Source organism: Balaenoptera physalus (assembly GCF_965194825.1).
Source record: "Balaenoptera physalus genome assembly, chromosome: 8".
Taxonomy (NCBI): Eukaryota; Metazoa; Chordata; class Mammalia; order Artiodactyla; family Balaenopteridae; genus Balaenoptera; species Balaenoptera physalus.
Window position 1 is genome coordinate 39,022,110 of NC_138887.1, and position 72,089 is coordinate 39,094,198.

Genomic DNA, 72,089 nt, shown 5'->3' on the forward strand with positions numbered 1-72,089 from the left:
AGACCTACCCAATACCAAGGGAAGACTACTCAACATTGTGTCATAACCTACATGGGAAAAGGATCCGAAGAAGAATAGATATATGTATATGTGTGAAAGAACCACATCTTGCACACCTAGAACAAACAAAACATTGTAATCAAGTTTGCTGTGATAAAAATTAAAATTAAGGTAAAAATACCAACAAGAAGTAATGAGACATAAACTTAAAGGGCTTTTTGCTCGCACATTCCATTCTAATTTACAACCTAGAACACCACTTCCAGTAAGGCTCTGTTGCCCTAGTAACCAGATTTGGTAAAGGAGAAATGCTGCCGCCTTGTGGCCGATTCCCGCAAGAGCAGCTATTAACCCACAGCTAATGGTCACTTACCATTCACAAGGACTCAGGGCTGTAAAGGACACCTGCCCTCAAAATTGTGCTGATGTAGGGAATGGATAAAAGAATTCAAAACAGGCAAAATGTTCACGAAGGTAGTATGAAGAGGTAAGTTTTACTCACTCTCTTTTTAAAGAAAGGAAAATGGATAAAAGCTCAGCCTCAGGAAGTATTAGACTCATGTAATCTAATCTACAAAAACTTTTCAACTCACACCAGTCGACTGACCATTGGCAAAAAGTCTACAAACAATAAATGCTGAAGAGATTTTACAGAACTCTGTACCCTCTAGCTGCTGGGGAGATGTAAGAGGGTTAAACGCTAATAATGAGAACAGAAAGGAGCTGCGTTTAAAAGGAAAAATTGAGGTACCTTTCAATCCAGCAGGCGCACCAATGGGCCTCTCACCTGAGAAGACCAGAATGAAGAAGACCCGGGCTGCAAAAGCTGCACTGCAGCCTTATTCATAATAGACAAGGCAGTGAAGCAACCAAAATGTCCATCAACAGATGAAAGGATAAAGAAGAAGTGGTCCATGTACACAATGAATACTAGCCATGCAAAACAATGAAACACTGCTCTTTGAGGCACCATAGATGATCTTGGAGATAATCACAGAACATGAGGTAAGTCGGAAAGCAAAAGTCCTATATCCTACGATATCACTTATAGGCGTTATCTAATAACTGACACAAATGAAAATATTTCCACAGAGAAAGTCAATCACAGACTTATTAAAGAAAAACTATGCTTATCTAAAAGGAAAGGTGGGGGGAATGGATAAATGAAGATTACCGTTACCATATGTATACAAATACATATTATATACATATATCAAAAAGACCGACCATATAGCAAGGAAGAATTACGGAACACTCTGTAATAATTTACACGGGAAGAGGACCTCTAAATAAATAGTTATATAGAATATGTAGATGAACCAGAGTATGTATACCTTTGACGAGCAACATTCTAACCATAACCCCAATTGAAAAAATTAAAACAACGAACTAGGAGTAATGAGACATAAACTTATGGGGGGTTTTCCTGGCACATTCCATCCAAATTTAAAACCTAGGCAAACAACTTCCAGAATGGCTCTGCTGCCCTAGTACCCAGATTTGGGAATGGAGAAATGCTGCATCCTTGTGGCCGTTTCCCACAACAGCAGCTTAAAACCCACTGCAAAAGGTCACTAAATATTCACCCATTGCAGGTCTGTAAATGACACCGGCCCTCCAAAAAATACTGAGGTGGAAAATCGACCAAAAAATTCCAGAGTGCAACCTTCCAAAAAGAAAATTTGAAGAGGTATATTATACTCACACTTTTTTCCTTTTCTCTTTTAACAGAAAAGAAAAAGGCGTGGAAAAATGATGAATTGTAGGAATTTTTACAGACATGTAAACCCAAATTACAAAAAACTATCAGCTCACACCAGTCAGAACGGCCCTCAACAAAAATGCTGCAAACAATAAATGCTGATGTGATTGTGGAGAAATGCGTACCCTCGATTCTAAGGGGGATGTGGTAAGAGCCACTAATGAAAGCACAATTGAGGTGCCTTGGAAAGGTAAACGTTGAGCTACCATACCAGTCAATCAATCATACCCACTGCTGGGTCTACCACCTGAGAAAATGAAAATCAAAAATCACAGGCTGGCAAACCTGTACTCCAGCAATATTTACCAAAGGCAACACTTGGAAGCAACGAAAATGTCCATCAACAGAGGAATGCACCAAGAAGAAGTGGTCCATGTACACAATGGAATATTAGCTATGGAAAACATTGAAGCACTGCTCTTTGAGGCACCATAGATGAGCCTGGAGATAATCACAAAACATGAAGTAGGTGGGAAAGCAAAAGACCTATATCCTATATTATCACTTATGGCATTATCTAATAACTGACACAGATGAACATATTTCCAAAGAGAAAGACACTCACAGGCTTAGAAAACAAACTATGCTCATCGAAAAGGAAAGGAGGGGGGAAATTGAGAAATGAAGATTAGTGTTACTATACATATACAAATACATAGTATATACATGTATCAAAAAGACCGAACATATAGCAAGGGAGGTCGACAGAACACTGTAATATTTTACATGGGAAGAGGATCTGTACAGTAATAGACATACATAATGTGTAAATGAACCAGATTGTGTACACCTAGGACAAACAATATTCTAAACTTTACCCAGATTAAAAAAATTTTAAAACCAAGAAGAAGTAATGAGACATAAACTTATGGGGATTTCTCCTGGCAAATTCCATTCTAATTTACAACCTAGGACAATGACTTCCAGAAAGGCTCTGCTGCCCTAGTACCCAGATTGGGGAATGGAGAAATGCTACCTCCTTGTGGCCGTTTCCCACAACAGCAGCTTTGAACCCACTGCAAAAGGTGACTAAATTTTCACCAACTTGCATTTCTGTAAATGGCACCTGCCTTCCAGAAAATTTCTGGGGTCAAAAATCGACCAAAAACTTCAGAAGAGGGCAACCTTCGAAGAAGGCAATTTCAAGAGGTATATTGTACTCACGGTTTTTTCTTTTAAGAGAAAAGAAAAAGGCATAGGAATATGGTTAATTTTAAAAATTTTAATGACATGCATACCCATATTACAAAAACCTATCAGATCACAGCAGTCAGAATGGCCATTAGGAATAATGCTGCAAAAAATAAACGGTGAAGGGAGTGTGGAGAAATGCGTACCCTCGGTTGTAAGGGGGGGCATGTAAAGAGCCACTAATGAAAACACAATGTAGGTGATTTGAAAAGGGAAACATTGAGCTACCAGTCAATCAATCAAAACCACTGCTTGGCCTATCACCTGAGAAAATGAGAATCAAAAAGACACAGGCTGGCAAACCTGTACACCAGCAAGATTTACCATAGCCAGCACTTGGAAGCAATGAAAATGTCCATCAACCGAGGAATGCACCAAGAAGAAGTGGTCCATGTACACAATGGAATATTACTCTAATAATAAATATAAATTAAATTTAAAAACAGACAAAAGCAAGGAGACATCAACATTTGTGGGTTTATCTGGGCACATTGCACTCTAATTTATAACCGAAGAACACCACTGGCCGGTAGGTCTGTTTCCCTACTACCAGCATGGGAAACGAAGAAAGGCTGCCACTCTCTGGCCGTTACCTGCAAAAGCAGGTTTAAAGCCTGAGCTAATGGTCACTTCATGTGAACAAGTACTGCAGGGCTGTAAATGAAACCTGCCCTCAAAATGCCTTGAGGGAGATAATGGCCAAAATATTTCAAATGGTGACACATACTTTAAGAAAACACTTTGAAGAAATAAGCTCTAATAACAGCTGGAAAAATAAAAAGGATATATCTTAAAGCTCAATTTCAACGCATTATGAGACACATGCAAATTCAACCACAAAGAGGTATCAGCTCACACCACTCAGAATAATCATCAGCAAAAACTACAAAGAATAAATCCTGAAGGTGCTGGGAAGAAATACATGCCCTCCACTTTAAGTGGGACGTAACCTAGAAAGAGCCACTAAGGAGAACAGAACAGAGGTGCCTTTTAAAGGTAAACACTGAGCTACCATATGATCCAGCAGACGTATTCCCGGACCTATAAACTAAGAAGACAGAATTGGAAGGACACAGCCACGCAAATCTGCATTGCATACTATTACAATAGCCAAGATATGGAAGTAACCAAAAAGCCGATCGACAGATGGGTGGACCAAGAAGAACTGCTACCTGTACAGATGGACTATGAGCTAGTGAAAAAATGAAACAATGCCATTTGCAGCACCATAGATGAGTCTAGAAGTAATCACGCAACTTGGAGTAAGTGAGAAAGCGAAAGACACATATCCTATCATATCACATATAGGGGTTACCTAAAAAATGATATAAACAAAGATATTTCCACAGACAAACACTATCATAGATTCATTAAAAAAATTATGGTTCACCAAATGGAAAGGTGTGAGGATTGGATACATTACCATATTGAGGTTAACAGAGAGATACAAACACATGTGAAATATATAATCACCAAAGACCTACCCAATACCAAGGGAAGACTACTCAACATTGTGTCATAACCTACATGGGAAAAGGATCCGAAGAAGAATAGATATATGTATATGTGTGAAAGAACCACATCTTGCACACCTAGAACAAACAAAACATTGTAATCAAGTTTGCTGTGATAAAAATTAAAATTAAGGTAAAAATACCAACAAGAAGTAATGAGACATAAACTTAAAGGGCTTTTTGCTCGCACATTCCATTCTAATTTACAACCTAGAACACCACTTCCAGTAAGGCTCTGTTGCCCTAGTAACCAGATTTGGTAAAGGAGAAATGCTGCCGCCTTGTGGCCGATTCCCGCAAGAGCAGCTATTAACCCACAGCTAATGGTCAGTTACCATTCACAAGGACTGAGGGCTGTAAAGGACACCTGCCCTCAAAATTGTGCTGATGTAGGGAATGGATAAAAGAATTCAAAACAGGCAAAATGTTCACGAAGGTAGTATGAAGAGGTAAGTTTTACTCACTCTCTTTTTAAAGAAAGGAAAATGGATAAAAGCTCAGCCTCAGGAAGTATTAGACTCATGTAATCTAATCTACAAAAACTTTTCAACTCACACCAGTCGACTGACCATTGGCAAAAAGTCTACAAACAATAAATGCTGAAGAGATTTTACAGAACTCTGTACCCTCTAGCTGCTGGGGAGATGTAAGAGGGTTAAACGCTAATAATGAGAACAGAAAGGAGCTGCGTTTAAAAGGAAAAATTGAGGTACCTTTCAATCCAGCAGGCGCACCAATGGGCCTCTCACCTGAGAAGACCAGAATGAAGAAGACCCGGGCTGCAAAAGCTGCACTGCAGCCTTATTCATAATAGACAAGGCAGTGAAGCAACCAAAATGTCCATCAACAGATGAAAGGATAAAGAAGAAGTGGTCCATGTACACAATGAATACTAGCCATGCAAAACAATGAAACACTGCTCTTTGAGGCACCATAGATGATCTTGGAGATAATCACAGAACATGAGGTAAGTCGGAAAGCAAAAGTCCTATATCCTACGATATCACTTATAGGCGTTATCTAATAACTGACACAAATGAAAATATTTCCACAGAGAAAGTCAATCACAGACTTATTAAAGAAAAACTATGCTTATCTAAAAGGAAAGGTGGGGGGAATGGATAAATGAAGATTACCGTTACCATATGTATACAAATACATATTATATACATATATCAAAAAGACCGACCATATAGCAAGGAAGAATTACGGAACACTCTGTAATAATTTACACGGGAAGAGGACCTCTAAATAAATAGTTATATAGAATATGTAGATGAACCAGAGTATGTATACCTTTGACGAGCAACATTCTAACCATAACCCCAATTGAAAAAATTAAAACAACGAACTAGGAGTAATGAGACATAAACTTATGGGGGGTTTTCCTGGCACATTCCATCCAAATTTAAAACCTAGGCAAACAACTTCCAGAATGGCTCTGCTGCCCTAGTACCCAGATTTGGGAATGGAGAAATGCTGCATCCTTGTGGCCGTTTCCCACAACAGCAGCTTAAAACCCACTGCAAAAGGTCACTAAATATTCACCCATTGCAGGTCTGTAAATGACACCGGCCCTCCAAAAAATACTGAGGTGGAAAATCGACCAAAAAATTCCAGAGTGCAACCTTCCAAAAAGAAAATTTGAAGAGGTATATTATACTCACACTTTTTTCCTTTTCTCTTTTAACAGAAAAGAAAAAGGCGTGGAAAAATGATGAATTGTAGGAATTTTTACAGACATGTAAACCCAAATTACAAAAAACTATCAGCTCACACCAGTCAGAACGGCCCTCAACAAAAATGCTGCAAACAATAAATGCTGATGTGATTGTGGAGAAATGCGTACCCTCGATTCTAAGGGGGATGTGGTAAGAGCCACTAATGAAAGCACAATTGAGGTGCCTTGGAAAGGTAAACGTTGAGCTACCATACCAGTCAATCAATCATACCCACTGCTGGGTCTACCACCTGAGAAAATGAAAATCAAAAATCACAGGCTGGCAAACCTGTACTCCAGCAATATTTACCAAAGGCAACACTTGGAAGCAACGAAAATGTCCATCAACAGAGGAATGCACCAAGAAGAAGTGGTCCATGTACACAATGGAATATTAGCTATGGAAAACATTGAAGCACTGCTCTTTGAGGCACCATAGATGAGCCTGGAGATAATCACAAAACATGAAGTAGGTGGGAAAGCAAAAGACCTATATCCTATATTATCACTTATGGCATTATCTAATAACTGACACAGATGAACATATTTCCAAAGAGAAAGACACTCACAGGCTTAGAAAACAAACTATGCTCATCGAAAAGGAAAGGAGGGGGGAAATTGAGAAATGAAGATTAGTGTTACTATACATATACAAATACATAGTATATACATGTATCAAAAAGACCGAACATATAGCAAGGGAGGTCGACAGAACACTGTAATATTTTACATGGGAAGAGGATCTGTACAGTAATAGACATACATAATGTGTAAATGAACCAGATTGTGTACACCTAGGACAAACAATATTCTAAACTTTACCCAGATTAAAAAAATTTTAAAACCAAGAAGAAGTAATGAGACATAAACTTATGGGGATTTCTCCTGGCAAATTCCATTCTAATTTACAACCTAGGACAATGACTTCCAGAAAGGCTCTGCTGCCCTAGTACCCAGATTGGGGAATGGAGAAATGCTACCTCCTTGTGGCCGTTTCCCACAACAGCAGCTTTGAACCCACTGCAAAAGGTGACTAAATTTTCACCAACTTGCATTTCTGTAAATGGCACCTGCCTTCCAGAAAATTTCTGGGGTCAAAAATCGACCAAAAACTTCAGAAGAGGGCAACCTTCGAAGAAGGCAATTTCAAGAGGTATATTGTACTCACGGTTTTTTCTTTTAAGAGAAAAGAAAAAGGCATAGGAATATGGTTAATTTTAAAAATTTTAATGACATGCATACCCATATTACAAAAACCTATCAGATCACAGCAGTCAGAATGGCCATTAGGAATAATGCTGCAAAAAATAAACGGTGAAGGGAGTGTGGAGAAATGCGTACCCTCGGTTGTAAGGGGGGGCATGTAAAGAGCCACTAATGAAAACACAATGTAGGTGATTTGAAAAGGGAAACATTGAGCTACCAGTCAATCAATCAAAACCACTGCTTGGCCTATCACCTGAGAAAATGAGAATCAAAAAGACACAGGCTGGCAAACCTGTACACCAGCAAGATTTACCATAGCCAGCACTTGGAAGCAATGAAAATGTCCATCAACCGAGGAATGCACCAAGAAGAAGTGGTCCATGTACACAATGGAATATTACTCTAATAATAAATATAAATTAAATTTAAAAACAGACAAAAGCAAGGAGACATCAACATTTGTGGGTTTATCTGGGCACATTGCACTCTAATTTATAACCGAAGAACACCACTGGCCGGTAGGTCTGTTTCCCTACTACCAGCATGGGAAACGAAGAAAGGCTGCCACTCTCTGGCCGTTACCTGCAAAAGCAGGTTTAAAGCCTGAGCTAATGGTCACTTCATGTGAACAAGTACTGCAGGGCTGTAAATGAAACCTGCCCTCAAAATGCCTTGAGGGAGATAATGGCCAAAATATTTCAAATGGTGACACATACTTTAAGAAAACACTTTGAAGAAATAAGCTCTAATAACAGCTGGAAAAATAAAAAGGATATATCTTAAAGCTCAATTTCAACGCATTATGAGACACATGCAAATTCAACCACAAAGAGGTATCAGCTCACACCACTCAGAATAATCATCAGCAAAAACTACAAAGAATAAATCCTGAAGGTGCTGGGAAGAAATACATGCCCTCCACTTTAAGTGGGACGTAACCTAGAAAGAGCCACTAAGGAGAACAGAACAGAGGTGCCTTTTAAAGGTAAACACTGAGCTACCATATGATCCAGCAGACGTATTCCCGGACCTATAAACTAAGAAGACAGAATTGGAAGGACACAGCCACGCAAATCTGCATTGCATACTATTACAATAGCCAAGATATGGAAGTAACCAAAAAGCCGATCGACAGATGGGTGGACCAAGAAGAACTGCTACCTGTACAGATGGACTATGAGCTAGTGAAAAAATGAAACAATGCCATTTGCAGCACCATAGATGAGTCTAGAAGTAATCACGCAACTTGGAGTAAGTGAGAAAGCGAAAGACACATATCCTATCATATCACATATAGGGGTTACCTAAAAAATGATATAAACAAAGATATTTCCACAGACAAACACTATCATAGATTCATTAAAAAAATTATGGTTCACCAAATGGAAAGGTGTGAGGATTGGATACATTACCATATTGAGGTTAACAGAGAGATACAAACACATGTGAAATATATAATCACCAAAGACCTACCCAATACCAAGGGAAGACTACTCAACATTGTGTCATAACCTACATGGGAAAAGGATCCGAAGAAGAATAGATATATGTATATGTGTGAAAGAACCACATCTTGCACACCTAGAACAAACAAAACATTGTAATCAAGTTTGCTGTGATAAAAATTAAAATTAAGGTAAAAATACCAACAAGAAGTAATGAGACATAAACTTAAAGGGCTTTTTGCTCGCACATTCCATTCTAATTTACAACCTAGAACACCACTTCCAGTAAGGCTCTGTTGCCCTAGTAACCAGATTTGGTAAAGGAGAAATGCTGCCGCCTTGTGGCCGATTCCCGCAAGAGCAGCTATTAACCCACAGCTAATGGTCAGTTACCATTCACAAGGACTGAGGGCTGTAAAGGACACCTGCCCTCAAAATTGTGCTGATGTAGGGAATGGATAAAAGAATTCAAAACAGGCAAAATGTTCACGAAGGTAGTATGAAGAGGTAAGTTTTACTCACTCTCTTTTTAAAGAAAGGAAAATGGATAAAAGCTCAGCCTCAGGAAGTATTAGACTCATGTAATCTAATCTACAAAAACTTTTCAACTCACACCAGTCGACTGACCATTGGCAAAAAGTCTACAAACAATAAATGCTGAAGAGATTTTACAGAACTCTGTACCCTCTAGCTGCTGGGGAGATGTAAGAGGGTTAAACGCTAATAATGAGAACAGAAAGGAGCTGCGTTTAAAAGGAAAAATTGAGGTACCTTTCAATCCAGCAGGCGCACCAATGGGCCTCTCACCTGAGAAGACCAGAATGAAGAAGACCCGGGCTGCAAAAGCTGCACTGCAGCCTTATTCATAATAGACAAGGCAGTGAAGCAACCAAAATGTCCATCAACAGATGAAAGGATAAAGAAGAAGTGGTCCATGTACACAATGAATACTAGCCATGCAAAACAATGAAACACTGCTCTTTGAGGCACCATAGATGATCTTGGAGATAATCACAGAACATGAGGTAAGTCGGAAAGCAAAAGTCCTATATCCTACGATATCACTTATAGGCGTTATCTAATAACGGACACAAATGAAAATATTTCCACAGAGAAAGTCAATCACAGACTTATTAAAGAAAAACTATGCTTATCTAAAAGGAAAGGTGGGGGGAATGGATAAATGAAGATTACCGTTACCATATGTATACAAATACATATTATATACATATATCAAAAAGACCGACCATATAGCAAGGAAGAATTACGGAACACTCTGTAATAATTTACACGGGAAGAGGACCTCTAAATAAATAGTTATATAGAATAGGTAGATGAACCAGAGTATGTATACCTTTGACGAGCAACATTCTAACCATAACCCCAATTGAAAAAATTAAAACAACGAACTAGGAGTAATGAGACATAAACTTATGGGGGGTTTTCCTGGCACATTCCATCCAAATTTAAAACCTAGGCAAACAACTTCCAGAATGGCTCTGCTGCCCTAGTACCCAGATTTGGGAATGGAGAAATGCTGCATCCTTGTGGCCGTTTCCCACAACAGCAGCTTAAAACCCACTGCAAAAGGTCACTAAATATTCACCCATTGCAGGTCTGTAAATGACACCGGCCCTCCAAAAAATACTGAGGTGGAAAATCGACCAAAAAATTCCAGAGTGCAACCTTCCAAAAAGAAAATTTGAAGAGGTATATTATAATCACACTTTTTTTCCTTTTTTCTTTTAACAGAAAAGAAAAAGGCGTGGAAAAATGATGAATTGTAGGAATTTTTACAGACATGTAAACCCAAATTACAAAAAACTATCAGCTCACACCAGTCAGAACGGCCCTCAACAAAAATGCTGCAAACAATAAATGCTGATGTGATTGTGGAGAAATGCGTACCCTCGATTCTAAGGGGGATGTGGTAAGAGCCACTAATGAAAGCACAATTGAGGTGCCTTGGAAAGGTAAACGTTGAGCTACCATACCAGTCAATCAATCATACCCACTGCTGGGTCTACCACCTGAGAAAATGAAAATCAAAAATCACAGGCTGGCAAACCTGTACTCCAGCAATATTTACCAAAGGCAACACTTGGAAGCAACGAAAATGTCCATCAACAGAGGAATGCACCAAGAAGAAGTGGTCCATGTACACAATGGAATATTAGCTATGGAAAACATTGAAGCACTGCTCTTTGAGGCACCGTAGATGAGCCTGGAGATAATCACAAAACATGAAGTAGGTGGGAAAGCAAAAGACCTATATCCTATATTATCACTTATGGCATTATCTAATAACTGACACAGATGAACATATTTCCAAAGAGAAAGACACTCACAGGCTTAGAAAACAAACTATGCTCATCGAAAAGGAAAGGAGGGGGGAAATTGAGAAGTGAAGATTAGTGTTACTATACATATACAAATACATAGTATATACATGTATCAAAAAGACCGAACATATAGCAAGGGAGGTCGAAAGAACACTGTAATATTTTACATGGGAAGAGGATCTGTACAGTAATAGACATACATAATGTGTAAATGAACCAGATTGTGTACACCTAGGACAAACAATATTCTAAACTTTACCCAGATTAAAAAAATTTTAAAACCAAGAAGAAGTAATGAGACATAAACTTATGGGGATTTCTCCTGGCAAATTCCATTCTAATTTACAACCTAGGACAATGACTTCCAGAAAGGCTCTGCTGCCCTAGTACCCAGATTGGGGAATGGAGAAATGCTACCTCCTTGTGGCCGTTTCCCACAACAGCAGCTTTGAACCCACTGCAAAAGGTGACTAAATTTTCACCAACTTGCATTTCTGTAAATGGCACCTGCCTTCCAGAAAATTTCTGGGGTCAAAAATCGACCAAAAACTTCAGAAGAGGGCAACCTTCGAAGAAGGCAATTTCAAGAGGTATATTGTACTCACGGTTTTTTCTTTTAAAAGAAAAGAAAAAGGCATAGGAATATGGTTAATTTTAAAAATTTTAATGACATGCATACCCATATTACAAAAACCTATCAGATCACAGCAGTCAGAATGGCCATTAGGAATAATGCTGCAAAAAATAAACGGTGAAGGGAGTGTGGAGAAATGCGTACCCTCGGTTGTAAGGGGGGGCATGTAAAGAGCCACTAATGAAAACACAATGTAGGTGATTTGAAAAGGGAAACATTGAGCTACCAGTCAATCAATCACAACCACTGCTTGGCCTATCACCTGAGAAAATGAGAATCAAAAAGACACAGGCTGGCAAACCTGTACACCAGCAAGATTTACCATAGCCAGCACTTGGAAGCAATGAAAATGTCCATCAACCGAGGAATGCACCAAGAAGAAGTGGTCCATGTACACAATGGAATATTACTCTAATAATAAATATAAATTAAATTTAAAAACAGACAAAAGCAAGGAGACATCAACATTTGTGGGTTTATCTGGGCACATTGCACTCTAATTTATAACCGAAGAACACCACTGGCCGGTAGGTCTGTTTCCCTACTACCAGCATGGGAAACGAAGAAAGGCTGCCACTCTCTGGCCGTTACCTGCAAAAGCAGGTTTAAAGCCTGAGCTAATGGTCACTTCATGTGAACAAGTACTGCAGGGCTGTAAATGAAACCTGCCCTCAAAATGCCTTGAGGGAGATAATGGCCAAAATATTTCCAATGGTGACACATACTTTAAGAAAACACTTTGAAGAAATAAGCTCTAATAACAGCTGGAAAAATAAAAAGGATATATCTTAAAGCTCAATTTCAACGCATTATGAGACACATGCAAATTCAACCACAAAGAGGTATCAGCTCACACCACTCAGAATAATCATCAGCAAAAACTACAAAGAATAAATCCTGAAGGTGCTGGGAAGAAATACATGCCCTCCACTTTAAGTGGGACGTAACCTAGAAAGAGCCACTAAGGAGAACAGAACAGAGGTGCCTTTTAAAGGTAAACACTGAGCTACCATATGATCCAGCAGACGTATTCCCGGACCTATAAACTAAGAAGACAGAATTGGAAGGACACAGCCACGCAAATCTGCATTGCATACTATTACAATAGCCAAGATATGGAAGTAACCAAAAAGCCGATCGACAGATGGGTGGACCAAGAAGAACTGCTACCTGTACAGATGGACTATGAGCTAGTGAAAAAATGAAACAATGCCATTTGCAGCACCATAGATGAGTCTAGAAGTAATCACGCAACTTGGAGTAAGTGAGAAAGCGAAAGACACATATCCTATCATATCACATATAGGGGTTACCTAAAAAATGATATAAACAAAGATATTTCCACAGACAAACACTATCATAGATTCATTAAAAAAATTATGGTTCACCAAATGGAAAGGTGTGAGGATTGGATACATTACCATATTGAGGTTAACAGAGAGATACAAACACATGTGAAATATATAATCACCAAAGACCTACCCAATACCAAGGGAAGACTACTCAACATTGTGTCATAACCTACATGGGAAAAGGATCCGAAGAAGAATAGATATATGTATATGTGTGAAAGAACCACATCTTGCACACCTAGAACAAACAAAACATTGTAATCAAGTTTGCTGTGATAAAAATTAAAATTAAGGTAAAAATACCAACAAGAAGTAATGAGACATAAACTTAAAGGGCTTTTTGCTCGCACATTCCATTCTAATTTACAACCTAGAACACCACTTCCAGTAAGGCTCTGTTGCCCTAGTAACCAGATTTGGTAAAGGAGAAATGCTGCCGCCTTGTGGCCGATTCCCGCAAGAGCAGCTATTAACCCACAGCTAATGGTCAGTTACCATTCACAAGGACTGAGGGCTGTAAAGGAAACCTGCCCTCAAAATTGTGCTGATGTAGGGAATGGATAAAAGAATTCAAAACAGGCAAAATGTTCACGAAGGTAGTATGAAGAGGTAAGTTTTACTCACTCTCTTTTTAAAGAAAGGAAAATGGATAAAAGCTCAGCCTCAGGAAGTATTAGACTCATGTAATCTAATCTACAAAAACTTTTCAACTCACACCAGTCGACTGACCATTGGCAAAAAGTCTACAAACAATAAATGCTGAAGAGATTTTACAGAACTCTGTACCCTCTAGCTGCTGGGGAGATGTAAGAGGGTTAAACGCTAATAATGAGAACAGAAAGGAGCTGCGTTTAAAAGGAAAAATTGAGGTACCTTTCAATCCAGCAGGCGCACCAATGGGCCTCTCACCTGAGAAGACCAGAATGAAGAAGACCCGGGCTGCAAAAGCTGCACTGCAGCCTTATTCATAATAGACAAGGCAGTGAAGCAACCAAAATGTCCATCAACAGATGAAAGGATAAAGAAGAAGTGGTCCATGTACACAATGAATACTAGCCATGCAAAACAATGAAACACTGCTCTTTGAGGCACCATAGATGATCTTGGAGATAATCACAGAACATGAGGTAAGTCGGAAAGCAAAAGTCCTATATCCTACGATATCACTTATAGGCGTTATCTAATAACGGACACAAATGAAAATATTTCCACAGAGAAAGTCAATCACAGACTTATTAAAGAAAAACTATGCTTATCTAAAAGGAAAGGTGGGGGGAATGGATAAATGAAGATTACCGTTACCATATGTATACAAATACATATTATATACATATATCAAAAAGACCGACCATATAGCAAGGAAGAATTACGGAACACTCTGTAATAATTTACACGGGAAGAGGACCTCTAAATAAATAGTTATATAGAATAGGTAGATGAACCAGAGTATGTATACCTTTGACGAGCAACATTCTAACCATAACCCCAATTGAAAAAATTAAAACAACGAACTAGGAGTAATGAGACATAAACTTATGGGGGGTTTTCCTGGCACATTCCATCCAAATTTAAAACCTAGGCAAACAACTTCCAGAATGGCTCTGCTGCCCTAGTACCCAGATTTGGGAATGGAGAAATGCTGCATCCTTGTGGCCGTTTCCCACAACAGCAGCTTAAAACCCACTGCAAAAGGTCACTAAATATTCACCCATTGCAGGTCTGTAAATGACACCGGCCCTCCAAAAAATACTGAGGTGGAAAATCGACCAAAAAATTCCAGAGTGCAACCTTCCAAAAAGAAAATTTGAAGAGGTATATTATACTCACACTTTTTTCCTTTTTTCTTTTAACAGAAAAGAAAAAGGCGTGGAAAAATGATGAATTGTAGGAATTTTTACAGACATGTAAACCCAAATTACAAAAAACTATCAGCTCACACCAGTCAGAACGGCCCTCAACAAAAATGCTGCAAACAATAAATGCTGATGTGATTGTGGAGAAATGCGTACCCTCGATTCTAAGGGGGATGTGGTAAGAGCCACTAATGAAAGCACAATTGAGGTGCCTTGGAAAGGTAAACGTTGAGCTACCATACCAGTCAATCAATCATACCCACTGCTGGGTCTACCACCTGAGAAAATGAAAATCAAAAATCACAGGCTGGCAAACCTGTACTCCAGCAATATTTACCAAAGGCAACACTTGGAAGCAACGAAAATGTCCATCAACAGAGGAATGCACCAAGAAGAAGTGGTCCATGTACACAATGGAATATTAGCTATGGAAAACATTGAAGCACTGCTCTTTGAGGCACCGTAGATGAGCCTGGAGATAATCACAAAACATGAAGTAGGTCGGAAAGCAAAAGACCTATATCCTATATTATCACTTATGGCATTATCTAATAACTGACACAGATGAACATATTTCCAAAGAGAAAGACACTCACAGGCTTAGTAAACAAACTATGCTCATCGAAAAGGAAAGGAGGGGGGAAATTGAGAAATGAAGATTAGTGTTACTATACATATACAAATACATAGTATATACATGTATCAAAAAGACCGAACATATAGCAAGGGAGGTCGACAGAACACTGTAATATTTTACATGGGAAGAGGATCTGTACAGTAATAGACATACATAATGTGTAAATGAACCAGATTGTGTACACCTAGGACAAACAATATTCTAAACTTTACCCAGATTAAAAAAATTTTAAAACCAAGAAGAAGTAATGAGACATAAACTTATGGGGATTTCTCCTGGCAAATTCCATTCTAATTTACAACCTAGGACAATGACTTCCAGAAAGGCTCTGCTGCCCTAGTACCCAGATTGGGGAATGGAGAAATGCTACCTCCTTGTGGCCGTTTCCCACAACAGCAGCTTTGAACCCACTGCAAAAGGTGACTAAATTTTCACCAACTTGCATTTCTGTAAATGGCACCTGCCTTCCAGAAAATTTCTGGGGTCAAAAATCGACCAAAAACTTCAGAAGAGGGCAACCTTCGAAGAAGGCAATTTCAAGAGGTATATTGTACTCACGGTTTTTTCTTTTAAAAGAAAAGAAAAAGGCATAGGAATATGGTTAATTTTAAAAATTTTAATGACATGCATACCCATATTACAAAAACCTATCAGATCACAGCAGTCAGAATGGCCATTAGGAATAATGCTGCAAAAAATAAACGGTGAAGGGAGTGTGGAGAAATGCGTACCCTCGGTTGTAAGGGGGGGCATGTAAAGAGCCACTAATGAAAACACAATGTAGGTGATTTGAAAAGGGAAACATTGAGCTACCAGTCAATCAATCACAACCACTGCTTGGCCTATCACCTGAGAAAATGAGAATCAAAAAGACACAGGCTGGCAAACCTGTACACCAGCAAGATTTACCATAGCCAGCACTTGGAAGCAATGAAAATGTCCATCAACCGAGGAATGCACCAAGAAGAAGTGGTCCATGTACACAATGGAATATTACTCTAATAATAAATATAAATTAAATTTAAAAACAGACAAAAGCAAGGAGACATCAACATTTGTGGGTTTATCTGGGCACATTGCACTCTAATTTATAACCGAAGAACACCACTGGCCGGTAGGTCTGTTTCCCTACTACCAGCATGGGAAACGAAGAAAGGCTGCCACTCTCTGGCCGTTACCTGCAAAAGCAGGTTTAAAGCCTGAGCTAATGGTCACTTCATGTGAACAAGTACTGCAGGGCTGTAAATGAAACCTGCCCTCAAAATGCCTTGAGGGAGATAATGGCCAAAATATTTCCAATGGTGACACATACTTTAAGAAAACACTTTGAAGAAATAAGCTCTAATAACAGCTGGAAAAATAAAAAGGATATATCTTAAAGCTCAATTTCAACGCATTATGAGACACATGCAAATTCAACCACAAAGAGGTATCAGCTCACACCACTCAGAATAATCATCAGCAAAAACTACAAAGAATAAATCCTGAAGGTGCTGGGAAGAAATACATGCCCTCCACTTTAAGTGGGACGTAACCTAGAAAGAGCCACTAAGGAGAACAGAACAGAGGTGCCTTTTAAAGGTAAACACTGAGCTACCATATGATCCAGCAGACGTATTCCCGGACCTATAAACTAAGAAGACAGAATTGGAAGGACACAGCCACGCAAATCTGCATTGCATACTATTACAATAGCCAAGATATGGAAGTAACCAAAAAGCCGATCGACAGATGGGTGGACCAAGAAGAACTGCTACCTGTACAGATGGACTATGAGCTAGTGAAAAAATGAAACAATGCCATTTGCAGCACCATAGATGAGTCTAGAAGTAATCACGCAACTTGGAGTAAGTGAGAAAGCGAAAGACACATATCCTATCATATCACATATAGGGGTTACCTAAAAAATGATATAAACAAAGATATTTCCACAGACAAACACTATCATAGATTCATTAAAAAAATTATGGTTCACCAAATGGAAAGGTGTGAGGATTGGATACATTACCATATTGAGGTTAACAGAGAGATACAAACACATGTGAAATATATAATCACCAAAGACCTACCCAATACCAAGGGAAGACTACTCAACATTGTGTCATAACCTACATGGGAAAAGGATCCGAAGAAGAATAGATATATGTATATGTGTGAAAGAACCACATCTTGCACACCTAGAACAAACAAAACATTGTAATCAAGTTTGCTGTGATAAAAATTAAAATTAAGGTAAAAATACCAACAAGAAGTAATGAGACATAAACTTAAAGGGCTTTTTGCTCGCACATTCCATTCTAATTTACAACCTAGAACACCACTTCCAGTAAGGCTCTGTTGCCCTAGTAACCAGATTTGGTAAAGGAGAAATGCTGCCGCCTTGTGGCCGATTCCCGCAAGAGCAGCTATTAACCCACAGCTAATGGTCAGTTACCATTCACAAGGACTGAGGGCTGTAAAGGAAACCTGCCCTCAAAATTGTGCTGATGTAGGGAATGGATAAAAGAATTCAAAACAGGCAAAATGTTCACGAAGGTAGTATGAAGAGGTAAGTTTTACTCACTCTCTTTTTAAAGAAAGGAAAATGGATAAAAGCTCAGCCTCAGGAAGTATTAGACTCATGTAATCTAATCTACAAAAACTTTTCAACTCACACCAGTCGACTGACCATTGGCAAAAAGTCTACAAACAATAAATGCTGAAGAGATTTTACAGAACTCTGTACCCTCTAGCTGCTGGGGAGATGTAAGAGGGTTAAACGCTAATAATGAGAACAGAAAGGAGCTGCGTTTAAAAGGAAAAATTGAGGTACCTTTCAATCCAGCAGGCGCACCAATGGGCCTCTCACCTGAGAAGACCAGAATGAAGAAGACCCGGGCTGCAAAAGCTGCACTGCAGCCTTATTCATAATAGACAAGGCAGTGAAGCAACCAAAATGTCCATCAACAGATGAAAGGATAAAGAAGAAGTGGTCCATGTACACAATGAATACTAGCCATGCAAAACAATGAAACACTGCTCTTTGAGGCACCATAGATGATCTTGGAGATAATCACAGAACATGAGGTAAGTCGGAAAGCAAAAGTCCTATATCCTACGATATCACTTATAGGCGTTATCTAATAACGGACACAAATGAAAATATTTCCACAGAGAAAGTCAATCACAGACTTATTAAAGAAAAACTATGCTTATCTAAAAGGAAAGGTGGGGGGAATGGATAAATGAAGATTACCGTTACCATATGTATACAAATACATATTATATACATATATCAAAAAGACCGACCATATAGCAAGGAAGAATTACGGAACACTCTGTAATAATTTACACGGGAAGAGGACCTCTAAATAAATAGTTATATAGAATAGGTAGATGAACCAGAGTATGTATACCTTTGACGAGCAACATTCTAACCATAACCCCAATTGAAAAAATTAAAACAACGAACTAGGAGTAATGAGACATAAACTTATGGGGGGTTTTCCTGGCACATTCCATCCAAATTTAAAACCTAGGCAAACAACTTCCAGAATGGCTCTGCTGCCCTAGTACCCAGATTTGGGAATGGAGAAATGCTGCATCCTTGTGGCCGTTTCCCACAACAGCAGCTTAAAACCCACTGCAAAAGGTCACTAAATATTCACCCATTGCAGGTCTGTAAATGACACCGGCCCTCCAAAAAATACTGAGGTGGAAAATCGACCAAAAAATTCCAGAGTGCAACCTTCCAAAAAGAAAATTTGAAGAGGTATATTATACTCACACTTTTTTCCTTTTTTCTTTTAACAGAAAAGAAAAAGGCGTGGAAAAATGATGAATTGTAGGAATTTTTACAGACATGTAAACCCAAATTACAAAAAACTATCAGCTCACACCAGTCAGAACGGCCCTCAACAAAAATGCTGCAAACAATAAATGCTGATGTGATTGTGGAGAAATGCGTACCCTCGATTCTAAGGGGGATGTGGTAAGAGCCACTAATGAAAGCACAATTGAGGTGCCTTGGAAAGGTAAACGTTGAGCTACCATACCAGTCAATCAATCATACCCACTGCTGGGTCTACCACCTGAGAAAATGAAAATCAAAAATCACAGGCTGGCAAACCTGTACTCCAGCAATATTTACCAAAGGCAACACTTGGAAGCAACGAAAATGTCCATCAACAGAGGAATGCACCAAGAAGAAGTGGTCCATGTACACAATGGAATATTAGCTATGGAAAACATTGAAGCACTGCTCTTTGAGGCACCGTAGATGAGCCTGGAGATAATCACAAAACATGAAGTAGGTCGGAAAGCAAAAGACCTATATCCTATATTATCACTTATGGCATTATCTAATAACTGACACAGATGAACATATTTCCAAAGAGAAAGACACTCACAGGCTTAGTAAACAAACTATGCTCATCGAAAAGGAAAGGAGGGGGGAAATTGAGAAATGAAGATTAGTGTTACTATACATATACAAATACATAGTATATACATGTATCAAAAAGACCGAACATATAGCAAGGGAGGTCGACAGAACACTGTAATATTTTACATGGGAAGAGGATCTGTACAGTAATAGACATACATAATGTGTAAATGAACCAGATTGTGTACACCTAGGACAAACAATATTCTAAACTTTACCCAGATTAAAAAAATTTTAAAACCAAGAAGAAGTAATGAGACATAAACTTATGGGGATTTCTCCTGGCAAATTCCATTCTAATTTACAACCTAGGACAATGACTTCCAGAAAGGCTCTGCTGCCCTAGTACCCAGATTGGGGAATGGAGAAATGCTACCTCCTTGTGGCCGTTTCCCACAACAGCAGCTTTGAACCCACTGCAAAAGGTGACTAAATTTTCACCAACTTGCATTTCTGTAAATGGCACCTGCCTTCCAGAAAATTTCTGGGGTCAAAAATCGACCAAAAACTTCAGAAGAGGGCAACCTTCGAAGAAGACAATTTCAAGAGGTATAGTGTACTCACGGTTTTTTCTTTTAAGAGAAAAGAAAAAGGCATAGGAATATGGTTAATTTTAAAAATTTTAATGACATGCATACCCATATTACAAAAACCTTTCAGCTCACAGCAGTCAGAATGGCCATTAGGAATAATGCTGCAAAAAATAAACGGTGAAGGGAGTGTGGAGAAATGCGTACCCTCGGTTGAAAGGGGGGGCATGTAAAGAGCCACTAATGAAAACACAATGTAGGTGATTTGAAAAGGGAAACATTGAGCTACCAGTCAATCAATCACAACCACTGCTTGGCCTATCACCTGAGAAAATGAGAATCAAAAAGACACAGGCTGGCAAACCTGTACACCAGCAAGATTTACCATAGCCAGCACTTGGAAGCAATGAAAATGTCCATCAACCGAGGAATGCACCAAGAAGAAGTGGTCCATGTACACAATGGAATATTACTCTAATAATAAATATAAATTAAATTTAAAAACAAACAAAAGCAAGGAGACATCAACATTTGTGGGTTTATCTGGGCACATTGCACTCTAATTTATAACCGAAGAACACCACTGGCCGGTAGGTCTGTTTCCCTACTACCAGCATGGGAAACGAAGAAAGGCTGCCACTCTCTGGCCGTTACCTGCAAAAGCAGGTTTAAAGCCTGAGCTAATGGTCACTTCATGTGAACAAGTACTGCAGGGCTGTAAATGAAACCTGCCCTCAAAATGTCTTGAGGGAGATAATGGCCAAAATATTTCAAATGGTGACACATACTTTAAGAAAACACTTTGAAGAAATAAGCTCTAATCACAGCTGGAAAAATAAAAAGGATATATCTTAAAGCTCAATTTCAACGCATTATGAGACACATGCAAATTCAACCACAAAGAGGTATCAGCTCACACCACTCAGAATAATCATCAGCAAAAACTACAAAGAATAAATCCTGAAGGTGCTGGGAAGAAATACATGCCCTCCACTTTAAGTGGGACGTAACCTAGAAAGAGCCACTAAGGAGAACAGAACAGAGGTGCCTTTTAAAGGTAAACACTGAGCTACCATATGATCCAGCAGACGTATTCCCGGACCTATAAACTAAGAAGACAGAATTGGAAGGACACAGCCACGCAAATCTGCATTGCATACTATTACAATAGCCAAGATATGGAAGTAACCAAAAAGCCGATCGACAGATGGGTGGACCAAGAAGAACTGCTACCTGTACAGATGGACTATGAGCTAGTGAAAAAATGAAACAATGCCATTTGCAGCACCATAGATGAGTCTAGAAGTAATCACGCAACTTGGAGTAAGTGAGAAAGCGAAAGACACATATCCTATCATATCACATATAGGGGTTACCTAAAAAATGATATATACAAAGATATTTCCACAGACAAACACTATCATAGATTCATTAAAAAAATTATGGTTCACCAAATGGAAAGGTGTGAGGATTGGATACATTACCATATTGAGGTTAACAGAGAGATACAAACACATGTGAAATATATAATCACCAAAGACCTACCCAATACCAAGGGAAGACTACTCAACATTGTGTCATAACCTACATGGGAAAAGGATCCGAAGAAGAATAGATATATGTATATGTGTGAAAGAACCACATCTTGCACACCTAGAACAAACAAAACATTGTAATCAAGTTTGCTGTGATAAAAATTAAAATTAAGGTAAAAATACCAACAAGAAGTAATGAGACATAAACTTAAAGGGCTTTTTGCTCGCACATTCCATTCTAATTTACAACCTAGAACACCACTTCCAGTAAGGCTCTGTTGCCCTAGTAACCAGATTTGGTAAAGGAGAAATGCTGCCGCCTTGTGGCCGATTCCCGCAAGAGCAGCTATTAACCCACAGCTAATGGTCACTTACCATTCACAAGGACTCAGGGCTGTAAAGGACACCTGCCCTCAAAATTGTGCTGATGTAGGGAATGGATAAAAGAATTCAAAACAGGCAAAATGTTCACGAAGGTAGTATGAAGAGGTAAGTTTTACTCACTGTCTTTTTAAAGAAAGGAAAATGGATAAAAGCTCAGCCTCAGGAAGTATTAGACTCATGTAATCTAATCTACAAAAACTTTTCAACTCACACCAGTCGACTGACCATTGGCAAAAAGTCTACAAACAATAAATGCTGAAGAGGTTTTACAGAACTCTGTACCCTCTAGCTGCTGGGGAGATGTAAGAGGGTTAAACGCTAATAATGAGAACAGAAAAGAGCTGCGTTTAAAAGGAAAAATTGAGGTACCATTCAATCCAGCAGGCGCACCAATGGGCCTCTCACCTGAGAAGACCAGAATGAAGAAGACCCGGGCTGCAAAAGCTGCACTGCAGCCTGATTCACAATAGACAAGGCAGTGAAGCAACCAAAATGTCCATCAACAGATGAAAGGATAAAGAAGAAGTGGTCCATGTACACAATGAATACTAGCCATGCAAAACAATGAAACACTGCTCTTTGAGGCACCATAGATGATCTTGGAGATAATCACAGAACATGAGGTAAGTCGGAAAGCAAAAGTCCTATATCCTACGATATCACTTATAGGCGTTATCTAATAACGGACACAAATGAAAATATTTCCACAGAGAAAGTCAATCACAGACTTATTAAAGAAAAACTATGCTTATCTAAAAGGAAAGGTGGGGGGAATGGATAAATGAAGATTACCGTTACCATATGTATACAAATACATATTATATACATATATCAAAAAGACCGACCATATAGCAAGGAAGAATTACGGAACACTCTGTAATAATTTACACGGGAAGAGGACCTCTAAATAAATAGTTATATAGAATAGGTAGATGAACCAGAGTATGTATACCTTTGACGAGCAACATTCTAACCATAACCCCAATTGAAAAAATTAAAACAACGAACTAGGAGTAATGAGACATAAACTTATGGGGGGTTTTCCTGGCACATTCCATCCAAATTTAAAACCTAGGCAAACAACTTCCAGAATGGCTCTGCTGCCCTAGTACCCAGATTTGGGAATGGAGAAATGCTGCATCCTTGTGGCCGTTTCCCACAACAGCAGCTTAAAACCCACTGCAAAAGGTCACTAAATATTCACCCATTGCAGGTCTGTAAATGACACCGGCCCTCCAAAAAATACTGAGGTGGAAAATCGACCAAAAAATTCCAGAGTGCAACCTTCCAAAAAGAAAATTTGAAGAGGTATATTATACTCACACTTTTTTCCTTTTTTCTTTTAACAGAAAAGAAAAAGGCGTGGAAAAATGATGAATTGTAGGAATTTTTACAGACATGTAAACCCAAATTACAAAAAACTATCAGCTCACACAAGTCAGAACGGCCCTCAACAAAAATGCTGCAAACAATAAATGCTGATGTGATTGTGGAGAAATGCGTACCCTCGATTCTAAGGGGGATGTGGTAAGAGCCACTAATGAAAGCACAATTGAGGTGCCTTGGAAAGGTAAACGTTGAGCTACCATACCAGTCAATCAATCATACCCACTGCTGGGTCTACCACCTGAGAAAATGAAAATCAAAAATCACAGGCTGGCAAACCTGTACTCCAGCAATATTTACCAAAGGCAACACTTGGAAGCAACGAAAATGTCCATCAACAGAGGAATGCACCAAGAAGAAGTGGTCCATGTACACAATGGAATATTAGCTATGGAAAACATTGAAGCACTGCTCTTTGAGGCACCGTAGATGAGCCTGGAGATAATCACAAAACATGAAGTAGGTCGGAAAGCAAAAGACCTATATCCTATATTATCACTTATGGCATTATCTAATAACTGACACAGATGAACATATTTCCAAAGAGAAAGACACTCACAGGCTTAGAAAACAAACTATGCTCATCGAAAAGGAAAGGAGGGGGGAAATTGAGAAATGAAGATTAGTGTTACTATACATATACAAATACATAGTATATACATGTATCAAAAAGACCGAACATATAGCAAGGGAGGTCGACAGAACACTGTAATATTTTACATGGGAAGAGGATCTGTACAGTAATAGACATACATAATGTGTAAATGAACCAGATTGTGTACACCTAGGACAAACAATATTCTAAACTTTACCCAGATTAAAAAAATTTTAAAACCAAGAAGAAGTAATGAGACATAAACTTATGGGGATTTCTCCTGGCAAATTCCATTCTAATTTACAACCTAGGACAATGACTTCCAGAAAGGCTCTGCTGCCCTAGTACCCAGATTGGGGAATGGAGAAATGCTACCTCCTTGTGGCCGTTTCCCACAACAGCAGCTTTGAACCCACTGCAAAAGGTGACTAAATTTTCACCAACTTGCATTTCTGTAAATGGCACCTGCCTTCCAGAAAATTTCTGGGGTCAAAAATCGACCAAAAACTTCAGAAGAGGGCAACCTTCGAAGAAGGCAATTTCAAGAGCTATATTGTACTCAAAGTTTTTTCTTTTAAGAGAAAAGAAAAAGGAATAGGAATATGGTGAATTTTAAAAATTTTAATGACATGCATACCCATATTACAAAAACCTATCAGCTCACAGCAGTCAGAATGGCCATTAGGAATAATGCTGCAAAAAATAAACGGTGAAGGGAGTGTGGAGAAATGCGTACCCTCGGTTGTAAGGGGGGGCATGTAAAGAGCCATTAATGAAAACACAATGTAGGTGCTTTGAAAAGGGAAACATTGAGCTACCAGTCAATCAATCACAACCACTGCTTGGCCTATCACCTGAGAAAATGAGAATCAAAAAGTCACAGGCTGGCAAACCTGTACGCCAGCAAGATTTACCATAGCCAGCACTTGGAAGCAATGAAAATGTCCATCAACCGAGGAATGCACCAAGAAGTAGTGGTCCACGTACACAATGGAATATTACTCTAATAATAAATATAAATTAAATTTAAAAACAAACAAAAGCAAAGAGACATCAACATTTGTGGGTTTATCTGGGCACATTGCACTCTAATTTATAACCGAAGAACACCACTGGCCGGTAGGTCTGTTTCCCTACTACCAGCATGGGAAACGAAGAAAGGCTGCCACTCTCTGGCCGTTACCTGCAAAAGCAGGTTTAAAGCCTGAGCTAATGGTCACTTCATGTGAACAAGTACTGCAGGGCTGTAAATGAAACCTGCCCTCAAAATGTCTTGAGGGAGATAATGGCCAAAATATTTCAAATGGTGACACATACTTTAAGAAAACACTTTGAAGAAATAAGCTCTAATCACAGCTGGAAAAATAAAAAGGATATATCTTAAAGCTCAATTTCAACGCATTATGAGACACATGCAAATTCAACCACAAAGAGGTATCAGCTCACACCACTCAGAATAATCATCAGCAAAAACTACAAAGAATAAATCCTGAATGTGCTGGGAAGAAATACATGCCCTCCACTTTAAGTGGGACGTAACCTAGAAAGAGCCACTAAGGAGAACAGAACAGAGGTGCCTTTTAAAGGTAAACACTGAGCTACCATATGATCCAGCAGACGTATTCCCGGACCTATAAACTAAGAAGACAGAATTGGAAGGACACAGCCACGCAAATCTGCATTGCATACTATTACAATAGCCAAGATATGGAAGTAACCAAAAAGCCGATCGACAGATGGGTGGACCAAGAAGAACTGCTACCTGTACAGATGGACTATGAGCTAGTGAAAAAATGAAACAATGCCATTTGCAGCACCATAGATGAGTCTAGAAGTAATCACGCAACTTGGAGTAAGTGAGAAAGCGAAAGACACATATCCTATCATATCACATATAGGGGTTACCTAAAAAATGATATATACAAAGATATTTCCACAGACAAACATTATCATAGATACATTAAAAAAACTTATGGTTGACCAAATGGAAAGGTGTGAGGATTGGATACATTACCATATTGAGGTTAACAGAGAGATACAAACACATGTGAAATATATAATCACCAAAGACCTATGCAATACCAAGAGAAGACTACTCAACATTGTGTCATAACCTACATGGGAAAAGGATCCGAAGAAGAATAGATATATGTATATGTGTGAAAGAACCACATCTTGCACACCTAGAACAAACAAAACATTGTAATCAAGTTTGCTGTGATAAATAATTAAAATTAAGTTAAAAATACCAACAAGAAGTAATGAGACATAAACTTAAAGAGCTTTTTCCTCGCACATTCCATTCTAATTTACAACCTAGAACACCACTTCCAGTAAGGCTCTGTTGCCCTAGTAACCAGATTTGGTAAAGGAGAAATGCTGCCGCCTTGTGGCCAATTCCTGCCAGAGCAGCTTTTAACCCACAGCTAATGGTCACTTACCATTCACAAGGACTCAGGGCTGTAAAGGACACCTGCCCTCAAAATTGTGCTGAGGTAGGGAATGGATAAAAATTTCAAAACAGGCAAAATTTGCAAGAAGATAGTATGAAGAGGTATGTTTTACTCACTCTCTTTTTAAAGAAAGGAAAATGGATAAAAGCTCAGCCTCAGGAAGTATTAGACTCATGCAATCTAATCTACAAAAAGTTTTCAACTCACACCAGTCGGCTGACCATTGGAAAAAAGACTACAAAGAATAAATGCCTAAGAGGTTTTAGAGAACTGTGTACCCTGTAGCTGCTGGTGAGATGTAAGAGGGTTAAACGCTAATAATGAGAACAGAAAGGAGCTGCGTTCAAAAGGAAAAATTGAGGTACCATTCAATCCAGCAGGCGCACCAATGGGTCTCTCACCTGAGAAGACCAGAATGAAGAAGACCCGGGCTGCAAAAGCTGCACTGCAGCCTGATTCACAATAGACAAGGCAGTGAAGCAACCAAAATGTCCATCAACAGATGAAAGGATAAAGAAGTGGTCCATGTACACAATGAATACTAGCCATTGTAAAACAATGAAACACTGCTCTTTGAGGCAACATAGATGATCTTGGAGATAATCACAGAACATGAGGTAAGTCGGAAAGCAAAAGTCCTATATCCTATGATATCACTTATAGGCGTTATCTAATAACTGACTCAAATGAACATATTTCCACAGAGAAAGTCAATCACAGACTTATTAAAAAAAACTATGCTTATCTAAAAGGAAAGGTGGGGGGAATGGATAAATGAAGATTAGCGTTACCATATGTATAGAAATACATATTATATACTTATATCAAAAAGACTGACCAAATAGCAAGGAAGGTTTACGGAACACTCTGTAATAATTTACAAGGGAAGAGGATCTCTACATAAATAGGTATATAGAATATGTAGATGAACCAGAGTGTGTACACCTTGGACGAGAAACATTCTAACCATAAACCAAATTGAAAAAATTAAAACAACGAACTAGGAGTAATGAGACAAAATCTTATGGGGGGTTTTCCTGGCACATTCCATCCAAATTTACAACCTAGGCAAAAAACTTCCAGAACGGCTCTGCTGCCCTAGTACCCAGATTTGGGAATGGAGAAATGCTGCATCCTTGTGGCCGTTTCCCACAACAGCAGCTTTAATACCACTGCAAAAGGTCACAAAATATTCACCAATTGCAGGTCTGTAAATGACACCGTCCCTCCAAAAAATCCTGAGGTCGAAAATCGACCAAAAAATTCCAGAGTGCACCCTTCCAAAAAGAAAATTTGAAGAGGTATATTATACTCACACTTTTTTTCTTTTTTCTTTTAACAGAAAAGAAAAAGGCATGGAAAAATGATGAATTGTAGGAATTTTTACATACATGTAAACCCAAATTACAAAAACTTACCAGCTCACACCAGTCAGAAGGGCCATCAACAAAAATGGTGCAAGCCTTAAATGCTGACGTGATTGTGGAGAAATGCGTACCCTCGATTCTAAGGGGGACGTGGTAAGAGCCACTAATGAAAGCACTATTGAGGTGCCTTGAAAAGGTAAACGTTGAGCTACCATACCAGTCAATCAATCATACCCACTGCTGGGTCTATCACCTGAGAAAATGAAAATCAAAAATCACAGGCTGGCAATCCTGCACTCCAGCAATATTTACCATAGGCAACACTTGGAAGCAACGAAAATGTCCATCAACAGAGGAATGCACCCAGAAGAAGTGGTCCATGTACACAATGGAATATTAGCTATGGAAAACATTGAAGCACTGCTCTTTGAGGCACCATAGATGAGCCTGGAGATAATCACAAAACATGAAGTAGGTCGGAAAGCAAAAGACCTATATCCTATATTATCACTTATGGCATTATGTAATAACTGACACAGATGAACATATTTCCAAAGAGAAAGACACTCACAGGCTTAGAAAACAAACTATGCTCATCGAAAAGGAAAGGAGGGGGGAAATTGAGAAATGAAGATTAGTGTTACTATACATATACAAATACATAGTATATACATGTATCAAAAAGACCGAACATATAGCAAGGGAGGTCGACAGAACACTGTAATATTTTACATGGGAAGAGGATCTGTACAGTAATAGACATACATAATGTGTAAATGAACCAGATTGTGTACACCTAGGACAAACAATATTCTAAACTTTACCCAGATTAAAAAAATTTTAAAACCAAGAAGAAGTAATGAGACATAAACTTATGGGGATTTCTCCTGGCAAATTCCATTCTAATTTACAACCTAGGACAATGACTTCCAGAAAGGCTCTGCTGCCCTAGTACCCAGATTGGGGAATGGAGAAATGCTACCTCCTTATGGCCGTTTCCCACAACAGCAGCTTTGAACCCACTGCAAAAGGTGACTAAATTTTCACCAACTTGCATTTCTGTAAATGGCACCTGCCTTCCAGAAAATTTCTGGGGTCAAAAATCGACCAAAAACTTCAGAAGAGGGCAACCTTCGAAGAAGGCAATTTCAAGAGCTATATTGTACTCAAAGTTTTTTCTTTTAAGAGAAAAGAAAAAGGAATAGGAATATGGTGAATTTTAAAAATTTTAATGACATGCATACCCATATTACAAAAAACTATCAGCTCACAGCAGTCAGAATGGCCATTAGGAATAATGCTGCAAAAAATAAACGGTGAAGGGAGTGTGGAGAAATGCGTACCCTCGGTTGTAAGGGGGGGCATGTAAAGAGCCATTAATGAAAACACAATGTAGGTGCTTTGAAAAGGGAAACATTGAGCTACCAGTCAATCAATCACAACCACTGCTTGGCCTATCACCTGAGAAAATGAGAATCAAAAAGTCACAGGCTGGCAAACCTGTACGCCAGCAAGATTTACCATAGCCAGCACTTGGAAGCAATGAAAATGTCCATCAACCGAGGAATGCACCAAGAAGTAGTGGTCCACGTACACAATGGAATATTACTCTAATAATAAATATAAATTAAATTTAAAAACAAACAAAAGCAAAGAGACATCAACATTTGTGGGTTTATCCGGGAACATTGCACTCTAATTTATAACCAAAGAACACCACTGGCCGGTAGGTCTGTTTCCCTAGTACCAGCATGGGAAACGTAGAAAGGCTGCCGCTCTCTGGCCGTTACCTGCAAAAGCAGGATTAAAGCCTGAGCTAATGGTCACTTCATAAGAACAAGTACTGCAGGGCTGTAAATGAAACCTGCCCTCAAAATGTCTTGAGGGAGATAATGGCCAAAATATTTCAAATGGTGACACATACTTTAAGAAAACACTTTGAAGAAATAAGCTCTAATCACAGCTCGAAAAATAAAAAGGACATGTCTTAAAGCTCAATTTCAACGCATTATGAGACACATGCAAATTCAACCACAAAGAGGTATCAGCTCACACCACTCAGAATAATCATCATCAAAAACTACAAAGAATAAATCCAGAAGGTGCTGGGAAGAAATACATGCCCTCTACTTTAAGTGGGACGTTATCTGGAAAGAGCCACTAAGGAGAACAGAACAGAGGTGCCTTTAAAAGGTAAACACAGAGCTACCATATGATCCAGCAGACCTATTCCTGGACCTATAAACTAAGAAGACAGAATTGGAAGGACACAGCCACGCAAATCTGCATTGCATACTAATACAATAGCCAAGATATGGAAGTAACCAAAAAGCCCATCGACAGATGGGTGGACAAAGAACAACTGCTACCTGTACAGATGGAATATGAGCTAGTGAAAAAAATGAAACAATGCCATTTGCAGCACCATAGATGAGTCTAGAAGTAATCACGCAACTTGGAGTAAGTGAGAAAGCGAAAGACACATATCCTATCATATCACATATAGGGGTTACCTAAAGAATGATACAAACAAAGATATTTCCACAGACAAACATTATCATAGATACATTAAAAAAACTTATGGTTGACCAAATGGAAAGGTGTGAGGATTGGATACATTACCATATTGAGGTTAACAGAGAGATACAAACACATGTGAAATATATAATCACCAAAGACCTATGCAATACCAAGAGAAGACTACTCAACATTGTGTCATAACCTACATGGGAAAAGGATCCGAAGAAGAATAGATATATGTATATGTGTGAAAGAACCACATCTTGCACACCTAGAACAAACAAAACATTGTAATCAAGTTTGCTGTGATAAATAATTAAAATTAAGTTAAAAATACCAACAAGAAGTAATGAGACATAAACTTAAAGAGCTTTTTCCTCGCACATTCCATTCTAATTTACAACCTAGAACACCACTTCCAGTAAGGCTCTGTTGCCCTAGTAACCAGATTTGGTAAAGGAGAAATGCTGCCGCCTTGTGGCCAATTCCTGCCAGAGCAGCTTTTAACCCACAGCTAATGGTCACTTACCATTCACAAGGACTCAGGGCTGTAAAGGACACCTGCCCTCAAAATTGTGCTGAGGTAGGGAATGGATAAAAATTTCAAAACAGGCAAAATTTGCAAGAAGATAGTATGAAGAGGTACGTTTTACTCACTCTCTTTTTAAAGAAAGGAAAATGGATAAAAGCTCAGCCTCAGGAAGTATTAGACTCATGCAATCTAATCTACAAAAAGTTTTCAACTCACACCAGTCGGCTGACCATTGGAAAAAAGACTACAAAGAATAAATGCCTAAGAGGTTTTAGAGAACTGTGTACCCTGTAGCTGCTGGTGAGATGTAAGAGGGTTAAACGCTAATAATGAGAACAGAAAGGAGCTGCGTTCAAAAGGAAAAATTGAGGTACCATTCAATCCAGCAGGCGCACCAATGGGTCTCTCACCTGAGAAGACCAGAATGAAGAAGACCCGGGCTGCAAAAGCTGCACTGCAGCCTGATTCACAATAGACAAGGCAGTGAAGCAACCAAAATGTCCATCAACAGATGAAAGGATAAAGAAGAAGTGGTCCATGTACACAATGAATACTAGCCATTGTAAAACAATGAAACACTGCTCTTTGAGGCAACATAGATGATCTTGGAGATAATCACAGAACATGAGGTAAGTCGGAAAGCAAAAGTCCTATATCCTATGATATCACTTATAGGCGTTATCTAATAACTGACTCAAATGAACATATTTCCACAGAGAAAGTCAATCACAGACTTATTAAAAAAAACTATGCTTATCTAAAAGGAAAGGTGGGGGGAATGGATAAATGAAGATTAGCGTTACCATATGTATAGAAATACATATTATATACTTATATCAAAAAGACTGACCAAATAGCAAGGAAGGTTTACGGAACACTCTGTAATAATTTACAAGGGAAGAGGATCTCTACATAAATAGGTATATAGAATATGTAGATGAACCAGAGTGTGTACACCTTGGACGAGAAACATTCTAACCATAAACCAAATTGAAAAAATTAAAACAACGAACTAGGAGTAATGAGACAAAATCTTATGGGGGGTTTTCCTGGCACATTCCATCCAAATTTACAACCTAGGCAAAAAACTTCCAGAACGGCTCTGCTGCCCTAGTACCCAGATTTGGGAATGGAGAAATGCTGCATCCTTGTGGCCGTTTCCCACAACAGCAGCTTTAATACCACTGCAAAAGGTCACAAAATATTCACCAATTGCAGGTCTGTAAATGACACCGTCCCTCCAAAAAATCCTGAGGTCGAAAATCGACCAAAAAATTCCAGAGTGCACCCTTCCAAAAAGAAAATTTGAAGAGGTATATTATACTCACACTTTTTTTCTTTTTTCTTTTAACAGAAAAGAAAAAGGCATGGAAAAATGATGAATTGTAGGAATTTTTACATACATGTAAACCCAAATTACAAAAACTTACCAGCTCACACCAGTCAGAAGGGCCATCAACAAAAATGGTGCAAGCCTTAAATGCTGACGTGATTGTGGAGAAATGCGTACCCTCGATTCTAAGGGGGACGTGGTAAGAGCCACTAATGAAAGCACTATTGAGGTGCCTTGAAAAGGTAAACGTTGAGCTACCATACCAGTCAATCAATCATACCCACTGCTGGGTCTATCACCTGAGAAAATGAAAATCAAAAATCACAGGCTGGCAATCCTGCACTCCAGCAATATTTACCATAGGCAACACTTGGAAGCAACGAAAATGTCCATCAACAGAGGAATGCACCCAGAAGAAGTGGTCCATGTACACAATGGAATATTAGCTATGGAAAACATTGAAGCACTGCTCTTTGAGGCACCATAGATGAGCCTGGAGATAATCACAAAACATGAAGTAGGTCGGAAAGCAAAAGACCTATATCCTATATTATCACTTATGGCATTATGTAATAACTGACACAGATGAACATATTTCCAAAGAGAAAGACACTCACAGGCTTAGAAAACAAACTATGCTCATCGAAAAGGAAAGGAGGGGGGAAATTGAGAAATGAAGATTAGTGTTACTATACATATACAAATACATAGTATATACATGTATCAAAAAGACCGAACATATAGCAAGGGAGGTCGACAGAACACTGTAATATTTTACATGGGAAGAGGATCTGTACAGTAATAGACATACATAATGTGTAAATGAACCAGATTGTGTACACCTAGGACAAACAATATTCTAAACTTTACCCAGATTAAAAAAATTTTAAAACCAAGAAGAAGTAATGAGACATAAACTTATGGGGATTTCTCCTGGCAAATTCCATTCTAATTTACAACCTAGGACAATGACTTCCAGAAAGGCTCTGCTGCCCTAGTACCCAGATTGGGGAATGGAGAAATGCTACCTCCTTATGGCCGTTTCCCACAACAGCAGCTTTGAACCCACTGCAAAAGGTGACTAAATTTTCACCAACTTGCATTTCTGTAAATGGCACCTGCCTTCCAGAAAATTTCTGGGGTCAAAAATCGACCAAAAACTTCAGAAGAGGGCAACCTTCGAAGAAGGCAATTTCAAGAGCTATATTGTACTCAAAGTTTTTTCTTTTAAGAGAAAAGAAAAAGGAATAGGAATATGGTGAATTTTAAAAATTTTAATGACATGCATACCCATATTACAAAAAACTATCAGCTCACAGCAGTCAGAATGGCCATTAGGAATAATGCTGCAAAAAATAAACGGTGAAGGGAGTGTGGAGAAATGCGTACCCTCGGTTGTAAGGGGGGGCATGTAAAGAGCCACTAATGAAAACACAATGTAGGTGCTTTGAAAAGGGAAACATTGAGCTACCAGTCAATCAATCACAACCACTGCTTGGCCTATCACCTGAGAAAATGAGAATCAAAAAGTCACAGGCTGGCAAACCTGTACGCCAGCAAGATTTACCATAGCCAGCACTTGGAAGCAATGAAAATGTCCATCAACCGAGGAATGCACCAAGAAGTAGTGGTCCACGTACACAATGGAATATTACTCTAATAATAAATATAAATTAAATTTAAAAACAAACAAAAGCAAAGAGACATCAACATTTGTGGGTTTATCCGGGAACATTGCACTCTAATTTATAACCAAAGAACACCACTGGCCGGTAGGTCTGTTTCCCTAGTACCAGCATGGGAAACGTAGAAAGGCTGCCGCTCTCTGGCCGTTACCTGCAAAAGCAGGATTAAAGCCTGAGCTAATGGTCACTTCATAAGAACAAGTACTGCAGGGCTGTAAATGAAACCTGCCCTCAAAATGTCTTGAGGGAGATAATGGCCAAAATATTTCAAATGGTGACACATACTTTAAGAAAACACTTTGAAGAAATAAGCTCTAATCACAGCTCGAAAAATAAAAAGGACATGTCTTAAAGCTCAATTTCAACGCATTATGAGACACATGCAAATTCAACCACAAAGAGGTATCAGCTCACACCACTCAGAATAATCATCAGCAAAAACTACAAAGAATAAATCCAGAAGGTGCTGGGAAGAAATACATGCCCTCTACTTTAAGTGGGACGTTATCTGGAAAGAGCCACTAAGGAGAACAGAACAGAGGTGCCTTTAAAAGGTAAACACAGAGCTACCATATGATCCAGCAGACCTATTCCTGGACCTATAAACTAAGAAGACAGAATTGGAAGGACACAGCCATGCAAATCTGCATTGCATACTAATACAATAGCCAAGATATGGAAGTAACCAAAAAGCCCATCGACAGATGGGTGGACAAAGAACAACTGCTACCTGTACAGATGGAATATGAGCTAGTGAAAAAAATGAAACAATGCCATTTGCAGCACCATAGATGAGTCTAGAAGTAATCACGCAACTTGGAGTAAGTGAGAAAGCGAAAGACACATATCCTATCATATCACATATAGGGGTTACCTAAAGAATGATACAAACAAAGATATTTCCACAGACAAACATTATCATAGATACATTAAAAAAACTTATGGTTGACCAAATGGAAAGGTGTGAGGATTGGATACATTACCATATTGAGGTTAACAGAGAGATACAAACACATGTGAAATATATAATCACCAAAGACCTATGCAATACCAAGAGAAGACTACTCAACATTGTGTCATAACCTACATGGGAAAAGGATCCGAAGAAGAATAGATATATGTATATGTGTGAAAGAACCACATCTTGCACACCTAGAACAAACAAAACATTGTAATCAAGTTTGCTGTGATAAATAATTAAAATTAAGTTAAAAATACCAACAAGAAGTAATGAGACATAAACTTAAAGAGCTTTTTCCTCGCACATTCCATTCTAATTTACAACCTAGAACACCACTTCCAGTAAGGCTCTGTTGCCCTAGTAACCAGATTTGGTAAAGGAGAAATGCTGCCGCCTTGTGGCCAATTCCTGCCAGAGCAGCTTTTAACCCACAGCTAATGGTCACTTACCATTCACAAGGACTCAGGGCTGTAAAGGACACCTGCCCTCAAAATTGTGCTGAGGTAGGGAATGGATAAAAATTTCAAAACAGGCAAAATTTGCAAGAAGATAGTATGAAGAGGTATGTTTTACTCACTCTCTTTTTAAAGAAAGGAAAATGGATAAAAGCTCAGCCTCAGGAAGTATTAGACTCATGCAATCTAATCTACAAAAAGTTTTCAACTCACACCAGTCGGCTGACCATTGGAAAAAAGACTACAAAGAATAAATGCCTAAGAGGTTTTAGAGAACTGTGTACCCTGTAGCTGCTGGTGAGATGTAAGAGGGTTAAACGCTAATAATGAGAACAGAAAGGAGCTGCGTTCAAAAGGAAAAATTGAGGTACCATTCAATCCAGCAGGCGCACCAATGGGTCTCTCACCTGAGAAGACCAGAATGAAGAAGACCCGGGCTGCAAAAGCTGCACTGCAGCCTGATTCACAATAGACAAGGCAGTGAAGCAACCAAAATGTCCATCAACAGATGAAAGGATAAAGAAGAAGTGGTCCATGTACACAATGAATACTAGCCATTGTAAAACAATGAAACACTGCTCTTTGAGGCAACATAGATGATCTTGGAGATAATCACAGAACATGAGGTAAGTCGGAAAGCAAAAGTCCTATATCCTATGATATCACTTATAGGCGTTATCTAATAACTGACTCAAATGAACATATTTCCACAGAGAAAGTCAATCACAGACTTATTAAAAAAAACTATGCTTATCTAAAAGGAAAGGTGGGGGGAATGGATAAATGAAGATTAGCGTTACCATATGTATAGAAATACATATTATATACTTATATCAAAAAGACTGACCAAATAGCAAGGAAGGTTTACGGAACACTCTGTAATAATTTACAAGGGAAGAGGATCTCTACATAAATAGGTATATAGAATATGTAGATGAACCAGAGTGTGTACACCTTGGACGAGAAACATTCTAACCATAAACCAAATTGAAAAAATTAAAACAACGAACTAGGAGTAATGAGACAAAATCTTATGGGGGGTTTTCCTGGCACATTCCATCCAAATTTACAACCTAGGCAAAAAACTTCCAGAACGGCTCTGCTGCCCTAGTACCCAGATTTGGGAATGGAGAAATGCTGCATCCTTGTGGCCGTTTCCCACAACAGCAGCTTTAATACCACTGCAAAAGGTCACAAAATATTCACCAATTGCAGGTCTGTAAATGACACCGTCCCTCCAAAAAATCCTGAGGTCGAAAATCGACCAAAAAATTCCAGAGTGCACCCTTCCAAAAAGAAAATTTGAAGAGGTATATTATACTCACACTTTTTTTCTTTTTTCTTTTAACAGAAAAGAAAAAGGCATGGAAAAATGATGAATTGTAGGAATTTTTACATACATGTAAACCCAAATTACAAAAACTTACCAGCTCACACCAGTCAGAAGGGCCATCAACAAAAATGGTGCAAGCCTTAAATGCTGACGTGATTGTGGAGAAATGCGTACCCTCGATTCTAAGGGGGACGTCGTAAGAGCCACTAATGAAAGCACTATTGAGGTGCCTTGAAAAGGTAAACGTTGAGCTACCATACCAGTCAATCAATCATACCCACTGCTGGGTCTATCACCTGAGAAAATGAAAATCAAAAATCACAGGCTGGCAATCCTGCACTCCAGCAATATTTACCATAGGCAACACTTGGAAGCAACGAAAATGTCCATCAACAGAGGAATGCACCCAGAAGAAGTGGTCCATGTACACAATGGAATATTAGCTATGGAAAACATTGAAGCACTGCTCTTTGAGGCACCATAGATGAGCCTGGAGATAATCACAAAACATGAAGTAGGTCGGAAAGCAAAAGACCTATATCCTATATTATCACTTATGGCATTATGTAATAACTGACACAGATGAACATATTTCCAAAGAGAAAGACACTCACAGGCTTAGAAAACAAACTATGCTCATCGAAAAGGAAAGGAGGGGGGAAATTGAGAAATGAAGATTAGTGTTACTATACATATACAAATACATAGTATATACATGTATCAAAAAGACCGAACATATAGCAAGGGAGGTAGACAGAACACTGTAATATTTTACATGGGAAGAGGATCTGTACAGTAATAGACATACATAATGTGTAAATGAACCAGATTGTGTACACCTAGGACAAACAATATTCTAAACTTTACCCAGATTAAAAAAATTTTAAAACCAAGAAGAAGTAATGAGACATAAACTTATGGGGATTTCTCCTGGCAAATTCCATTCTAATTTACAACCTAGGACAATGACTTCCAGAAAGGCTCTGCTGCCCTAGTACCCAGATTGGGGAATGGAGAAATGCTACCTCCTTATGGCCGTTTCCCACAACAGCAGCTTTGAACCCACTGCAAAAGGTGACTAAATTTTCACCAACTTGCATTTCTGTAAATGGCACCTGCCTTCCAGAAAATTTCTGGGGTCAAAAATCGACCAAAAACTTCAGAAGAGGGCAACCTTCGAAGAAGGCAATTTCAAGAGCTATATTGTACTCAAAGTTTTTTCTTTTAAGAGAAAAGAAAAAGGAATAGGAATATGGTGAATTTTAAAAATTTTAATGACATGCATACCCATATTACAAAAACCTATCAGCTCACAGCAGTCAGAATGGCCATTAGGAATAATGCTGCAAAAAATAAACGGTGAAGGGAGTGTGGAGAAATGCGTACCCTCGGTTGTAAGGGGGGGCATGTAAAGAGCCATTAATGAAAACACAATGTAGGTGCTTTGAAAAGGGAAACATTGAGCTACCAGTCAATCAATCACAACCACTGCTTGGCCTATCACCTGAGAAAATGAGAATCAAAAAGTCACAGGCTGGCAAACCTGTACGCCAGCAAGATTTACCATAGCCAGCACTTGGAAGCAATGAAAATGTCCATCAACCGAGGAATGCATCAAGAAGTAGTGGTCCACGTACACAATGGAATATTACTCTAATAATAAATATAAATTAAATTTAAAAACAAACAAAAGCAAAGAGACATCAACATTTGTGGGTTTATCCGGGAACATTGCACTCTAATTTATAACCAAAGAACACCACTGGCCGGTAGGTCTGTTTCCCTAGTACCAGCATGGGAAACGTAGAAAGGCTGCCGCTCTCTGGCCGTTACCTGCAAAAGCAGGATTAAAGCCTGAGCTAATGGTCACTTCATAAGAACAAGTACTGCAGGGCTGTAAATGAAACCTGCCCTCAAAATGTCTTGAGGGAGATAATGGCCAAAATATTTCAAATGGTGACACATACTTTAAGAAAACACTTTGAAGAAATAAGCTCTAATCACAGCTCGAAAAATAAAAAGGACATGTCTTAAAGCTCAATTTCAACGCATTATGAGACACATGCAAATTCAACCACAAAGAGGTATCAGCTCACACCACTCAGAATAATCATCAGCAAAAACTACAAAGAATAAATCCAGAAGGTGCTGGGAAGAAATACATGCCCTCTACTTTAAGTGGGACGTAACCTGGAAAGAGCCACTAAGGAGAACAGAACAGAGGTGCCTTTAAAAGGTAAACACAGAGCTACCATATGATCCAGCAGACCTATTCCTGGACCTATAAACTAAGAAGACAGAATTGGAAGGACACAGCCACGCAAATCTGCATTGCATACTAATACAATAGCCAAGATATGGAAGTAACCAAAAAGCCCATCGACAGATGGGTGGACAAAGAACAACTGCTACCTGTACAGATGGAATATGAGCTAGTGAAAAAAATGAAACAATGCCATTTGCAGCACCATAGATGAGTCTAGAAGTAATCACGCAACTTGGAGTAAGTGAGAAAGCGAAAGACACATATCCTATCATATCACATATAGGGGTTACCTAAAGAATGATACAAACAAAGATATTTCCACAGACAAACATTATCATAGATACATTAAAAAAACTTATGGTTGACCAAATGGAAAGGTGTGAGGATTGGATACATTACCATATTGAGGTTAACAGAGAGATACAAACACATGTGAAATATATAATCACCAAAGACCTATGCAATACCAAGAGAAGACTACTCAACATTGTGTCATAACCTACATGGGAAAAGGATCCGAAGAAGAATAGATATATGTATATGTGTGAAAGAACCACATCTTGCACACCTAGAACAAACAAAACATTGTAATCAAGTTTGCTGTGATAAATAATTAAAATTAAGTTAAAAATACCAACAAGAAGTAATGAGACATAAACTTAAAGAGCTTTTTCCTCGCACATTCCATTCTAATTTACAACCTAGAACACCACTTCCAGTAAGGCTCTGTTGCCCTAGTAACCAGATTTGGTAAAGGAGAAATGCTGCCGCCTTGTGGCCAATTCCTGCCAGAGCAGCTTTTAACCCACAGCTAATGGTCACTTACCATTCACAAGGACTCAGGGCTGTAAAGGACACCTGCCCTCAAAATTGTGCTGAGGTAGGGAATGGATAAAAATTTCAAAACAGGCAAAATTTGCAAGAAGATAGTATGAAGAGGTATGTTTTACTCACTCTCTTTTTAAAGAAAGGAAAATGGATAAAAGCTCAGCCTCAGGAAGTATTAGACTCATGCAATCTAATCTACAAAAAGTTTTCAACTCACACCAGTCGGCTGACCATTGGAAAAAAGACTACAAAGAATAAATGCCTAAGAAGTTTTAGAGAACTGTGTACCCTGTAGCTGCTGGTGAGATGTAAGAGGGTTAAACGCTAATAATGAGAACAGAAAGGAGCTGCGTTTAAAAGGAAAAATTGAGGTACCATTCAATCCAGCAGGCGCACCAATGGGTCTCTCACCTGAGAAGACCAGAATGAAGAAGACCCGGGCTGCAAAAGCTGCACTGCAGCCTGATTCACAATAGACAAGGCAGTGAAGCAACCAAAATGTCCATCAACAGATGAAAGGATAAAGAAGAAGTGGTCCATGTACACAATGAATACTAGCCATGCAAAACAATGAAACACTGCTCTTTGAGGCACCATAGATGATCTTGGAGATAATCACAGAACATGAGGTAAGTCGGAAAGCAAAAGTCCTATATCCTACGATATCACTTATAGGCGTTATCTAATAACGGACACAAATGAAAATATTTCCACAGAGAAAGTCAATCACAGACTTATTAAAGAAAAACTATGCTTATCTAAAAGGAAAGGTGGGGGGAATGGATAAATGAAGATTACCGTTACCATATGTATACAAATACATATTATATACATATATCAAAAAGACCGACCATATAGCAAGGAAGAATTACGGAACACTCTGTAATAATTTACACGGGAAGAGGACCTCTAAATAAATAGTTATATAGAATATGTAGATGAACCAGAGTATGTATACCTTTGACGAGCAACATTCTAACCATAACCCCAATTGAAAAAATTAAAACAACGAACTAGGAGTAATGAGACATAAACTTATGGGGGGTTTTCCTGGCACATTCCATCCAAATTTAAAACCTAGGCAAACAACTTCCAGAATGGCTCTGCTGCCCTAGTACCCAGATTTGGGAATGGAGAAATGCTGCATTCTTGTGGCCGTTTCCCACAACAGCAGCTTAAAACCCACTGCAAAAGGTCACTAAATACTCACCCATTGCAGGTCTGTAAATGACACCGGCCCTCCAAAAAATACTGAGGTGGAAAATCGACCAAAAAATTCCAGAGTGCAACCTTCCAAAAAGAAAATTTGAAGAGGTATATTATACTCACACTTTTTTCCTTTTTTCTTTTAACAGAAAAGAAAAAGGCGTGGAAAAATGATGAATTGTAGGAATTTTTAAAGACATGTAAACCCAAATTACAAAAAACTATCAGCTCACACCAGTCAGAACGGCCCTCAACAAAAATGCTGCAAACAATAAATGCTGATGTGATTGTGGAGAAATGCGTACCCTCGATTCTAAGGGGGATGTGGTAAGAGCCACTAATGAAAGCACAATTGAGGTGCCTTGGAAAGGTAAACGTTGAGCTACCATACCAGTCAATCAATCATACCCACTGCTGGGTCTACCACCTGAGAAAATGAAAATCAAAAATCACAGGCTGGCAAACCTGTACTCCAGCAATATTTACCAAAGGCAACACTTGGAAGCAACGAAAATGTCCATCAACAGAGGAATGCACCAAGAAGAAGTGGTCCATGTACACAATGGAATATTAGCTATGGAAAACATTGAAGCACTGCTCTTTGAGGCACCATAGATGAGCCTGGAGATAATCACAAAACATGAAGTAGGTGGGAAAGCAAAAGACCTATATCCTATATTATCACTTATGGCATTATCTAATAACTGACACAGATGAACATATTTCCAAAGAGAAAGACACTCACAGGCTTAGAAAACAAACTATGCTCATCGAAAAGGAAAGGAGGGGGGAAATTGAGAAATGAAGATTAGTGTTACTATACATATACAAATACATAGTATATACATGTATCAAAAAGACCGAACATATAGCAAGGGAGGTCGACAGAACACTGTAATATTTTACATGGGAAGAGGATCTGTACAGTAATAGACATACATAATGTGTAAATGAACCAGATTGTGTACACCTAGGACAAACAATATTCTAAACTTTACCCAGATTAAAAAAATTTTAAAACCAAGAAGAAGTAATGAGACATAAACTTATGGGGATTTCTCCTGGCAAATTCCATTCTAATTTACAACCTAGGACAATGACTTCCAGAAAGGCTCTGCTGCCCTAGTACCCAGATTGGGGAATGGAGAAATGCTACCTCCTTATGGCCGTTTCCCACAACAGCAGCTTTGAACCCACTGCAAAAGGTGACTAAATTTTCACCAACTTGCATTTCTGTAAATGGCACCTGCCTTCCAGAAAATTTCTGGGGTCAAAAATCGACCAAAAACTTCAGAAGAGGGCAACCTTCGAAGAAGGCAATTTCAAGAGCTATATTGTACTCAAAGTTTTTTCTTTTAAGAGAAAAGAAAAAGGAATAGGAATATGGTGAATTTTAAAAATTTTAATGACATGCATACCCATATTACAAAAACCTATCAGCTCACAGCAGTCAGAATGGCCATTAGGAATAATGCTGCAAAAAATAAACGGTGAAGGGAGTGTGGAGAAATGCGTACCCTCGGTTGTAAGGGGGGGCATGTAAAGAGCCATTAATGAAAACACAATGTAGGTGCTTTGAAAAGGGAAACATTGAGCTACCAGTCAATCAATCACAACCACTGCTTGGCCTATCACCTGAGAAAATGAGAATCAAAAAGTCACAGGCTGGCAAACCTGTACGCCAGCAAGATTTACCATAGCCAGCACTTGGAAGCAATGAAAATGTCCATCAACCGAGGAATGCACCAAGAAGTAGTGGTCCACGTACACAATGGAATATTACTCTAATAATAAATATAAATTAAATTTAAAAACAAACAAAAGCAAAGAGACATCAACATTTGTGGGTTTATCCGGGAACATTGCACTCTAATTTATAACCAAAGAACACCACTGGCCGGTAGGTCTGTTTCCCTAGTACCAGCATGGGAAACGTAGAAAGGCTGCCGCTCTCTGGCCGTTACCTGCAAAAGCAGGATTAAAGCCTGAGCTAATGGTCACTTCATAAGAACAAGTACTGCAGGGCTGTAAATGAAACCTGCCCTCAAAATGTCTTGAGGGAGATAATGGCCAAAATATTTCAAATGGTGACACATACTTTAAGAAAACACTTTGAAGAAATAAGCTCTAATCACAGCTCGAAAAATAAAAAGGACATGTCTTAAAGCTCAATTTCAACGCATTATGAGACACATGCAAATTCAACCACAAAGAGGTATCAGCTCACACCACTCAGAATAATCATCATCAAAAACTACAAAGAATAAATCCAGAAGGTGCTGGGAAGAAATACATGCCCTCTACTTTAAGTGGGACGTTATCTGGAAAGAGCCACTAAGGAGAACAGAACAGAGGTGCCTTTAAAAGGTAAACACAGAGCTACCATATGATCCAGCAGACCTATTCCTGGACCTATAAACTAAGAAGACAGAATTGGAAGGACACAGCCACGCAAATCTGCATTGCATACTAATACAATAGCCAAGATATGGAAGTAACCAAAAAGCCCATCGACAGATGGGTGGACAAAGAACAACTGCTACCTGTACAGATGGAATATGAGCTAGTGAAAAAAATGAAACAATGCCATTTGCAGCACCATAGATGAGTCTAGAAGTAATCACGCAACTTGGAGTAAGTGAGAAAGCGAAAGACACATATCCTATCATATCACATATAGGGGTTACCTAAAGAATGATACAAACAAAGATATTTCCACAGACAAACATTATCATAGATACATTAAAAAAACTTATGGTTGACCAAATGGAAAGGTGTGAGGATTGGATACATTACCATATTGAGGTTAACAGAGAGATACAAACACATGTGAAATATATAATCACCAAAGACCTATGCAATACCAAGAGAAGACTACTCAACATTGTGTCATAACCTACATGGGAAAAGGATCCGAAGAAGAATAGATATATGTATATGTGTGAAAGAACCACATCTTGCACACCTAGAACAAACAAAACATTGTAATCAAGTTTGCTGTGATAAATAATTAAAATTAAGTTAAAAATACCAACAAGAAGTAATGAGACATAAACTTAAAGAGCTTTTTCCTCGCACATTCCATTCTAATTTACAACCTAGAACACCACTTCCAGTAAGGCTCTGTTGCCCTAGTAACCAGATTTGGTAAAGGAGAAATGCTGCCGCCTTGTGGCCAATTCCTGCCAGAGCAGCTTTTAACCCACAGCTAATGGTCACTTACCATTCACAAGGACTCAGGGCTGTAAAGGACACCTGCCCTCAAAATTGTGCTGAGGTAGGGAATGGATAAAAATTTCAAAACAGGCAAAATTTGCAAGAAGATAGTATGAAGAGGTATGTTTTACTCACTCTCTTTTTAAAGAAAGGAAAATGGATAAAAGCTCAGCCTCAGGAAGTATTAGACTCATGCAATCTAATCTACAAAAAGTTTTCAACTCACACCAGTCGGCTGACCATTGGAAAAAAGACTACAAAGAATAAATGCCTAAGAGGTTTTAGAGAACTGTGTACCCTGTAGCTGCTGGTGAGATGTAAGAGGGTTAAACGCTAATAATGAGAACAGAAAGGAGCTGCGTTCAAAAGGAAAAATTGAGGTACCATTCAATCCAGCAGGCGCACCAATGGGTCTCTCACCTGAGAAGACCAGAATGAAGAAGACCCGGGCTGCAAAAGCTGCACTGCAGCCTGATTCACAATAGACAAGGCAGTGAAGCAACCAAAATGTCCATCAACAGATGAAAGGATAAAGAAGTGGTCCATGTACACAATGAATACTAGCCATTGTAAAACAATGAAACACTGCTCTTTGAGGCAACATAGATGATCTTGGAGATAATCACAGAACATGAGGTAAGTCGGAAAGCAAAAGTCCTATATCCTATGATATCACTTATAGGCGTTATCTAATAACTGACTCAAATGAACATATTTCCACAGAGAAAGTCAATCACAGACTTATTAAAAAAAACTATGCTTATCTAAAAGGAAAGGTGGGGGGAATGGATAAATGAAGATTAGCGTTACCATATGTATAGAAATACATATTATATACTTATATCAAAAAGACTGACCAAATAGCAAGGAAGGTTTACGGAACACTCTGTAATAATTTACAAGGGAAGAGGATCTCTACATAAATAGGTATATAGAATATGTAGATGAACCAGAGTGTGTACACCTTGGACGAGAAACATTCTAACCATAAACCAAATTGAAAAAATTAAAACAACGAACTAGGAGTAATGAGACAAAATCTTATGGGGGGTTTTCCTGGCACATTCCATCCAAATTTACAACCTAGGCAAAAAACTTCCAGAACGGCTCTGCTGCCCTAGTACCCAGATTTGGGAATGGAGAAATGCTGCATCCTTGTGGCCGTTTCCCACAACAGCAGCTTTAATACCACTGCAAAAGGTCACAAAATATTCACCAATTGCAGGTCTGTAAATGACACCGTCCCTCCAAAAAATCCTGAGGTCGAAAATCGACCAAAAAATTCCAGAGTGCACCCTTCCAAAAAGAAAATTTGAAGAGGTATATTATACTCACACTTTTTTTCTTTTTTCTTTTAACAGAAAAGAAAAAGGCATGGAAAAATGATGAATTGTAGGAATTTTTACATACATGTAAACCCAAATTACAAAAACTTACCAGCTCACACCAGTCAGAAGGGCCATCAACAAAAATGGTGCAAGCCTTAAATGCTGACGTGATTGTGGAGAAATGCGTACCCTCGATTCTAAGGGGGACGTGGTAAGAGCCACTAATGAAAGCACTATTGAGGTGCCTTGAAAAGGTAAACGTTGAGCTACCATACCAGTCAATCAATCATACCCACTGCTGGGTCTATCACCTGAGAAAATGAAAATCAAAAATCACAGGCTGGCAATCCTGCACTCCAGCAGTATTTACCATAGGCAACACTTGGAAGCAACGAAAATGTCCATCAACAGAGGAATGCACCCAGAAGAAGTGGTCCATGTACACAATGGAATATTAGCTATGGAAAACATTGAAGCACTGCTCTTTGAGGCACCATAGATGAGCCTGGAGATAATCACAAAACATGAAGTAGGTCGGAAAGCAAAAGACCTATATCCTATATTATCACTTATGGCATTATGTAATAACTGACACAGATGAACATATTTCCAAAGAGAAAGACACTCACAGGCTTAGAAAACAAACTATGCTCATCGAAAAGGAAAGGAGGGGGGAAATTGAGAAATGAAGATTAGTGTTACTATACATATACAAATACATAGTATATACATGTATCAAAAAGACCGAACATATAGCAAGGGAGGTCGACAGAACACTGTAATATTTTACATAGGAAGAGGATCTGTACAGTAATAGACATACATAATGTGTAAATGAACCAGATTGTGTACACCTAGGACAAACAATATTCTAAACTTTACCCAGATTAAAAAAATTTTAAAACCAAGAAGAAGTAATGAGACATAAACTTATGGGGATTTCTCCTGGCAAATTCCATTCTAATTTACAACCTAGGACAATGACTTCCAGAAAGGCTCTGCTGCCCTAGTACCCAGATTGGGGAATGGAGAAATGCTACCTCCTTATGGCCGTTTCCCACAACAGCAGCTTTGAACCCACTGCAAAAGGTGACTAAATTTTCACCAACTTGCATTTCTGTAAATGGCACCTGCCTTCCAGAAAATTTCTGGGGTCAAAAATCGACCAAAAACTTCAGAAGAGGGCAACCTTCGAAGAAGGCAATTTCAAGAGCTATATTGTACTCAAAGTTTTTTCTTTTAAGAGAAAAGAAAAAGGAATAGGAATATGGTGAATTTTAAAAATTTTAATGACATGCATACCCATATTACAAAAACCTATCAGCTCACAGCAGTCAGAATGGCCATTAGGAATAATGCTGCAAAAAATAAACGGTGAAGGGAGTGTGGAGAAATGCGTACCCTCGGTTGTAAGGGGGGGCATGTAAAGAGCCATTAATGAAAACACAATGTAGGTGCTTTGAAAAGGGAAACATTGAGCTACCAGTCAATCAATCACAACCACTGCTTGGCCTATCACCTGAGAAAATGAGAATCAAAAAGTCACAGGCTGGCAAACCTGTACGCCAGCAAGATTTACCATAGCCAGCACTTGGAAGCAATGAAAATGTCCATCAACCGAGGAATGCACCAAGAAGTAGTGGTCCACGTACACAATGGAATATTACTCTAATAATAAATATAAATTAAATTTAAAAACAAACAAAAGCAAAGAGACATCAACATTTGTGGGTTTATCCGGGAACATTGCACTCTAATTTATAACCAAAGAACACCACTGGCCGGTAGGTCTGTTTCCCTAGTACCAGCATGGGAAACGTAGAAAGGCTGCCGCTCTCTGGCCGTTACCTGCAAAAGCAGGATTAAAGCCTGAGCTAATGGTCACTTCATAAGAACAAGTACTGCAGGGCTGTAAATGAAACCTGCCCTCAAAATGTCTTGAGGGAGATAATGGCCAAAATATTTCAAATGGTGACACATACTTTAAGAAAACACTTTGAAGAAATAAGCTCTAATCACAGCTCGAAAAATAAAAAGGACATGTCTTAAAGCTCAATTTCAACGCATTATGAGACACATGCAAATTCAACCACAAAGAGGTATCAGCTCACACCACTCAGAATAATCATCAGCAAAAACTACAAAGAATAAATCCAGAAGGTGCTGGGAAGAAATACATGCCCTCTACTTTAAGTGGGACGTTATCTGGAAAGAGCCACTAAGGAGAACAGAACAGAGGTGCCTTTAAAAGGTAAACACAGAGCTACCATATGATCCAGCAGACCTATTCCTGGACCTATAAACTAAGAAGACAGAATTGGAAGGACACAGCCACGCAAATCTGCATTGCATACTAATACAATAGCCAAGATATGGAAGTAACCAAAAAGCCCATCGACAGATGGGTGGACAAAGAACAACTGCTACCTGTACAGATGGAATATGAGCTAGTGAAAAAAATGAAACAATGCCATTTGCAGCACCATAGATGAGTCTAGAAGTAATCACGCAACTTGGAGTAAGTGAGAAAGCGAAAGACACATATCCTATCATATCACATATAGGGGTTACCTAAAGAATGATACAAACAAAGATATTTCCACAGACAAACATTATCATAGATACATTAAAAAAACTTATGCTTGACCAAATGGAAAGGTGTGAGGATTGGATACATTACCATATTGAGGTTAACAGAGAGATACAAACACATGTGAAATATATAATCACCAAAGACCTATGCAATACCAAGAGAAGACTACTCAACATTGTGTCATAACCTACATGGGAAAAGGATCCGAAGAAGAATAGATATATGTATATGTGTGAAAGAACCACATCTTGCACACCTAGAACAAACAAAACATTGTAATCAAGTTTGCTGTGATAAATAATTAAAATTAAGTTAAAAATACCAACAAGAAGTAATGAGACATAAACTTAAAGAGCTTTTTCCTCGCACATTCCATTCTAATTTACAACCTAGAACACCACTTCCAGTAAGGCTCTGTTGCCCTAGTAACCAGATTTGGTAAAGGAGAAATGCTGCCGCCTTGTGGCCAATTCCTGCCAGAGCAGCTTTTAACCCACAGCTAATGGTCACTTACCATTCACAAGGACTCAGGGCTGTAAAGGACACCTGCCCTCAAAATTGTGCTGAGGTAGGGAATGGATAAAAATTTCAAAACAGGCAAAATTTGCAAGAAGATAGTATGAAGAGGTATGTTTTACTCACTCTCTTTTTAAAGAAAGGAAAATGGATAAAAGCTCAGCCTCAGGAAGTATTAGACTCATGCAATCTAATCTACAAAAAGTTTTCAACTCACACCAGTCGGCTGACCATTGGAAAAAAGACTACAAAGAATAAATGCCTAAGAGGTTTTAGAGAACTGTGTACCCTGTAGCTGCTGGTGAGATGTAAGAGGGTTAAACGCTAATAATGAGAACAGAAAGGAGCTGCGTTCAAAAGGAAAAATTGAGGTACCATTCAATCCAGCAGGCGCACCAATGGGTCTCTCACCTGAGAAGACCAGAATGAAGAAGACCCGGGCTGCAAAAGCTGCACTGCAGCCTGATTCACAATAGACAAGGCAGTGAAGCAACCAAAATGTCCATCAACAGATGAAAGGATAAAGAAGAAGTGGTCCATGTACACAATGAATACTAGCCATTGTAAAACAATGAAACACTGCTCTTTGAGGCAACATAGATGATCTTGGAGATAATCACAGAACATGAGGTAAGTCGGAAAGCAAAAGTCCTATATCCTATGATATCACTTATAGGCGTTATCTAATAACTGACTCAAATGAACATATTTCCACAGAGAAAGTCAATCACAGACTTATTAAAAAAAACTATGCTTATCTAAAAGGAAAGGTGGGGGGAATGGATAAATGAAGATTAGCGTTACCATATGTATAGAAATACATATTATATACTTATATCAAAAAGACTGACCAAATAGCAAGGAAGGTTTACGGAACACTCTGTAATAATTTACAAGGGAAGAGGATCTCTACATAAATAGGTATATAGAATATGTAGATGAACCAGAGTGTGTACACCTTGGACGAGAAACATTCTAACCATAAACCAAATTGAAAAAATTAAAACAACGAACTAGGAGTAATGAGACAAAATCTTATGGGGGGTTTTCCTGGCACATTCCATCCAAATTTACAACCTAGGCAAAAAACTTCCAGAACGGCTCTGCTGCCCTAGTACCCAGATTTGGGAATGGAGAAATGCTGCATCCTTGTGGCCGTTTCCCACAACAGCAGCTTTAATACCACTGCAAAAGGTCACAAAATATTCACCAATTGCAGGTCTGTAAATGACACCGTCCCTCCAAAAAATCCTGAGGTCGAAAATCGACCAAAAAATTCCAGAGTGCACCCTTCCAAAAAGAAAATTTGAAGAGGTATATTATACTCACACTTTTTTTCTTTTTTCTTTTAACAGAAAAGAAAAAGGCATGGAAAAATGATGAATTGTAGGAATTTTTACATACATGTAAACCCAAATTACAAAAACTTACCAGCTCACACCAGTCAGAAGGGCCATCAACAAAAATGGTGCAAGCCTTAAATGCTGACGTGATTGTGGAGAAATGCGTACCCTCGATTCTAAGGGGGACGTGGTAAGAGCCACTAATGAAAGCACTATTGAGGTGCCTTGAAAAGGTAAACGTTGAGCTACCATACCAGTCAATCAATCATACCCACTGCTGGGTCTATCACCTGAGAAAATGAAAATCAAAAATCACAGGCTGGCAATCCTGCACTCCAGCAATATTTACCATAGGCAACACTTGGAAGCAACGAAAATGTCCATCAACAGAGGAATGCACCCAGAAGAAGTGGTCCATGTACACAATGGAATATTAGCTATGGAAAACATTGAAGCACTGCTCTTTGAGGCACCATAGATGAGCCTGGAGATAATCACAAAACATGAAGTAGGTCGGAAAGCAAAAGACCTATATCCTATATTATCACTTATGGCATTATGTAATAACTGACACAGATGAACATATTTCCAAAGAGAAAGACACTCACAGGCTTAGAAAACAAACTATGCTCATCGAAAAGGAAAGGAGGGGGGAAATTGAGAAATGAAGATTAGTGTTACTATACATATACAAATACATAGTATATACATGTATCAAAAAGACCGAACATATAGCAAGGGAGGTCGACAGAACACTGTAATATTTTACATGGGAAGAGGATCTGTACAGTAATAGACATACATAATGTGTAAATGAACCAGATTGTGTACACCTAGGACAAACAATATTCTAAACTTTACCCAGATTAAAAAAATTTTAAAACCAAGAAGAAGTAATGAGACATAAACTTATGGGGATTTCTCCTGGCAAATTCCATTCTAATTTACAACCTAGGACAATGACTTCCAGAAAGGCTCTGCTGCCCTAGTACCCAGATTGGGGAATGGAGAAATGCTACCTCCTTATGGCCGTTTCCCACAACAGCAGCTTTGAACCCACTGCAAAAGGTGACTAAATTTTCACCAACTTGCATTTCTGTAAATGGCACCTGCCTTCCAGAAAATTTCTGGGGTCAAAAATCGACCAAAAACTTCAGAAGAGGGCAACCTTCGAAGAAGGCAATTTCAAGAGCTATATTGTACTCAAAGTTTTTTCTTTTAAGAGAAAAGAAAAAGGAATAGGAATATGGTGAATTTTAAAAATTTTAATGACATGCATACCCATATTACAAAAACCTATCAGCTCACAGCAGTCAGAATGGCCATTAGGAATAATGCTGCAAAAAATAAACGGTGAAGGGAGTGTGGAGAAATGCGTACCCTCGGTTGTAAGGGGGGGCATGTAAAGAGCCACTAATGAAAACACAATGTAGGTGCTTTGAAAAGGGAAACATTGAGCTACCAGTCAATCAATCACAACCACTGCTTGGCCTATCACCTGAGAAAATGAGAATCAAAAAGTCACAGGCTGGCAAACCTGTACGCCAGCAAGATTTACCATAGCCAGCACTTGGAAGCAATGAAAATGTCCATCAACCGAGGAATGCACCAAGAAGTAGTGGTCCACGTACAAAATGGAATATTACTCTAATAATAAATATAAATTAAATTTAAAAACAAACAAAAGCAAAGAGACATCAACATTTGTGGGTTTATCCGGGAACATTGCACTCTAATTTATAACCAAAGAACACCACTGGCCGGTAGGTCTGTTTCCCTAGTACCAGCATGGGAAACGTAGAAAGGCTGCCGCTCTCTGGCCGTTACCTGCAAAAGCAGGATTAAAGCCTGAGCTAATGGTCACTTCATAAGAACAAGTACTGCAGGGCTGTAAATGAAACCTGCCCTCAAAATGTCTTGAGGGAGATAATGGCCAAAATATTTCAAATGGTGACACATACTTTAAGAAAACACTTTGAAGAAATAAGCTCTAATCACAGCTCGAAAAATAAAAAGGACATGTCTTAAAGCTCAATTTCAACGCATTATGAGACACATGCAAATTCAACCACAAAGAGGTATCAGCTCACACCACTCAGAATAATCATCAGCAAAAACTACAAAGAATAAATCCAGAAGGTGCTGGGAAGAAATACATGCCCTCTACTTTAAGTGGGACGTAACCTGGAAAGAGCCACTAAGGAGAACAGAACAGAGGTGCCTTTAAAAGGTAAACACAGAGCTACCATATGATCCAGCAGACCTATTCCTGGACCTATAAACTAAGAAGACAGAATTGGAAGGACACAGCCACGCAAATCTGCATTGCATACTAATACAATAGCCAAGATATGGAAGTAACCAAAAAGCCCATCGACAGATGGGTGGACAAAAAACAACTGCTACCTGTACAGATGGAATATGAGCTAGTGAAAAAAATGAAACAATGCCATTTGCAGCACCATAGATGAGTCTAGAAGTAATCACGCAACTTGGAGTAAGTGAGAAAGCGAAAGACACATATCCTATCATATCACATATAGGGGTTACCTAAAGAATGATACAAACAAAGATATTTCCACAGACAAACATTATCATAGATACATTAAAAAAACTTATGGTTGACCAAATGGAAAGGTGTGAGGATTGGATACATTACCATATTGAGGTTAACAGAGAGATACAAACACATGTGAAATATATAATCACCAAAGACCTATGCAATACCAAGAGAAGACTACTCAACATTGTGTCATAACCTACATGGGAAAAGGATCCGAAGAAGAATAGATATATGTATATGTGTGAAAGAACCACATCTTGCACACCTAGAACAAACAAAACATTGTAATCAAGTTTGCTGTGATAAATAATTAAAATTAAGTTAAAAATACCAACAAGAAGTAATGAGACATAAACTTAAAGAGCTTTTTCCTCGCACATTCCATTCTAATTTACAACCTAGAACACCACTTCCAGTAAGGCTCTGTTGCCCTAGTAACCAGATTTGGTAAAGGAGAAATGCTGCCGCCTTGTGGCCAATTCCTGCCAGAGCAGCTTTTAACCCACAGCTAATGGTCACTTACCATTCACAAGGACTCAGGGCTGTAAAGGACACCTGCCCTCAAAATTGTGCTGAGGTAGGGAATGGATAAAAATTTCAAAACAGGCAAAATTTGCAAGAAGATAGTATGAAGAGGTATGTTTTACTCACTCTCTTTTTAAAGAAAGGAAAATGGATAAAAGCTCAGCCTCAGGAAGTATTAGACTCATGCAATCTAATCTACAAAAAGTTTTCAACTCACACCAGTCGGCTGACCATTGGAAAAAAGACTACAAAGAATAAATGCCTAAGAGGTTTTAGAGAACTGTGTACCCTGTAGCTGCTGGTGAGATGTAAGAGGGTTAAACGCTAATAATGAGAACAGAAAGGAGCTGCGTTCAAAAGGAAAAATTGAGGTACCATTCAATCCAGCAGGCGCACCAATGGGTCTCTCACCTGAGAAGACCAGAATGAAGAAGACCCGGGCTGCAAAAGCTGCACTGCAGCCTGATTCACAATAGACAAGGCAGTGAAGCAACCAAAATGTCCATCAACAGATGAAAGGATAAAGAAGAAGTGGTCCATGTACACAATGAATACTAGCCATTGTAAAACAATGAAACACTGCTCTTTGAGGCAACATAGATGATCTTGGAGATAATCACAGAACATGAGGTAAGTCGGAAAGCAAAAGTCCTATATCCTATGATATCACTTATAGGCGTTATCTAATAACTGACTCAAATGAACATATTTCCACAGAGAAAGTCAATCACAGACTTATTAAAAAAAACTATGCTTATCTAAAAGGAAAGGTGGGGGGAATGGATAAATGAAGATTAGCGTTACCATATGTATAGAAATACATATTATATACTTATATCAAAAAGACTGACCAAATAGCAAGGAAGGTTTACGGAACACTCTGTAATAATTTACAAGGGAAGAGGATCTCTACATAAATAGGTATATAGAATATGTAGATGAACCAGAGTGTGTACACCTTGGACGAGAAACATTCTAACCATAAACCAAATTGAAAAAATTAAAACAACGAACTAGGAGTAATGAGACAAAATCTTATGGGGGGTTTTCCTGGCACATTCCATCCAAATTTACAACCTAGGCAAAAAACTTCCAGAACGGCTCTGCTGCCCTAGTACCCAGATTTGGGAATGGAGAAATGCTGCATCCTTGTGGCCGTTTCCCACAACAGCAGCTTTAATACCACTGCAAAAGGTCACAAAATATTCACCAATTGCAGGTCTGTAAATGACACCGTCCCTCCAAAAAATCCTGAGGTCGAAAATCGACCAAAAAATTCCAGAGTGCACCCTTCCAAAAAGAAAATTTGAAGAGGTATATTATACTCACACTTTTTTTCTTTTTTCTTTTAACAGAAAAGAAAAAGGCATGGAAAAATGATGAATTGTAGGAATTTTTACATACATGTAAACCCAAATTACAAAAACTTACCAGCTCACACCAGTCAGAAGGGCCATCAACAAAAATGGTGCAAGCCTTAAATGCTGACGTGATTGTGGAGAAATGCGTACCCTCGATTCTAAGGGGGACGTGGTAAGAGCCACTAATGAAAGCACAATTGAGGTGCCTTGAAAAGGTAAACGTTGAGCTACCATACCAGTCAATCAATCATACCCACTGCTGGGTCTATCACCTGAGAAAATGAAAATCAAAAATCACAGGCTGGCAATCCTGCACTCCAGCAATATTTACCATAGGCAACACTTGGAAGCAACGAAAATGTCCATCAACAGAGGAATGCACCCAGAAGAAGTGGTCCATGTACACAATGGAATATTAGCTATGGAAAACATTGAAGCACTGCTCTTTGAGGCACCATAGATGAGCCTGGAGATAATCACAAAACATGAAGTAGGTCGGAAAGCAAAAGACCTATATCCTATATTATCACTTATGGCATTATGTAATAACTGACACAGATGAACATATTTCCAAAGAGAAAGACACTCACAGGCTTAGAAAACAAACTATGCTCATCGAAAAGGAAAGGAGGGGGGAAATTGAGAAATGAAGATTAGTGTTACTATACATATACAAATACATAGTATATACATGTATCAAAAAGACCGAACATATAGCAAGGGAGGTCGACAGAACACTGTAATATTTTACATGGGAAGAGGATCTGTACAGTAATAGACATACATAATGTGTAAATGAACCAGATTGTGTACACCTAGGACAAACAATATTCTAAACTTTACCCAGATTAAAAAAATTTTAAAACCAAGAAGAAGTAATGAGACATAAACTTATGGGGATTTCTCCTGGCAAATTCCATTCTAATTTACAACCTAGGACAATGACTTCCAGAAAGGCTCTGCTGCCCTAGTACCCAGATTGGGGAATGGAGAAATGCTACCTCCTTATGGCCGTTTCCCACAACAGCAGCTTTGAACCCACTGCAAAAGGTGACTAAATTTTCACCAACTTGCATTTCTGTAAATGGCACCTGCCTTCCAGAAAATTTCTGGGGTCAAAAATCGACCAAAAACTTCAGAAGAGGGCAACCTTCGAAGAAGGCAATTTCAAGAGCTATATTGTACTCAAAGTTTTTTCTTTTAAGAGAAAAGAAAAAGGAATAGGAATATGGTGAATTTTAAAAATTTTAATGACATGCATACCCATATTACAAAAACCTATCAGCTCACAGCAGTCAGAATGGCCATTAGGAATAATGCTGCAAAAAATAAACGGTGAAGGGAGTGTGGAGAAATGCGTACCCTCGGTTGTAAGGGGGGGCATGTAAAGAGCCATTAATGAAAACACAATGTAGGTGCTTTGAAAAGGGAAACATTGAGCTACCAGTCAATCAATCACAACCACTGCTTGGCATATCACCTGAGAAAATGAGAATCAAAAAGTCACAGGCTGGCAAACCTGTACGCCAGCAAGATTTACCATAGCCAGCACTTGGAAGCAATGAAAATGTCCATCAACCGAGGAATGCACCAAGAAGTAGTGGTCCACGTACACAATGGAATATTACTCTAATAATAAATATAAATTAAATTTAAAAACAAACAAAAGCAAAGAGACATCAACATTTGTGGGTTTATCCGGGAACATTGCACTCTAATTTATAACCAAAGAACACCACTGGCCGGTAGGTCTGTTTCCCTAGTACCAGCATGGGAAACGTAGAAAGGCTGCCGCTCTCTGGCCGTTACCTGCAAAAGCAGGATTAAAGCCTGAGCTAATGGTCACTTCATAAGAACAAGTACTGCAGGGCTGTAAATGAAACCTGCCCTCAAAATGTCTTGAGGGAGATAATGGCCAAAATATTTCAAATGGTGACACATACTTTAAGAAAACACTTTGAAGAAATAAGCTCTAATCACAGCTCGAAAAATAAAAAGGACATGTCTTAAAGCTCAATTTCAACGCATTATGAGACACATGCAAATTCAACCACAAAGAGGTATCAGCTCACACCACTCAGAATAATCATCAGCAAAAACTACAAAGAATAAATCCAGAAGGTGCTGGGAAGAAATACATGCCCTCTACTTTAAGTGGGACGTTATCTGGAAAGAGCCACTAAGGAGAACAGAACAGAGGTGCCTTTAAAAGGTAAACACAGAGCTACCATATGATCCAGCAGACCTATTCCTGGACCTATAAACTAAGAAGACAGAATTGGAAGGACACAGCCACGCAAATCTGCATTGCATACTAATACAATAGCCAAGATACGGAAGTAACCAAAAAGCCCATCGACAGATGGGTGGACAAAGAACAACTGCTACCTGTACAGATGGAATATGAGCTAGTGAAAAAAATGAAACAATGCCATTTGCAGCACCATAGATGAGTCTAGAAGTAATCACGCAACTTGGAGTAAGTGAGAAAGCGAAAGACACATATCCTATCATATCACATATAGGGGTTACCTAAAGAATGATACAAACAAAGATATTTCCACAGACAAACATTATCATAGATACATTAAAAAAACTTATGGTTGACCAAATGGAAAGGTGTGAGGATTGGATACATTACCATATTGAGGTTAACAGAGAGATACAAACACATGTGAAATATATAATCACCAAAGACCTATGCAATACCAAGAGAAGACTACTCAACATTGTGTCATAACCTACATGGGAAAAGGATCCGAAGAAGAATAGATATATGTATATGTGTGAAAGAACCACATCTTGCACACCTAGAACAAACAAAACATTGTAATCAAGTTTGCTGTGATAAATAATTAAAATTAAGTTAAAAATACCAACAAGAAGTAATGAGACATAAACTTAAAGAGCTTTTTCCTCGCACATTCCATTCTAATTTACAACCTAGAACACCACTTCCAGTAAGGCTCTGTTGCCCTAGTAACCAGATTTGGTAAAGGAGAAATGCTGCCGCCTTGTGGCCAATTCCTGCCAGAGCAGCTTTTAACCCACAGCTAATGGTCACTTACCATTCACAAGGACTCAGGGCTGTAAAGGACACCTGCCCTCAAAATTGTGCTGAGGTAGGGAATGGATAAAAATTTCAAAACAGGCAAAATTTGCAAGAAGATAGTATGAAGAGGTATGTTTTACTCACTCTCTTTTTAAAGAAAGGAAAATGGATAAAAGCTCAGCCTCAGGAAGTATTAGACTCATGCAATCTAATCTACAAAAAGTTTTCAACTCACACCAGTCGGCTGACCATTGGAAAAAAGACTACAAAGAATAAATGCCTAAGAGGTTTTAGAGAACTGTGTACCCTGTAGCTGCTGGTGAGATGTAAGAGGGTTAAACGCTAATAATGAGAACAGAAAGGAGCTGCGTTCAAAAGGAAAAATTGAGGTACCATTCAATCCAGCAGGCGCACCAATGGGTCTCTCACCTGAGAAGACCAGAATGAAGAAGACCCGGGCTGCAAAAGCTGCACTGCAGCCTGATTCACAATAGACAAGGCAGTGAAGCAACCAAAATGTCCATCAACAGATGAAAGGATAAAGAAGAAGTGGTCCATGTACACAATGAATACTAGCCATTGTAAAACAATGAAACACTGCTCTTTGAGGCAACATAGATGATCTTGGAGATAATCACAGAACATGAGGTAAGTCGGAAAGCAAAAGTCCTATATCCTATGATATCACTTATAGGCGTTATCTAATAACTGACTCAAATGAACATATTTCCACAGAGAAAGTCAATCACAGACTTATTAAAAAAAACTATGCTTATCTAAAAGGAAAGGTGGGGGGAATGGATAAATGAAGATTAGCGTTACCATATGTATAGAAATACATATTATATACTTATATCAAAAAGACTGACCAAATAGCAAGGAAGGTTTACGGAACACTCTGTAATAATTTACAAGGGAAGAGGATCTCTACATAAATAGGTATATAGAATATGTAGATGAACCAGAGTGTGTACACCTTGGACGAGAAACATTCTAACCATAAACCAAATTGAAAAAATTAAAACAACGAACTAGGAGTAATGAGACAAAATCTTATGGGGGGTTTTCCTGGCACATTCCATCCAAATTTACAACCTAGGCAAAAAACTTCCAGAACGGCTCTGCTGCCCTAGTACCCAGATTTGGGAATGGAGAAATGCTGCATCCTTGTGGCCGTTTCCCACAACAGCAGCTTTAATACCACTGCAAAAGGTCACAAAATATTCACCAATTGCAGGTCTGTAAATGACACCGTCCCTCCAAAAAATCCTGAGGTCGAAAATCGACCAAAAAATTCCAGAGTGCACCCTTCCAAAAAGAAAATTTGAAGAGGTATATTATACTCACACTTTTTTTCTTTTTTCTTTTAACAGAAAAGAAAAAGGCATGGAAAAATGATGAATTGTAGGAATTTTTACATACATGTAAACCCAAATTACAAAAACTTACCAGCTCACACCAGTCAGAAGGGCCATCAACAAAAATGGTGCAAGCCTTAAATGCTGACGTGATTGTGGAGAAATGCGTACCCTCGATTCTAAGGGGGACGTGGTAAGAGCCACTAATGAAAGCACAATTGAGGTGCCTTGAAAAGGTAAACGTTGAGCTACCATACCAGTCAATCAATCATACCCACTGCTGGGTCTATCACCTGAGAAAATGAAAATCAAAAATCACAGGCTGGCAATCCTGCACTCCAGCAATATTTACCATAGGCAACACTTGGAAGCAACGAAAATGTCCATCAACAGAGGAATGCACCCAGAAGAAGTGGTCCATGTACACAATGGAATATTAGCTATGGAAAACATTGAAGCACTGCTCTTTGAGGCACCATAGATGAGCCTGGAGATAATCACAAAACATGAAGTAGGTCGGAAAGCAAAAGACCTATATCCTATATTATCACTTATGGCATTATGTAATAACTGACACAGATGAACATATTTCCAAAGAGAAAGACACTCACAGGCTTAGAAAACAAACTATGCTCATCGAAAAGGAAAGGAGGGGGGAAATTGAGAAATGAAGATTAGTGTTACTATACATATACAAATACATAGTATATACATGTATCAAAAAGACCGAACATATAGCAAGGGAGGTCGACAGAACACTGTAATATTTTACATGGGAAGAGGATCTGTACAGTAATAGACATACATAATGTGTAAATGAACCAGATTGTGTACACCTAGGACAAACAATATTCTAAACTTTACCCAGATTAAAAAAATTTTAAAACCAAGAAGAAGTAATGAGACATAAACTTATGGGGATTTCTCCTGGCAAATTCCATTCTAATTTACAACCTAGGACAATGACTTCCAGAAAGGCTCTGCTGCCCTAGTACCCAGATTGGGGAATGGAGAAATGCTACCTCCTTATGGCCGTTTCCCACAACAGCAGCTTTGAACCCACTGCAAAAGGTGACTAAATTTTCACCAACTTGCATTTCTGTAAATGGCACCTGCCTTCCAGAAAATTTCTGGGGTCAAAAATCGACCAAAAACTTCAGAAGAGGGCAACCTTCGAAGAAGGCAATTTCAAGAGCTATATTGTACTCAAAGTTTTTTCTTTTAAGAGAAAAGAAAAAGGAATAGGAATATGGTGAATTTTAAAAATTTTAATGACATGCATACCCATATTACAAAAACCTATCAGCTCACAGCAGTCAGAATGGCCATTAGGAATAATGCTGCAAAAAATAAACGGTGAAGGGAGTGTGGAGAAATGCGTACCCTCGGTTGTAAGGGGGGGCATGTAAAGAGCCATTAATGAAAACACAATGTAGGTGCTTTGAAAAGGGAAACATTGAGCTACCAGTCAATCAATCACAACCACTGCTTGGCCTATCACCTGAGAAAATGAGAATCAAAAAGTCACAGGCTGGCAAACCTGTACGCCAGCAAGATTTACCATAGCCAGCACTTGGAAGCAATGAAAATGTCCATCAACCGAGGAATGCACCAAGAAGTAGTGGTCCACGTACACAATGGAATATTACTCTAATAATAAATATAAATTAAATTTAAAAACAAACAAAAGCAAAGAGACATCAACATTTGTGGGTTTATCCGGGAACATTGCACTCTAATTTATAACCAAAGAACACCACTGGCCGGTAGGTCTGTTTCCCTAGTACCAGCATGGGAAACGTAGAAAGGCTGCCGCTCTCTGGCCGTTACCTGCAAAAGCAGGATTAAAGCCTGAGCTAATGGTCACTTCATAAGAACAAGTACTGCAGGGCTGTAAATGAAACCTGCCCTCAAAATGTCTTGAGGGAGATAATGGCCAAAATATTTCAAATGGTGACACATACTTTAAGAAAACACTTTGAAGAAATAAGCTCTAATCACAGCTCGAAAAATAAAAAGGACATGTCTTAAAGCTCAATTTCAACGCATTATGAGACACATGCAAATTCAACCACAAAGAGGTATCAGCTCACACCACTCAGAATAATCATCAGCAAAAACTACAAAGAATAAATCCAGAAGGTGCTGGGAAGAAATACATGCCCTCTACTTTAAGTGGGACGTTATCTGGAAAGAGCCACTAAGGAGAACAGAACAGAGGTGCCTTTAAAAGGTAAACACAGAGCTACCATATGATCCAGCAGACCTATTCCTGGACCTATAAACTAAGAAGACAGAATTGGAAGGACACAGCCACGCAAATCTGCATTGCATACTAATACAATAGCCAAGATATGGAAGTAACCAAAAAGCCCATCGACAGATGGGTGGACAAAGAACAACTGCTACCTGTACAGATGGAATATGAGCTAGTGAAAAAAATGAAACAATGCCATTTGCAGCACCATAGATGAGTCTAGAAGTAATCACGCAACTTGGAGTAAGTGAGAAAGCGAAAGACACATATCCTATCATATCACATATAGGGGTTACCTAAAGAATGATACAAACAAAGATATTTCCACAGACAAACATTATCATAGATACATTAAAAAAACTTATGGTTGACCAAATGGAAAGGTGTGAGGATTGGATACATTACCATATTGAGGTTAACAGAGAGATACAAACACATGTGAAATATATAATCACCAAAGACCTATGCAATACCAAGAGAAGACTACTCAACATTGTGTCATAACCTACATGGGAAAAGGATCCGAAGAAGAATAGATATATGTATATGTGTGAAAGAACCACATCTTGCACACCTAGAACAAACAAAACATTGTAATCAAGTTTGCTGTGATAAATAATTAAAATTAAGTTAAAAATACCAACAAGAAGTAATGAGACATAAACTTAAAGAGCTTTTTCCTCGCACATTCCATTCTAATTTACAACCTAGAACACCACTTCCAGTAAGGCTCTGTTGCCCTAGTAACCAGATTTGGTAAAGGAGAAATGCTGCCGCCTTGTGGCCAATTCCTGCCAGAGCAGCTTTTAACCCACAGCTAATGGTCACTTACCATTCACAAGGACTCAGGGCTGTAAAGGACACCTGCCCTCAAAATTGTGCTGAGGTAGGGAATGGATAAAAATTTCAAAACAGGCAAAATTTGCAAGAAGATAGTATGAAGAGGTATGTTTTACTCACTCTCTTTTTAAAGAAAGGAAAATGGATAAAAGCTCAGCCTCAGGAAGTATTAGACTCATGCAATCTAATCTACAAAAAGTTTTCAACTCACACCAGTCGGCTGACCATTGGAAAAAAGACTACAAAGAATAAATGCCTAAGAGGTTTTAGAGAACTGTGTACCCTGTAGCTGCTGGTGAGATGTAAGAGGGTTAAACGCTAATAATGAGAACAGAAAGGAGCTGCGTTCAAAAGGAAAAATTGAGGTACCATTCAATCCAGCAGGCGCACCAATGGGTCTCTCACCTGAGAAGACCAGAATGAAGAAGACCCGGGCTGCAAAAGCTGCACTGCAGCCTGATTCACAATAGACAAGGCAGTGAAGCAACCAAAATGTCCATCAACAGATGAAAGGATAAAGAAGAAGTGGTCCATGTACACAATGAATACTAGCCATTGTAAAACAATGAAACACTGCTCTTTGAGGCAACATAGATGATCTTGGAGATAATCACAGAACATGAGGTAAGTCGGAAAGCAAAAGTCCTATATCCTATGATATCACTTATAGGCGTTATCTAATAACTGACTCAAATGAACATATTTCCACAGAGAAAGTCAATCACAGACTTATTAAAAAAAACTATGCTTATCTAAAAGGAAAGGTGGGGGGAATGGATAAATGAAGATTAGCGTTACCATATGTATAGAAATACATATTATATACTTATATCAAAAAGACTGACCAAATAGCAAGGAAGGTTTACGGAACACTCTGTAATAATTTACAAGGGAAGAGGATCTCTACATAAATAGGTATATAGAATATGTAGATGAACCAGAGTGTGTACACCTTGGACGAGAAACATTCTAACCATAAACCAAATTGAAAAAATTAAAACAACGAACTAGGAGTAATGAGACAAAATCTTATGGGGGGTTTTCCTGGCACATTCCATCCAAATTTACAACCTAGGCAAAAAACTTCCAGAACGGCTCTGCTGCCCTAGTACCCAGATTTGGGAATGGAGAAATGCTGCATCCTTGTGGCCGTTTCCCACAACAGCAGCTTTAATACCACTGCAAAAGGTCACAAAATATTCACCAATTGCAGGTCTGTAAATGACACCGTCCCTCCAAAAAATCCTGAGGTCGAAAATCGACCAAAAAATTCCAGAGTGCACCCTTCCAAAAAGAAAATTTGAAGAGGTATATTATACTCACACTTTTTTTCTTTTTTCTTTTAACAGAAAAGAAAAAGGCATGGAAAAATGATGAATTGTAGGAATTTTTACATACATGTAAACCCAAATTACAAAAACTTACCAGCTCACACCAGTCAGAAGGGCCATCAACAAAAATGGTGCAAGCCTTAAATGCTGACGTGATTGTGGAGAAATGCGTACCCTCGATTCTAAGGGGGACGTGGTAAGAGCCACTAATGAAAGCACTATTGAGGTGCCTTGAAAAGGTAAACGTTGAGCTACCATACCAGTCAATCAATCATACCCACTGCTGGGTCTATCACCTGAGAAAATGAAAATCAAAAATCACAGGCTGGCAATCCTGCACTCCAGCAATATTTACCATAGGCAACACTTGGAAGCAACGAAAATGTCCATCAACAGAGGAATGCACCCAGAAGAAGTGGTCCATGTACACAATGGAATATTAGCTATGGAAAACATTGAAGCACTGCTCTTTGAGGCACCATAGATGAGCCTGGAGATAATCACAAAACATGAAGTAGGTCGGAAAGCAAAAGACCTATATCCTATATTATCACTTATGGCATTATGTAATAACTGACACAGATGAACATATTTCCAAAGAGAAAGACACTCACAGGCTTAGAAAACAAACTATGCTCATCGAAAAGGAAAGGAGGGGGGAAATTAAGAAATGAAGATTAGTGTTACTATACATATACAAATACATAGTATATACATGTATCAAAAAGACCGAACATATAGCAAGGGAGGTCGACAGAACACTGTAATATTTTACATGGGAAGAGGATCTGTACAGTAATAGACATACATAATGTGTAAATGAACCAGATTGTGTACACCTAGGACAAACAATATTCTAAACTTTACCCAGATTAAAAAAATTTTAAAACCAAGAAGAAGTAATGAGACATAAATTTATGGGGATTTCTCCTGGCAAATTCCATTCTAATTTACAACCTAGGACAATGACTTCCAGAAAGGCTCTGCTGCCCTAGTACCCAGATTGGGGAATGGAGAAATGCTACCTCCTTGTGGCCGTTTCCCACAACAGCAGCTTTGAACCCACTGCAAAAGGTGACTAAATTTTCACCAACTTGCATTTCTGTAAATGGCACCTGCCTTCCAGAAAATTTCTGGGGTCAAAAATCGACCAAAAACTTCAGAAGAGGGCAACCTTCGAAGAAGGCAATTTCAAGAGCTATATTGTACTCAAAGTTTTTTCTTTTAAGAGAAAAGAAAAAGGAATAGGAATATGGTGAATTTTAAAAATTTTAATGACATGCATACCCATATTACAAAAACCTATCAGCTCACAGCAGTCAGAATGGCCATTAGGAATAATGCTGCAAAAAATAAACGGTGAAGGGAGTGTGGAGAAATGCGTACCCTCGGTTGTAAGGGGGGGCATGTAAAGAGCCACTAATGAAAACACAATGTAGGTGCTTTGAAAAGGGAAACATTGAGCTACCAGTCAATCAATCACAACCACTGCTTGGCCTATCACCTGAGAAAATGAGAATCAAAAAGTCACAGGCTGGCAAACCTGTACGCCAGCAAGATTTACCATAGCCAGCACTTGGAAGCAATGAAAATGTCCATCAACCGAGGAATGCACCAAGAAGTAGTGGTCCACGTACACAATGGAATATTACTCTAATAATAAATATAAATTAAATTTAAAAACAAACAAAAGCAAAGAGACATCAACATTTGTGGGTTTATCCGGGAACATTGCACTCTAATTTATAACCAAAGAAAACCACTGGCCGGTAGGTCTGTTTCCCTAGTACCAGCATGGGAAACGTAGAAAGGCTGCCGCTCTCTGGCCGTTACCTGCAAAAGCAGGTTTAAAGCCTGAGCTAATGGTCACTTCATAAGAACAAGTACTGCAGGGCTGTAAATGAAACCTGCCCTCAAAATGTCTTGAGGGAGATAATGGCCAAAATATTTCAAATGGTGACACATACTTTAAGAAAACACTTTGAAGAAATAAGCTCTAATCACAGCTCGAAAAATAAAAAGGACATGTCTTAAAGCTCAATTTCAACGCATTATGAGACACATGCAAATTCAACCACAAAGAGGTATCAGCTCACACCACTCAGAATAATCATCAGCAAAAACTACAAAGAATAAATCCAGAAGGTGCTGGGAAGAAATACATGCCCTCTACTTTAAGTGGGACGTAACCTGGAAAGAGCCACTAAGGAGAACAGAACAGAGGTGCCTTTAAAAGGTAAACACAGAGCTACCATATGATCCAGCAGACCTATTCCTGGACCTATAAACTAAGAAGACAGAATTGGAAGGACACAGCCACGCAAATCTGCATTGCATACTAATACAATAGCCAAGATATGGAAGTAACCAAAAAGCCCATCGACAGATGGGTGGACAAAAAACAACTGCTACCTGTACAGATGGAATATGAGCTAGTGAAAAAAATGAAACAATGCCATTTGCAGCACCATAGATGAGTCTAGAAGTAATCACGCAACTTGGAGTAAGTGAGAAAGCGAAAGACACATATCCTATCATATCACATATAGGGGTTACCTAAAGAATGATACAAACAAAGATATTTCCACAGACAAACATTATCATAGATACATTAAAAAAACTTATGGTTGACCAAATGGAAAGGTGTGAGGATTGGATACATTACCATATTGAGATTAACAGAGAGATACAAACACATGTGAAATATATAATCACCAAAGACCTATGCAATACCAAGAGAAGACTACTCAACATTGTGTCATAACCTACATGGGAAAAGGATCCGAAGAAGAATAGATATATGTATATGTGTGAAAGAACCACATCTTGCACACCTAGAACAAACAAAACATTGTAATCAAGTTTGCTGTGATAAATAATTAAAATTAAGTTAAAAATACCAACAAGAAGTAATGAGACATAAACTTAAAGAGCTTTTTCCTCGCACATTCCATTCTAATTTACAACCTAGAACACCACTTCCAGTAAGGCTCTGTTGCCCTAGTAACCAGATTTGGTAAAGGAGAAATGCTGCCGCCTTGTGGCCAATTCCTGCCAGAGCAGCTTTTAACCCACAGCTAATGGTCACTTACCATTCACAAGGACTCAGGGCTGTAAAGGACACCTGCCCTCAAAATTGTGCTGAGGTAGGGAATGGATAAAAATTTCAAAACAGGCAAAATTTGCAAGAAGATAGTATGAAGAGGTATGTTTTACTCACTCTCTTTTTAAAGAAAGGAAAATGGATAAAAGCTCAGCCTCAGGAAGTATTAGACTCATGCAATCTAATCTACAAAAAGTTTTCAACTCACACCAGTCGGCTGACCATTGGAAAAAAGACTACAAAGAATAAATGCCTAAGAGGTTTTAGAGAACTGTGTACCCTGTAGCTGCTGGTGAGATGTAAGAGGGTTAAACGCTAATAATGAGAACAGAAAGGAGCTGCGTTCAAAAGGAAAAATTGAGGTACCATTCAATCCAGCAGGCGCACCAATGGGTCTCTCACCTGAGAAGACCAGAATGAAGAAGACCCGGGCTGCAAAAGCTGCACTGCAGCCTGATTCACAATAGACAAGGCAGTGAAGCAACCAAAATGTCCATCAACAGATGAAAGGATAAAGAAGAAGTGGTCCATGTACACAATGAATACTAGCCATTGTAAAACAATGAAACACTGCTCTTTGAGGCAACATAGATGATCTTGGAGATAATCACAGAACATGAGGTAAGTCGGAAAGCAAAAGTCCTATATCCTATGATATCACTTATAGGCGTTATCTAATAACTGACTCAAATGAACATATTTCCACAGAGAAAGTCAATCACAGACTTATTAAAAAAAACTATGCTTATCTAAAAGGAAAGGTGGGGGGAATGGATAAATGAAGATTAGCGTTACCATATGTATAGAAATACATATTATATACTTATATCAAAAAGACTGACCAAATAGCAAGGAAGGTTTACGGAACACTCTGTAATAATTTACAAGGGAAGAGGATCTCTACATAAATAGGTATATAGAATATGTAGATGAACCAGAGTGTGTACACCTTGGACGAGAAACATTCTAACCATAAACCAAATTGAAAAAATTAAAACAACGAACTAGGAGTAATGAGACAAAATCTTATGGGGGGTTTTCCTGGCACATTCCATCCAAATTTACAACCTAGGCAAAAAACTTCCAGAACGGCTCTGCTGCCCTAGTACCCAGATTTGGGAATGGAGAAATGCTGCATCCTTGTGGCCGTTTCCCACAACAGCAGCTTTAATACCACTGCAAAAGGTCACAAAATATTCACCAATTGCAGGTCTGTAAATGACACCGTCCCTCCAAAAAATCCTGAGGTCGAAAATCGACCAAAAAATTCCAGAGTGCACCCTTCCAAAAAGAAAATTTGAAGAGGTATATTATACTCACACTTTTTTTCTTTTTTCTTTTAACAGAAAAGAAAAAGGCATGGAAAAATGATGAATTGTAGGAATTTTTACATACATGTAAACCCAAATTACAAAAACTTACCAGCTCACACCAGTCAGAAGGGCCATCAACAAAAATGGTGCAAGCCTTAAATGCTGACGTGATTGTGGAGAAATGCGTACCCTCGATTCTAAGGGGGACGTGGTAAGAGCCACTAATGAAAGCACTATTGAGGTGCCTTGAAAAGGTAAACGTTGAGCTACCATACCAGTCAATCAATCATACCCACTGCTGGGTCTATCACCTGAGAAAATGAAAATCAAAAATCACAGGCTGGCAATCCTGCACTCCAGCAATATTTACCATAGGCAACACTTGGAAGCAATGAAAATGTCCATCAACAGAGGAATGCACCCAGAAGAAGTGGTCCATGTACACAATGGAATATTAGCTATGGAAAACATTGAAGCACTGCTCTTTGAGGCACCATAGATGAGCCTGGAGATAATCACAAAACATGAAGTAGGTCGGAAAGCAAAAGACCTATATCCTATATTATCACTTATGGCATTATGTAATAACTGACACAGATGAACATATTTCCAAAGAGAAAGACACTCACAGGCTTAGAAAACAAACTATGCTCATCGAAAAGGAAAGGAGGGGGGAAATTGAGAAATGAAGATTAGTGTTACTATACATATACAAATACATAGTATATACATGTATCAAAAAGACCGAACATATAGCAAGGGAGGTCGACAGAGCACTGTAATATTTTACATGGGAAGAGGATCTGTACAGTAATAGACATACATAATGTGTAAATGAACCAGATTGTGTACACCTAGGACAAACAATATTCTAAACTTTACCCAGATTAAAAAAATTTTAAAACCAAGAAGAAGTAATGAGACATAAACTTATGGGGATTTCTCCTGGCAAATTCCATTCTAATTTACAACCTAGGACAATGACTTCCAGAAAGGCTCTGCTGCCCTAGTACCCAGATTGGGGAATGGAGAAATGCTACCTCCTTATGGCCGTTTCCCACAACAGCAGCTTTGAACCCACTGCAAAAGGTGACTAAATTTTCACCAACTTGCATTTCTGTAAATGGCACCTGCCTTCCAGAAAATTTCTGGGGTCAAAAATCGACCAAAAACTTCAGAAGAGGGCAACCTTCGAAGAAGGCAATTTCAAGAGCTATATTGTACTCAAAGTTTTTTCTTTTAAGAGAAAAGAAAAAGGAATAGGAATATGGTGAATTTTAAAAATTTTAATGACATGCATACCCATATTACAAAAACCTATCAGCTCACAGCAGTCAGAATGGCCATTAGGAATAATGCTGCAAAAAATAAACGGTGAAGGGAGTGTGGAGAAATGCGTACCCTCGGTTGTAAGGGGGGGCATGTAAAGAGCCACTAATGAAAACACAATGTAGGTGCTTTGAAAAGGGAAACATTGAGCTACCAGTCAATCAATCACAACCACTGCTTGGCCTATCACCTGAGAAAATGAGAATCAAAAAGTCACAGGCTGGCAAACCTGTACGCCAGCAAGACTTACCATAGCCAGCACTTGGAAGCAATGAAAATGTCCATCAACCGAGGAATGCACCAAGAAGTAGTGGTCCACGTACACAATGGAATATTACTCTAATAATAAATATAAATTAAATTTAAAAACAAACAAAAGCAAAGAGACATCAACATTTGTGGGTTTATCCGGGAACATTGCACTCTAATTTATAACCAAAGAACACCACTGGCCGGTAGGTCTGTTTCCCTAGTACCAGCATGGGAAACGTAGAAAGGCTGCCGCTCTCTGGCCGTTACCTGCAAAAGCAGGATTAAAGCCTGAGCTAATGGTCACTTCATAAGAACAAGTACTGCAGGGCTGTAAATGAAACCTGCCCTCAAAATGTCTTGAGGGAGATAATGGCCAAAATATTTCAAATGGTGACACATACTTTAAGAAAACACTTTGAAGAAATAAGCTCTAATCACAGCTCGAAAAATAAAAAGGACATGTCTTAAAGCTCAATTTCAACGCATTATGAGACACATGCAAATTCAACCACAAAGAGGTATCAGCTCACACCACTCAGAATAATCATCAGCAAAAACTACAAAGAATAAATCCAGAAGGTGCTGGGAAGAAATACATGCCCTCTACTTTAAGTGGGACGTAACCTGGAAAGAGCCACTAAGGAGAACAGAACAGAGGTGCCTTTAAAAGGTAAACACAGAGCTACCATATGATCCAGCAGACCTATTCCTGGACCTATAAACTAAGAAGACAGAATTGGAAGGACACAGCCACGCAAATCTGCATTGCATACTAATACAATAGCCAAGATATGGAAGTAACCAAAAAGCCCATCGACAGATGGGTGGACAAAAAACAACTGCTACCTGTACAGATGGAATATGAGCTAGTGAAAAAAATGAAACAATGCCATTTGCAGCACCATAGATGAGTCTAGAAGTAATCACGCAACTTGGAGTAAGTGAGAAAGCGAAAGACACATATCCTATCATATCACATATAGGGGTTACCTAAAGAATGATACAAACAAAGATATTTCCACAGACAAACATTATCATAGATACATTAAAAAAACTTATGGTTGACCAAATGGAAAGGTGTGAGGATTGGATACATTACCATATTGAGGTTAACAGAGAGATACAAACACATGTGAAATATATAATCACCAAAGACCTATGCAATACCAAGAGAAGACTACTCAACATTGTGTCATAACCTACATGGGAAAAGGATCCGAAGAAGAATAGATATATGTATATGTGTGAAAGAACCACATCTTGCACACCTAGAACAAACAAAACATTGTAATCAAGTTTGCTGTGATAAATAATTAAAATTAAGTTAAAAATACCAACAAGAAGTAATGAGACATAAACTTAAAGAGCTTTTTCCTCGCACATTCCATTCTAATTTACAACCTAGAACACCACTTCCAGTAAGGCTCTGTTGCCCTAATAACCAGATTTGGTAAAGGAGAAATGCTGCCGCCTTGTGGCCAATTCCTGCCAGAGCAGCTTTTAACCCACAGCTAATGGTCACTTACCATTCACAAGGACTCAGGGCTGTAAAGGACACCTGCCCTCAAAATTGTGCTGAGGTAGGGAATGGATAAAAATTTCAAAACAGGCAAAATTTGCAAGAAGATAGTATGAAGAGGTATGTTTTACTCACTCTCTTTTTAAAGAAAGGAAAATGGATAAAAGCTCAGCCTCAGGAAGTATTAGACTCATGCAATCTAATCTACAAAAAGTTTTCAACTCACACCAGTCGGCTGACCATTGGAAAAAAGACTACAAAGAATAAATGCCTAAGAGGTTTTAGAGAACTGTGTACCCTGTAGCTGCTGGTGAGATGTAAGAGGGTTAAACGCTAATAATGAGAACAGAAAGGAGCTGCGTTCAAAAGGAAAAATTGAGGTACCATTCAATCCAGCAGGCGCACCAATGGGTCTCTCACCTGAGAAGACCAGAATGAAGAAGACCCGGGCTGCAAAAGCTGCACTGCAGCCTGATTCACAATAGACAAGGCAGTGAAGCAACCAAAATGTCCATCAACAGATGAAAGGATAAAGAAGAAGTGGTCCATGTACACAATGAATACTAGCCATTGTAAAACAATGAAACACTGCTCTTTGAGGCAACATAGATGATCTTGGAGATAATCACAGAACATGAGGTAAGTCGGAAAGCAAAAGTCCTATATCCTATGATATCACTTATAGGCGTTATCTAATAACTGACTCAAATGAACATATTTCCACAGAGAAAGTCAATCACAGACTTATTAAAAAAAACTATGCTTATCTAAAAGGAAAGGTGGGGGGAATGGATAAATGAAGATTAGCGTTACCATATGTATAGAAATACATATTATATACT